This window comes from Meles meles, chromosome 11 (genome assembly GCF_922984935.1).
Source record: "Meles meles chromosome 11, mMelMel3.1 paternal haplotype, whole genome shotgun sequence".
In the NCBI taxonomy this organism is placed as follows: Eukaryota; Metazoa; Chordata; class Mammalia; order Carnivora; family Mustelidae; genus Meles; species Meles meles.
The window spans coordinates 58127008-58199096 of record NC_060076.1 but is presented as its reverse complement, the minus strand read 5'-3'; positions in this window follow the sequence as shown (position 1 = coordinate 58199096).

The window sequence follows — 72089 nt, the reverse complement described above, 5'->3', positions numbered from 1 at the left end:
TCATTGTGCTTTCACACTCCTCACTCTCTCTCTAATAAATAGATAAAATATTTTTATAAATCAAATATTAAGAAAAAACAAACAAACTGATGATTACCAGAAAGGGGTATGTGGGTTATAGTAAAATAGGTGATGTGGATTAAGGAGTGCATTTGTCATGATGAATACTGGTATATAGAAGTGCTAAGTATACTACATTGTATATCTGAAACTAATATAACACTGTATGTTGACTATACTGGAATTAATATAAAGTTGAAAGAAAAAAGAAATTCTACTTAATAATGCAAGGGAACAAGTTAATGATACACAAAACATCAATGAATCACAAATGCTTATTCTTAGTAAAGGAAGCCAGACTGAAAAGATCTCAAGTGCATGATCCTTCTGTATGACATTCTTGAAAGGCTAAAACTAGAGAAATAGAACAAAGACCAGTGGATAGCAGGGTCTGGTGTGGGAAAAGTGCTTGTCTACAAAGGGGAAAATTACATTTATTAATGCTATGATATTTTAATATTAACTTATACACGTTAGGATATAACATGCATAGCCTATGTATATTACATGCAAATCACATTACTATCTTTATATAATATAGAGAAATTAAATTATATGTAATACATAGTTTAAATGAATTGTATATGTGACACATATGCAAAAATATATCTTAGAAATTGATAAAAATTGGACAATTACCTAAAATTAGAGCATCTAAAGTTATTTTAATTTTGGTAAATTTTATTCCATTTTAAGTATGCATATGTATATATTTGTGTATAGTTATTTATATTCATGATTTTGATAGTCTGTATAATTTATTTTCAGTTAAAATGTAACAATGCTTAGTTCAAATGCCTCAGTCAAATCTTTGCATATTATTTCATTAAATACTGATACTACTAATACAACACTAACATCAACAAAGACCAATAGCTATGTTTAGTTTTCACAATAACCTCAGAAACATGGTGTTACTGTTTTAAGTTTTATTATTCTGAGCCTTAGATTAAGTACACTCTCAAAAATTAGGGAGGAGAAAGAGCTGAACATAGTGTAAAAGCTATTTGAAAAATAGATCACTTATATGGGACCTTTATATATTTACTCCTCCAAATGTAATATGTAATAATGCTTTTGATTTTCTCAGATCTTCAAAATTCCCTTTGTCACATAATACTTTTAATTTTATGTGACAGAATTTTATTTCATATATTATGTTTTATTTATGAATTTGCATGGCTTTATTATTAAATTTCATATGCTTAACCTAAAAATAGATACAACAGACTTTATGAAAACCAGGTTTTGTTCTTTTTGTTTCCCAAATATTTTTTATGCAAATTAATTTTAAGAATAAATGTTCCCATTATTTTTGCTGATATATTATACTTAGAGTTATTATACATTACATATTATTTTTCAGGTACAAAAAACAGATATTTCTAAGCTTTATTATTTCATGTTGCAGGTGTGTTTCAATTATTATAACTTAAAAACAGTTTTTGTGCATTTAAAATTTATAAGCATAGATCTCATGCTGCATTTTTTAACACAGTACAATAAAACAACACAACACAAAACAAAACAAAAACATATATCTTCATATTTATAACACTGGACTCCTTCATTTATTCTCTTTGAAAAGCTATAATTTTTCATTTTCACCTAACTTTAAAATTGTTTTCTAAAATTATTTTGAAACAGGAAAATATATTTAAAAATTGAACTTTTCAACAAATATGCATTAGGCCACTAGACAATAGTTAACATATTTGAACCACAAATTAAAAAGATGTTGTCTAGAACTTCATATGATGCCAAATTGAGCTTTAGTTTTACAGTTAAACTTACCAAACATGGAAGAAAACCCTGCCTTATTTATTCAAAAAATGTGAACTAGCTGGCTTTAACCTTTCTTTCAGAATCAGATGAAATATATGGGAAGCACTTAGCACAGTTTTTGGTCCTGTTTAAATGGTAATTATTCTTATTATCAGTTATTTCTGTATACTACACCTACCAATATAAAAACCCCTTTGTATAAAAAGTTCTCCAAAGATGGCATAAATAAGCATTTCAGATTGATATAGCTACCAATATACACAAATGTATATGTTAATTTCATCCAATGAATTATAAATTACACTGAGTATGTGCATTGCATATAAAGATTGTACTGTAACTTCTCAAAAAGCTCTATCATAAAGTGCCTCAATTTTCGTAATACATAATAGATAGTACAGATAATTCACATAGATTATAATGGAAGACTTGGGTGTATCACCCTGGAGAGTAAGGGAAAAAGAAAATTGGTGCTATACCCTTATAACAACAGCCATTGATTTTTTTTTTTAATAAACATTGCTCAACCTTTTTTTTTTATTTTTTTTTTTATTTGAGAGAGACAGTGAGAGAGAGCATGAAAGATGAGAAGGTCAGAGAGAGAAGCAGACTCCCTGTGGAGCTGGGAGCCCGATGCGGGACTCGATCCCAGCACTCCGGGATCATGACCTGAGCCGAAAGCAGTGGTCCAACCAACTGAGCCACCCAGGTGTCCCTGCTCAACCTTTTAGTAGAAAGATATTCTTGTAGATATTCTATGCATAATTTATGTTTTATAATATAACTTAAGCATACACAAATGTAAAGCTAAATATGCTTTCTTTGAGCTTAGTTCATGATTTTTTATGGATAACAAAAAATTACAACTAAACACAATATAAATTAAAACCCATAATTTTCTTAATAACATCCTTGCCTTAAAGGTAATCCTGTGTTAAAACTAAATTACAAATATTGAGTTAATTCTACAAATATGTTTTATATTTATTTTAGTTATTTTTTGTATTTTGAGCTTGTTGGGTAATTACTGATGTTATTGCCTTTATAATTGTTTTATGTTCCATCCTCTTAATGACTTTAAAAACAATCATCCCTTATTTTCAATGGGTCAATAAAAATTGTACCTTAAGACTCAATCAAAGCCTTTGTCAACTGTATATCAGCAATGTGTGTTTCATTTATGGTCAGATATGAGTCTGTGAGAACAGTTAAAGCATTCAGCTTCCATTGTGCTTACACAGGAATAATGAGTAGTGATCCTGGTTTGTGTATAGAAATGACTCTTGGCTTGTGCTGATGCTGATGGAACAGCACTGTTGCTATGGCCCTAAATGAGCTTTGGTTTTAAAATTATTTGCATAGAAAAGGTGCCTAAGGGATGTCAATATGATTAAAAAGAAAAAAATATCACATTTTTAATTAAAAGATAAACTTGAAATGGATAAAAGACCTCAAAGTGAGACAGGAATCCATCAGAATCCTAGAGGAGAATATGGGGAGTAACCTCTTCGATATCAGCCACAGCAACTTCTTTCAAGATATGACTCCAAAGGCAAAGGAAACAAAAGCGAACTTTGAACTTTTGGGACCTCATCAAGATCAAAAGCTTCTGCACAGCAAAGGAAGCAGTCAACAAAACAAAGAGGCAACCCACAAAATGGGAGAAGATATTTGCAAATGACAGTACAGACAAAAGGTTGATATCCAGGATCTATAAAGAACTTCTCAAACTCAACACACACAAAGCAGATAATCATGTCAAAAAATGGGCAGAAGATATGAACAGACACTTCTCCAATGAAGACATACAAATGGCTATCAGACACATGAAAAAATATTCATCATCACTAGCCATCAGGGAGATTCAATTGAAAGCACATTGAGATACCACTTTACACCAGTTAGAATGGCCAAAATTAGCAAGACAGGAAACAATGTGTGTTGGAGAGGATGTGGAGAAAGGGGAACCCTCTTACACTGTTGGTGGGAATGCAAGTTGGTGCAGCCACTCTGGAGAACAGTGTGGAGATTACTCAAGAAATTAAAAATAGAGCTTCCCTATGATCCTGCAATTGCACTACTGGGCATTTACCCCAAAGATACAGATGTAGTGAAAAGAAGGGCCATCTCTACCCCAATGTTTATAGCAGCAATGGCCATGGTCACCAAACTGTGGAAAGAACCAAGATGCCCTTCAACGGATGAATGGATAAGGAAGATGTGGTACATATTCATGATGGAGTATGATACCTCCATCAGAAAGGATGAATACCCAACTTTTGTAGCAACATGGAGGGGACTGGAAGAGATTATGCTGAGTGAAATAAGTCAAGCAGAGAGAGTCAATTATCATATGGTTTCACTTATTTGTGGAGCATAACAAATAACATGGAGGACATAGGGAGATGAAGAGGAGAGGAAGTTGAGGGAAGTTGGAGGGGAGGTGAACCATGAGAGACTATGGACTCTGAAAAACAATCTGTGGGTTTTGAAGGGGCAGGGGGTGGGAGGTTGGGGGAGCCAGGTGGTGGGTATTAAGGAGGGCACATATTGCATGGAGCACTGGGTGTGATGCAAAAACAATGAATTCTGTTATGCTGAAAAGAAATAAAAAAATAAAAATAATGTATACTAAACAAGCCCAAAACATTGGTATCTATCTGTTATAAGTTTCTAGAACTACGTGAAGTCAGTACTATTCACGTTATTTCATACTTCTACATTTAAATTTTATAGCAGGTCTATATGAGCCAAAATTACTAAGCTTTTACACTGGCTTTAAATATTTTTCTACATGAGATGCCTGGGTGGCCCCATGTTGGTTTCCATGCTCAGCATGGAGTCTGCTTGAGATTCTCTCTTCCTCTCCCTCTGCCACTCCCACTCATGCTGTTTCTCTAAAATAAACAAATCTTTAAAAAAAGTCTTTCATAATAAGCTTTCTGGAAAGAAAAAAACCAAGCAATAATAGATATTTCTCTAATAATAATCAGTGTGTTGTTTATAAAAGTCATACTTTGGAACACCTGGGTGGCTCACATGGTTAAGCATGCAAGTCTTGATTTTGGCTCAGGTTATCATCTCAGGGTCCTGGAATCAGGCTCTGCATTGGGTTCTCTACTCATCAGGGAGTCTACTTGTCTTCCTCTCCTGCCCCTCCTCCAGTTCACTCTTTCTCAAATAAATAAATAAATCTAAAAAAAATAAAATAAAGGCATACTTTCTTTCAAATATTACATTTAGCATGGGAAAATATAGCTTTTTCTCTTTCCTACTGTCTTTCAAAATTTCCATTGAAAGTGGAAAAAGTTAGAGTCAAAACTCAATGGATTCAATTACTACCATTTCAGTCTTCTTTTTTTTAAAAATCCATTTTTAAATAGCAGTTTAGGTGATAATAATTACAATGAGTTAGGCCAAATTAATATCATTTAGTAATTAGAATTAGGCAGACAGGGCTGATTTTAGATAATAAGGACAATATAGCCAATGAGAGAGAAAAAGAAAGATTTTATATTCACATGTTATAAGCTTTGATAGAATCGAAGCCAAAATAAAGGCAATGCATTTTAGTTAGGGTCTTCTTTGACCATAAAAAATGCAAGTTAGGGTCTTCTTTGACCATAAAAAAATTGTGAAGACTGGTCACAATCTTTGGCACAATTAGACCCTGGGATCATGACCTGAGCTGAAGGCAGATGCTTAACTGACTGAGCCACCCATCCTAAGTGTTTTCTCTTTAATATCAGAACATACATAGCGAAGGAAAGAAATTTCAATTATCTGCTATCTTTTAAGACAGTATCATGTTTATGAATGTATACTTCTCTAATATGTTACATGCTAAAGTCTATGTTTATGAAATTTAATTTATTCATACTGAAGAAAAAAGACCTAACTCTGTATTACTATAAGATAAATATAGGATAAAATAGAAATGTCATTTTATTGTAGTAAGATCATGTAACTTGAGAGTAACCCTTTCAATAAATTTCAAGTGTACAATATAATAATGTTAACTTTAAGCACAACATTGTACAGATTTGTAGAAGTTAATCATCTTGCACAACTGAAATTTTATACCTGTTATTTAGCAACTTCCCATTTTCTTCTGTGCCTAAACTCTGGCAACCACCAATCTATTTTATGCTTCTATGAGTTTGGCTCTTTTAGATATTTTATGTAAGTGAATCAAACGGTATTTTTCTCCCATGATTGGCTTATTTCACCTAGCATAATATCCACCAGGTTTATGCATGTTGTTGTATATGGCAGGATTTCCTTCCTTTTTAAGGCTGAATACAGTGTCATTGTATGTAAATGTCACTTTTTTTTAATCCATTCATCTATCAATAAGCATTTAGGTTGGTTCTCATTTTAGTTATTATGAACAGTACTGCAATGAACATGGGATTGAAGATACCACTTGGAGATCCTGATCTTTGTTATTTTATAAAATACTCAGAAGTAGGATTGTTGTATCATATGTAATTCTACTTTTATTTTTTTGAAGAATTTCCATACTATTTTCCATAATGGCTTTACCATTTATATTCCCACCAATAGTATGTAAGTTTTCCAATTTCTCCTATCCTTCCCAACACTTGCTATCTATTTGTTTAGTTTTGTTTTTGATAAAGCTCATCTTAACTGGTGTGAAGTAGTATCTCATTGTGGTTTTGATTTACATCCCCCTGATGATTAGCAATATTGTTCATCTTTTCATAAAAGTGTTGGCCATTTGTAAGTCTTCTATGGAGAAATGCTCATTCAGTTCCTTTGTCCATATTTTATTTTTTTCCTTTTATTTTATTAAATTTTATTTATTGAGGGGGGAGTCAAGATGGCGGGGAAGTAGGAGGAGGCGCCTTTTCAACCTGTACCCTAAAGTGAGCTGATTACCTACTAAAGAACTCTGACCACCCATGAAATCAGCCTGAGATCAGAATTATACATGTCTGGATCTCTACAGGAGCAGAAGAAGCCAGTGGCAGGTAAAGCAGACTGGGGAGTGTCAGACTGATATTGGAAGATAAACAAAAAGAGGAGGGAGCCACCAGAGGTGACCGATTGGAAAGTAATACCCCAATACGAGAGTGCCCTACATCTGGGGACCAGCATTAACTTGGAGTCTGGTTGAAAGCACTCAAAAAACGAAGAGCAAAGGATCGCGGGGGGAAATAGTGGGAACCTGGGCGGTTAGGGTCAGGGACCCAGACCCAGGACAGCCTCCCCTGGTGCTGAGCCAGAGAGAGTGTGGCGGAGAAATCAGGTCTCCGTCCCTGAGCTGCCAGTGTGCCTGAACCGCCAGCGTGCCTGAGAATGAGTGGGGTCTGGCTCCGTGAGGGGCTGGGAGCCTGGCCAGAGGGCAATCCTGAAACACGTGCATCCCACACCCTCCCTTGGGATAGGTGCTCATAGGCGCTAGCCTGGAGCTCTGGCATCTGGAAAAAACAGACATTCCCAGCCTGGGACAGCGGGAAAATCTCAGTGTGCGATCTCTGCTTGGAACCTCTCTGGCAGTCTGGAGCTGCCCAGACAGCCACCACTGCCCTGGTTTTGGGTACAACGAGGAGCTCCTGCATCCCCAGGGACAGTGACTCAGAACCTACTCTACCAGCAGCTCTTGCAAAACATTCTGAGGCTTCTCTCTGAGAGGGAGGTCGGGGTGCAGTTTGCTCTCCTCTAAACCTCCAAAAACCATCAAAAGCTGTCAAGGCGAGAGAAAGCAGATGAAAGAACATAAAAACCCCCAGAGAATAAAATCCTGAAAAAAACAGTTTCCTCAGAGCCCACCCCCTTGAGGGGAGCGGGAGAACCTAACTCTGAACATCATTGTCTGCAAACCCACGTGGCAGTCCCCTCCCCCAGAAAACCAACCAGGAAGGAAGAAAAAAAAAAAGACTACAAGAGAACAACCACCACTACTTCATAAATACAACTTTTATTTTTAACTCTTTACCAATATTCTGGTTCTTTTTTTTTTTAATACATACAGATAATTTTTTAACCTATTTACAACCACACTGAGATGTCCAGTACATCAAATTCTTTAATAACCTTCTAACCTAAACTTTTTGATACATACACCTGTGTTTTTCTTTTGCTTTTCTATTTTTTTAATTCTTTTCTAATTTTAACTTAGTTTAGTCTAGTTCATTCTTTTTTAATTTTTATTTTCTACTATACATGTAGAGTTAAACTTCAAGGTAATCCCCTTTCCCCAATCAATGCTACCCCTAGAGGCAAACCAGTTTCTAATCCCCCTGTAACTTAGGAAATTTGAGTCCCTTAACAAAAACATCAAGAAACATTCAGGAAGAATCAAAATAACCTTCCCCACCCACACTGAGAATTTATAACCACTCTCCCAATTTTTCCTTCTGTCAGTGTTTCTGTGAATTTGTGTTTGTCCTGATAATATATAAATCTTATACTTGGGGTTCTTTCTGATGAGGTTCTTCCCTTTTTTTGCTTACATATATATTTTTTCTCTTGTCATATAATTTTATCAGTCTTTTTGTTTGTCTGTTTTTGTTTGTATACTTCACAAATCTTACCTTGTGGCCCATTTGGGCTGAGCCTTCTCTTTTATCTTCCCTTTTTTTCCTATCTCTCTCTCTCTCTCTTTTTTTTTTTCCTTTTTTCTTTTCCCTTTTTTTTTTCTTTCTTCTTCTCTATTTCTTTTTCTTTTCTTTTTTCTCTCATTTGGGTGGGGAATGCTGATTGCACAGAAGCGTTCCAGGGTGCACATTGACTGCACCACAATCAATAAGTCCAGCTGCATCTGTTCAGTCATCTCTTACCAAAATGAATAGGTGGAGGAATACCAACAGAAGAAAAATACAGAGGATGGGCCTTTTGCAACAGAGCTAATGGATATCGACATAGACAATATGTCAGAAAAGGAATTCAGACTAACAATTATCCAGGCAATAGCTAGGTTGGAGAAAGCCATGGATGACCAAACAGAATTGATTAGGGCAGAACTGAAAGCCACCAGGGATGATGTTCACAATGTTAGGGCAGAACTGAAAGCCACCAGGGATGATGTTCAAAATGCTCTCAATGAGTTCCAATCTAATCTAAATTCTCTAAAAGCTAGGGTAACTGAGACAGAAGATAGAATTAGTGATCTGGAGGACAAGCAGATAGAGAGAAAGGATCAGGAGGAAGCCTGGAACAAACAGCTCAGAAGCCACGAAAACAGAATCAGGGAAATAAATGATGCCATGAAATGTTCCAATGTCAGAATTATTGGAATCCCAGAAGGGGAGGAAAAAGAAAGAAGTCTAGAAGATACAGTGGAAGAAGTTGTCTATGAAAATTTTCCCAATCTCACGAATGGAAACAACGTTCATGTACTAGAGACAGAGAGATTTCCTCCCAAGATTTTAGATTCTCGAAAGTCCTCACGACACCTTATAGTTAGAATGAGGAATTATGTTTCACGACAGACCCTCTTAAAAGCAGCTAGGACAAAGAAGCTCCTTACATACAGAGGAAAGCCCATTAGAATAACGTCAGACCTTTCCACAGAGACCTGGCAAGCCAGGAAGGGCTGGCAAAATATATTCAGAGTACTAAATGAGAAGAACATGCAACCAAGAATACTCTATCCAGCAAGACTGACATTTAAAATGGATGGAGAGATAAAGAGTTTCCAAGACTGGCAAGGCTTAAAAGACTATGCAACCACCAAGCCGACACTGCAGGAAATGGTTGCAGGAAATGGTGCAGGACACAGGGTTGCAGATTGGATAAAACGACAGGACCCATCCATATGTTGTCTACAAGAGACCCATTTTGAACCTAAGGATACACCCAGACTGAAAGTGAAGGGATGGAGAAGCATCTTTCATGCCAATGGGCCTCAAAAGAAGGCCGGGGTAGTGATTCTCATATCAGATAAATTAGATTTTAAACTAAAGACTGTAGTCAGAGATACAGAAGGACACTATATAATTCTTAAAGGGACTATCCACCAAGATGATATAACAATTGTGAATATCTATGCCCCCAATATGGAAGCACCCAATTACATAAGAAAACTATTAAATTTTATTTATTTATTTATTTATTTATTTTGTTAAAATATGGACAAAGGAACTGAATGCGCTTTTTTTTTTTTTTTTGCTATTGAGTGAGCATTTTGTTTTTGCTATTGAGTAATAGAAGTACCTTATATATTTTGGAAATCATTCTTCATCAGATGTATGATAGAATGTAAGGCTAGTTCTCAGACAGTGACAATAAGAGAACATTTATGGAAAATCAGGACTTGACTTACCATTATTTTATCTAGAACAATATCAGAGAAAAAAATATCAGTTATCCAGTATATAAATATTTCCATTTAATGATGTTTCCAGCATCAATTCCATCAGAGATCATCCCCAACCTTGTATAATACAGATGCTCTCTTTCTCTCTTTTCACAAGCATCAGGCACCAAGTATTCAATCTTTTACCAAAGGTGGATAAGAGGGAAACTCTTAAATATTTCTCTTCACTTTTTTTTCTGATTTTGTATTACTTCTCTACTTCACCAACATTCTCTATTATATCATTATCTTACTTTGTCCTTTTAAGTATTTCTTTTGTCTTCTCTCCCTCTTCCACAGAGCAACAAAAGTTTTTTTGATACAAATGGAATTTCAACCTGTACCCCTGGGGCAAATAATACATTATATGTTAATTTAAAAAAAGAATACATATATGGTAAATACAACAATCTCAAAAAAAAAATAGGAATTTTACCATGTCATATTACTGTTTGAGTACCTTAAATCAGTTGCTGTTTTCAAAGACAAAACATAAACCCTACAATGAAATAAAAGACCTTTCACAAAATGTTCCAACCTTCCTTTTCTGTGTGTTGTGACTCTATTAAATTAGCACTTGTTAAGTAGAGCCCAGAGAATCAGATGGTAAGGCAAGGTTGAATAAAAAAACCACAAGGGAATTGAAGTAGAAACGTTTATCACTCATGAGCCTTGGGGAAAACACAAGGCAGGGCAAGGCAGAGTGCAGGCAAAGAGCCCCAGGATCTGGGGCACATGCCTTTATGAGGGTCTGTTGATTAAGTTCTTTGGGATTCCTAGGTTGAGCTTATATTGGCCAATTTAAACCCCTAAAAGGTGGTGTTTTGGTAAGCTCTGCATTGGTAAGGTCTTATCTAAGGGACACACAAGGAGAAGGCCCTGGGGGTTAGAGAGACTGTTTGTCACAAGGACCATTGCTGAATTGGCCATAGCAGGAACTTATATTTACTTGTGATTCTGAGGATTATTATATAAAACATGCACTTACATGAGCAACTAATGACACTTTAAGGTTCCCAGCAGCCCACTTGGCCAAACAAAATGGATGATGAGGCAGCAACACAATGGGATAGCCTAGTCAAACTCTTGATACTATGACATTTACCAACATTATTTCTATTGCCCTCTGCTAACTTATGTGCAAGGCAGGATCATTTGTTCATAATGTTCTTTGTACCTTTTCTTTCCCATTTAATATTCTTAGCAGTTAGGACATTTGGATTCAATGAAAACTAGCTCTTATCCTCTCTTTTGTCAGGTCTTCCCTCATTCTCTTAGCCAGAAATAAAAGCTAGTTTTCTATAAATCTACAACATATTGTTAAAATTGCTATTGTAGCACTCAGCATAGTGGATTATTTTGTCATTAGTCATTTATCCATTGTGTTATCCATTAGACCGTGATTTCCTTGAAGATGGAAAAATTTTGGTCATTCTTGTATTTCTAGATCTAGCACAATTTTTTGAATATATTAGGTGTTTAATCAGTATCTATTATCTTTTCAGGTTTTGTAACAGTTTAAGAATTTAACCCTAGGGCATCTGGGTGGCTCAGTGGGTTAAGCCTCTGCCTTTGGCTCAGGTCATGATCTTGGGATCCTGGGATCAAGCCCTGCATCAGGCTCTCTGCTCAGTGGGGAGCCTAATTCTTCCTCTCTCTCTGCCTGCCTCTCTGCATACTTGTGATCTCTCTCTCTCTCTCTCTGTCAAATAAATAAATCTTAAAAAAGAATTTAATTCTATATAAATATTTGTTTTATCAGTACCAAACTGCATATAAGGAACAAAGCAACAAACCTAATATCATATATGCAGATATATAGATACATATATATACATATATATCTACATATATATCTATATATCTACATATATGATATTAGGTTTGTTGCTTTATTCCTTATATGCAGTTTGGTCACTATATAAAGAAATGTCATTGTTAATGATACCTAATTTTTTTACATGGATATGTTTATAGACTATATCTTATTGGTATTAATTTCCTAATTGAAAGTTGAGCCTATTTGTGGGCCTAACTTATAATGGTAGATTGAATAAGTTTGTCAAAATCTGAATGATACAGCACATGTTTTATTTTATCTTAGAATTTCAACATTATAGTACTTTTCCAATATTATGTCTCACAAACTAGTCACTGTTTACCATAGGCTTTGCCCAGTGTTATTTTATATTTTTTATTAAAAATTTTAGTTAATGCTTTTGATGTAAAACCCTATGGTTTTAATTTTTTTTAAGATTTTTTTTTATTTATTTGACAGAGAGAGAGATCACAAGTAGGCAGAGAGGCAGGCAGAGAGAGAGGAGGAAGCAGGCTCCCTGCAGAGCAGAGAGCCCAATGCGGGGCTCGATCCCAGGACGCTGAGATCATTACCTGAGCCGAAGGCAGCGGCTTAATCCACTGAGCCACCCAGGCGCCCCGACTCTATGGTTTTAGTTTATGATAATGAATGTTACTTCCTAAAAAGGGGAGAAATACTGGATATTAATATAGATCCCACATTTAATAATTTATAAGATATTAAAATATTACTTCAGATACAACAAAAATGTATCTTTCATTCAATAATCGCAATTCTAAATTTATCTATAGCTACACATCAGTTACTAAAAAAACTGATGAAGTCCTTGCAATAAGTTGACTTTGAATAATTTGGTATTAAATATGAACTGAATTTGGGAGGGTGCCAGATGAATGGGATGACCATCTGCACCATATGGTCTCAGAAAGGTTGCTAATGTCTAACTACTAAGGAAGAAGTCCAGAAAGTTTCATCTCTTATTGAAAGAATTATATCATCCTCTACTGCAAAAGAGTCAAAATAAAATAGTTTATCTTAAGTAGTAGGATGAAAATCAGGTCCAAAGACCTTTTTGAAAGACTTAACACCTAAGGCTAAGGGAATGATGATGTGTTTATGGCAACTAAGATTAAAGAAAATGTACAATTATCTGTTTATGAAAAATCAGAGAAACAAAAAGGGTAAACTGTCACAATAATAAGAGGTTTCAAACTAAGATATGCAAAATAAGTAATACATATCATATCATAGACACAGATCATAGATATCAATTGATATCAATAGTTCTAGAATAGTTACTACTAAAAAAAACAGGAAAAATGTAAAAAAAAAATTCAATGCTTGTTCCAAGTGTGATTTTGTGAAGACTAGCCATTTGTTTTATTCTAAGGTAGCATAAATAGGAAAATTTCACATTTTGCTGAAAACAAAGGACATTGTGGCTTATGCCCAAGGCAAATGTTTATTCATCTATTTTTTTGTGTTAGAATTAGAATGTAAAAATTCAAAAATTTTCTTTTTGCCTTTGGCGATTTTAAGCTTGTTGCTTTGTTCCTTATATGCGCTTTTGTCACTATATAAAGAGATGTCATAGTTAATGATATCTATTTTTTTTTGCATGAACTTGTTTATAGACTGTATCTTACTGGTGTTAATTTCCTTTCCTCTGTAGACTAAAATAAACAAATGTCTTGGACATGATACAGATAAAAGAAAATACACACTTCTTGACTGTAGCTCAATAATGTAAGAGAAACTGTTTCAAACCAGTATAGCACAAGGGAATTCTACTAATATGTGGACTAAAAATCAATTACAATCAAACAATGTAATCTTACCCATATAGGCTGCTTTTCCTCATGTCCCACACCATTGCCCCTCCCACACTTATTTATCTAGGGCTTTTCATTGATGGGGGTTCCATCGTCAGAATTAAAAGGCAAATCAGACCTAAAAACAAAATAATTTTAAAATGATTTAATTGATATTTGAATTTCTAGCCTATCCTCCAGATCTTATCCTTTGATAAGCAGATATAGCTAAGTGTTCTGTTGAGGGAAAAATTAGTTTTTAAGTTTCATGTATTTATTAAAAAATGCTCAGCTTTTGGATTGTCACCAACTTTTAACTATGTCTTACATGTAGACATTCAGCCAGGTTCTTTGGGATAGAACAAATTATGAGACTCTGAAAGTTATGGAAATATGAGACAAGTAATATACACTGTTTTGTAAGAAAGGAAAGATGTCACAGAATGTTTTCCATGCCCTTTCAAAGGCGGGCTTTATCAAAACTCTTATCTAAGCAGTTACTTGTATGTAACTTAGTGGAAAAAATAGGGAGCATCCTGGGAGAAAGAAGACTGACCAGTTCCCTTTGGAGATTCCAAAATCTTATTAGAAGATTCCAAAATCTTATTAGAAGATTTTAAAAATATAAAAATGATGCTAACTGAGGACATTGGACAGTAAGAGAAACTAAGTGGCTTGTAAAATTGAACAGTTACTTAGGCACCCAACATATTTGAACTTTATATAGGTGAATTATGAGGAAGTGGGCTCAAATGAATTACTGAAACTGTGTTCCTTTATTTAATTTATTTATTTTTAGAGTTGGGGGTCAAAATTATGGGAACTGAATCTAACTACAGTGTACATTAAAGGTATATGTTATCCTAGCATAGCCTGTTGAGTTGTTGAATCACTATTTTGTATCAGGGTTAAAGGCAACCTGCCCCAAAATGTGTCACTTTGGCATGCTGATTATATTAAATAAAAGTTACTTAAGTGATAGCCTATATAGGAAGGACACTCAAAATTTGATCTGTCCCTTGGGCGCCTGGGTGGCTCAGTGGGTTAAGCCGCTGCCTTCGGCTCAGGTCATGATCTCGGGGTCCTGGGATCGAGTCCCGCATCGGGCTCTCTGCTCAGCAGGGAGCCTGCTTCCCTCTCTCTCTCTCTCTGCCTGCCTCTCTATCTGCTTGTGATCTCTCTCTGTCAAATAAATAAATAAAATATTTAAAAAAAATTTGATCTGTCCCTCAGAAAACAAGAAATAAATTTCTCATGTAAAATGTACTCTCCTCTACCAGATATAGGGAAGTTAGAGCTGAAGAGGCTGTATAAAAATCCCTCATTACTTTTTTTTTTTCTTAAAGATTTTATTTATTTGATAGGGAGAGAGTTCACAAGTAAGCAGAGAGGCAGGCAGGGGAGACTGGGAAGCAGGGTCCCTGCTGAACAGAGAGCCCGATGCGGGGCTCAATCCCAGGACCCTGAAATCATGACCTGTGCCAAAGGCTGAGGCTTAACCCACTGAGCCACCCAGGCTCCCCAAAACCCTCATTACTTTTTACTAATTTACTACCCTGGTGCAAATTCTGTTTAGAATTCCTTATGAGGCAAAGCTTTCAAAGTTGTTTCTCTTCTCCTGTCAATTATTCACAGAATTTTTGTCTCTTTTTATAAAAAAAGTATAAAAACTGCATGCCTTGGTCATTTCTTTATGTCTCAATTTCATAGCTGGTCTCTGTGCACACATCATAAAACTATTTTTTTTTCTCCTGATAATCTGTCCCATATAAATTTAATTATTAGTCCATCTGGGAGATCTTGAGGCTAGAGTAGAATTTTTCCTTCCCTTCAGTTGTATACCTGGAATTTAAAAAAAAAACACTGTGTGTCAGCTATACTCAAATTAAAAATAATAATAATAATAAAATACAATAAAAAATAAAAGCATATGTCATCCAAACTAAACTTTTGGTATAATGAAATTAGCTGACATAACAGTATTAATAAAAAATGGCTTTAACATCACACACACACACACACACCATTCACAGTAATAGAATCTCCATTTCATTAAGTCTGGCATAATTCCATATACTAAAAGCCAGGAATAAAACATCTTATATACCAGTACCATGCTGTCTTGATGATGACAGCTTTGTAATAGAGCTTGAAGTCCGGAATTGTGATGCCACCAACTTTGGCTTTGTTCTTCAATATTCCTTTGGCTATTCGAGGTCTTTTCTGGTTCCATATAAATTTTAGGATTATTTGTTCCATTTCTTTGAAAAAAATGGATGGGATTTTGATAGGGATTGCATTAAATGTGTAGATTGCTTTAGGTAGCATAGACATTTTCACAATATTTATTCTTCCAATCCAGGAGCATGGAACATTTTTCCATTTTTTTGTGTCTTCCTCAATTTCTTTCATGAGTACTTTATAATTTTCTGTGTATAGATTCTTAGTCTCTTAGACCAGTGGAACAGAATAGAGAGCCCAGAAATCGACCCTCAACTCTATGGTCAACTAATCTTCGACAAAGCAGGAAAGAATGTCCAATGGAAAAAAGACAGCCTCTTCAATAAATGGTGCTGGGAAAATTGGACAGCCACATGCAGAAAAATGAAATTGGACCACTTCCTTACACCACACACGAAAATAGACTCCAAATGGATGAAGGACCTCAATGTGAGAAAGGAATCCATCAAAATCCTTGAGGAGAACACAGGCAGCAACCTCTTCGACCTCAGCTGCAGCAACATCTTCCTAGGAACAACGGCAAAGGCAAGGGAAGCAAGGGCGAAAATGAACTATTGGGATTTCATCAAGATCAAAAGCTTTTGCACAGCAAAGGAAACAGTTAACAAAACCAAAAGACAGCTGACAGAATGGGAGAAGATATTTGCAAACGACATATCAGATAAAGGGCTAGTATCCAAAATCTATAAGGAACTTAGCAAACTCAACACCCAAAGAACAAACAATCCAATCAAGAAATGGGCAGAGGACATGAACAGACATTTCTGCAAAGAAGACATCCAGATGGCCAACAGACACATGAAAAAGTGCTCCACGTCACTCGGCATCAGGGAAATACAAATCAAAACCACAATGAGATATCACCTCACACCAGTCAGAATGGCTAAAATTAACAAGTCAGGAAATGACAGATGCTGGCGAGGATGTGGAGAAAGGGGAACCCTCCTCCACTGTTGGTGGGAATGCAAGCTGGTCCAACCACTCTGGAAAACAGCATGGAGGTTCCTCAAAATGTTGAAAATAGAACTACCCTATGACCCAGCAATTGCACTACTGGGTATTTACCCTAAAGATACAAACATAGTGATCCGAAGGGGCACGTGTACCCGAATGTTTATAGCAGCAATGTCTACAATAGCCAGACTATGGAAAGAACCTAGATGTCCATCAACAGATGAATGGATAAAGAAGATGTGGTATATATACACAATGGAATACTATGCAGCCATCAAAAGAAATGAAATCTTGCCATTTGCGACGACGTGGATGGAACTAGAGCGTATCATGCTTAGTGAAATAAGTCAATCGGAGAAAGACAACTATCATATGATCTCCCTGATATGAGGACATGGAGAAGCAACATGGGGGGGTAGGGGGATAGGAGAAGAATCAATGAAACAAGATGGGATTGGGAGGGAGACAAACCATAAATGACTCTTAATCTCACATAACAAACTGGGGGTTGCTGGGGGGAAGTGGGATTGGGAGAGGGGGAGCGGGCTATGGACATTGGGGAGGGGAGGCGAACCATAAGAGACTATGGACTCTGAAAAACAACCTGAGGGTTTTGAAGGGTCAGGGGTGGGAGGTTGGGGGAACAGGTGGTGGGTGATGGGGAGGGCACGTTTTGCATGGAGCACTGGGTGTTGTGCAAAAAGAATGAATACTGTTACGCTGAAAAAATAAATTAAAAAAAAAACAAAAAAACATCTTATATAAACAAGGAACTTAAAGAGTTATAATTCAAGCTATTACTATCATTTACATCAATCTATTTTATAGATTTATTATATCTATCTTTTAAAAATTATTTATTTATTTATTTATTTATTTATTTATTTATTTTAGTTCACATGTGAGAGAGAGAGAAAATGCATGAAATGGGGGACGGATGACAGAGAATCTTCAAGCAGACTCCCACTGAGTGCAGAGCCCATTGGAAGGCTCTATCTCAGGACCCTGAGATCATGGCCTGAGCTGAAATCCAGAGTCAGAGGCTTCACCAACTGAGTCATTTGGACGATGCTACTTTCATTTCTGTTTTTTGTTTGTTTGTTTGTTTGTTTTTCTAAAGTCTTTATGTATTTATCTGTGAAAGAGAGACACACACACACACAGAGAAGCAGACTCCTAGCTCAGCAGGGAGCCCCATGTGAGGCTTAATCTCAGGACCCTGAGATCATGACCTGAGCCAAAGGCAGACAACTAACTGACTGAGCCACCCAGGTACCCCTTTCATTTCTATATATTAAGAACATTTCTTTATATCTCAAAAAAATCTATGTCATCTATGAATGAAATCATCTTTAATGAATGAAATCATCATAATAAGTCTTTTTGGAAATAGCTAGAATTGCACGTATTTCTACTTACCCCAATCAAGTCACTAATTCATTAGTCTTATTAAAGGATGTAGAAAAAATAATACAATTGCTTCTGACCTTCAAGAATTTAGGATTTTGAAGGGACGGGGGTGGGAGGTTGGGGGAGCCAGGTAGTGGGTATTATGGAGGTCACGTGTTGCATGGAGCACTGGGTGTGGTGCAAAAACAATGAATTCTTTTACACTGAAAAGAAATTAAAAAAAAAATTTTACTTAGAAGACCTTTAGCTTATAAACTTGAAAATATTATCAAATACGTTGATTGATAAATACTACTTATAATAATAATCATCTCATATTCTGATACTGCACTAGAAAAGTTGTATTCATTTAGATTTTGAAATATTTATTTGTTATGACCTTAATTATCTTTGGAATTTATTCATGCTAAACATGCACTAACAGACTATGGAAAAGATAATCACTTTGTTGGTAAATGCATTGGTTGTATTTTTTTTTAATTGACTTGCTTAGATATATAAACTTATGTTCTTAAAAATTTTGCTCACTTTTATACTTATTGGTAAGTCATTATCAATAGAAGAAAATAAAAACTAAAATTGACATTTCTGTACAATCACGTCCATCCATTTTCTCCTTCAGACATAACTGGCAGATAAGGCAGAGTGTTCTTTAAAAAATAGAGCTTCCCTATGACCCTGTCTATGCACTGCTGGGTATTTGCCCCAAAGATACTGATGTAGTGAAAAGAAGGTCCATCTGTAGCCCAAAGTTCATAGCAGCAATGGCCACAGTCACCAAACTGTGGAAAGAACAAAGATGCCCTTCAATGGATGAATGAATAAAGAAGATATGGTTCATATATACAAAGAGTATTGTGCCTCCACCAGAATGGATGAATATCCAACTTTTGTATCAACATGGATGGGACTGGAAGAAATTTTGTTGAGTGAAATAAGTCAAGCAGAGAGAGTCAAGTATTAAATGGTTTCACTTACTTGTGGAGCATAAGGAATAACATAGAGGACATTGGAAGATGAAGTGGAGAAGTGAGTTGGGGGAAATTGGAGGGGGAGACAAACCATGAGAGACTGTGGACTCTGAGAAACAAACTAAGGGTTTTAGAGGGAGGGGGGAGGGGAGTTGGGTGAGCCTGTTGGTGGGTATTATGAAGGGCACATATTGCATGGAGCACTGGGTGTGGTACATAAACAATGAATGCTGGAACACTGAAAAGAAATAAAATAAAATAAAATAAAATAAAATGAAAAATAAAAAAAGACAGAGCTTTCTCCCTCATTACCTGTTAAAATATCAGAAGAAGTTCCATCAGGGTCTAGGTTTGAGAAAAGAGACAAAGTATGGCTTTCAGAAAGGTCTATAACTATAGGGAACATTGTGAGAACTAGTGAGTTGGGGAGCACTTTGATTTCCAACAACTGAAAAAAGCTTTATATGTACGTATAGTCTTACCCCACCTCTGAAAGGATAGGGAGCCTATTGAGCAAAGAACATTTATCCTTAACAGAGCTTCCACAGTAAATCTGGCTTCTTATGCCAAGTCCAGAAAAGTAAAAAACCTCCTAGCTTCTTCTTACCTGTGGCTTCTTAACTTTTAAAATACTTTAAAAAATCAGATCTAAATCCCAGTTAGCTAATTGCAGTTTGAATGCAACAAAATTATTTATTATAACAACAGTAAACTAACATGCTTCAAAGGCATATCAAAGAGTACTGAATCTCTATAATACTTAACAATATCCAGAATGCAGTCCAAAGTAAGTCTACATATAGAAAATAAGAAAACGTGATTAATTCTCAAAGGAAAGCAGTTTTGAAAATAAATGGTCTAGGGGACTGTGAAACAATATCAAAAATTCTAATATTTGTATCATAGGAATCTCAGGAGAGGAGTAAGAGAATGGGGGCAGTAAAAACATTTGAGGAACTAATGACAAAATTTTCTGGAGTTTGTTGAAAGAAATAAGCTTAGTGTTTCAATAAGCTCAGTGAAGTCAAAGCAAGGTATACACGAATAAAACCACACCTATGCACATCATAGATCAATTGATGAAATTCAGATGAAAATAAAATCTTCAAAGCAGTGAGAGGAAAAAGATACATTATATAGAGGGTAACAGCAACATGGTTAACCACTGCCTCCTCATCAGAGATTATAGAAACTATAAAATTATGAAACAGCTTTAGAATACTGCGAGGACCTTCATACAAATACTAAAACAAAGAACCCCCCCCCAAATATTCTACATCCAACAGAAATATACTTCACAAATTGATAAAAGTAAAGACATATCTGGGGAAAGGAATCTAAGAAATGTTTCACCAGAAGACTAGCACTACAATAAATATTAAGGGATATTCTTGAGACTACACAGAAATGATAACATATGGAAAGTTTGTTCTCCAGTAAGAGGTGAAGAACAAAGGAAACAGTACTTGTATTTCTTTGTAAAATTGTCTGTGGTGGACAAGGTGATATGCCTTGGTTCTCCTTCAAAGCAGAAGTGTTGTCTGCAGTGTTCAGTAAACATCTTCTGTAGTATCTCAGGTACACATTTCTTATATGTAATGATTGCTCAAGATTAGAGGTATAAACGCACAGCCATTTGTGAATACAAAATAACTCGGATGGGTCATTTCAGCTTAAACACTTCTGACAAGGTGAACTGGTACTGTTGGACCTCTACTGTGGGTAGGTGTCTCCCTTAGTCAATAATGTCTTCTTACCTTTCTGTGGGTGTCATTCAAAGGAACTGTACTAGTGTCATGTGCACTAAAATAAACATAACAATGAGGAAATGAGGACTTTAAAGGACAAATCACTGAGGAGATTAAAAGGGCATTGGGTCGTGAGTGCTGTGGAGTGTGTAAACCTGGTGATTCACAGACCTGTACCCCTGGGGATAAAAATACATTATATGTTTATAAAAAAAAAATTGGAAGGGGAGGTGAATCATAAGAGACTATAGACTCTGAAAAACAACCTGAGGGTTTTGAAGGGTCAGGGGTGGGAGGTTGGGGGAACAGGTGGTGGGTAATAGGGAGGGCACGTTTTGCATGGAGCACTGGGTGTTGTGCAAAAACAATGAATACTGTTACACTGAAAAAATAAATAAATTAAACTCTTCAAAAATAAAAAGGGCATTGGGTCATGAGAAGGCGCATAATTCAAAGAAAACATAATAGTTATAAAATTGTATACTCCAAATAAGAAAGTAGTAAAAGATTAAAAAAAAGTGTTTTTTTTTTTTCCAAAATTGAACCAGGAAGAAATTGACAACCTGAATAGACCAATATCTAGTAAAAAGATTGAAGCAGTGATCAAAAACCTCCCAAAGAACAAGAGCCCAGGACCTGACGGATTCCCTGGGGAATTCTACCAAACTTTCAAAGAAGAAATAACACCAATTCTCCTGAAGTTTTTCAAAAAATTGAAGCAGAAGGAAAACTTCCAGACTCTTTTTATGAAGCCAGCATTACCCTGATCCCCAAACCAGGCAAAGACCCTAGCAAAAAGGAGAATTTCAGACCAATATCGTTGATGAATGTGGATGCTAAAGTTTCCAACAAGATCCTAGCAAACAGGATCCAACAGCACATTAAAAAGATTATCCACCATGACCAAGTGGGATTCATCCCTGGGTTACAAGGATGGTTCAACATTCGCAAATCAATCAATGTGATAGAAGAAATCAATAAGAGAAGAGAGAAGAACCACATGGTCCTCTCCATTGATGCAGAAAAAGCATTTGACAAAACACAACATCCATTCCTGATGAAAACGCTTCAAAGTATAGGGATAGAGCGAACATTCCTGAACTTCATAAAATCTATATATGAAAGACCCACAGCAAATATCATCCTCAATGGGAAAAAGCTTGCAGCCTTCCCGTTGAGATCAGGAGCACACAAGGATGCCCACTCTCACCACTCTTGTTCAATATAGTACTAGAAGTCCTAGCAACAGCAATCAGACAACAAAGAGAAATTAAAAAAAAAAAGTTTAAAACTGCAAGGAGACCCTCATAAAAATTTCAATTTTATTGGTAAACTTCTATAAGCTTCATTCATAATTAGATATAACAGAAAAATGTGTCTGGAAAAATTAAAAACCTATATTTTTAAGAATTATACACACATATAAAAAGATATACATATTCTGTTTATTATATATGCATATGCATATTCAACTGGGAACATGAATTAGTGATTAAATAGAAAATTTAATACTTAAGCTTGCAATCAAGGAAGATTCAGAATAATCTAAAATAATAGTGATTTGCACCTGAATGATATTTCCCCTGAAGTTCTCCACATTGAATTTGACTTTCAAAAAATGATAGAAATGAAATTAAAAGCAATCAATTCAACACAAAATATAGCTTGTATTTAGATATTTATTTAAATATAACTTTATTATTGATTGAATGCAAATTAGCCTAAATTGACAATCTGCCTGATATGCCTTTCTGCCTTCAACATTATCCAGTCCCAGTATCATATTTCCTTTAGTGATGACAAATTAAATGTACTGTTTCCTCCTGCACTGCAAGAAGTCTCTTGCCTGGTGTGAGCATCATTTGGCATTAATTAAGCCTACCTACCTCACAAGAGATCTAGATGTTCTAAAAAACCTTAGTTCACAGCTGTCATATGGAATAAGCTGCAAGTCAAAACTTCTGTTCCATTTAAAAATATCCCTAACTTGGGTGCCTGGGTGGCTCCGTGGGTTAAGCCCCTGCCTTCGGCTCAGGTCGTGATCTCAGGGTCCTGGGATCGAGTCCCACGTTGGGCTCTCTGCTCAGCAGGGAGCCTGCTTCCCTCTCTCTCTCTCTGCCTGCCTCTCTATCTACTTGTGATCTCTCTCTGTCAAATAAATAAATAAATAATCTTAAAAAAATAAAAATAAAAATAAAAATATCCCTAACTTTAAACCTGTTGGGTTAGAAGAAACAGATAAGTAAGTCTACTTTTATATAATGAAGATAAACAGGTATTTTGTGAAAAACTAATGGCTAATGGTTTCAAATGATGGGTAAAATAGGGAGATGGAAGATTATAATTGATGGACATGATTCTATTCTCAAAAAAGCAAATGAAACTCTTGAAATAATCTAAACAAAATTTCTTCAAGAAAAAAGTAAGTGGATATGTTTTCTGCTTACTTTTGTTTTTAATTTTCAACTTCATTTGAAAGACTGTGTCAACATGTTGAATTTAGATATTCTATAAGCTCTGAATGCCATTGTGATATGTAGCTATTCACTTATTTGCGTAACATGCAGCTACATGATCTGTTGTACAAAGTAGTAGGAATACCAAAAATAGCAAGATATTGTTCTGATTTCTAAGAGCCCAGTGCTTACTTAACCAGTTGTTTTAAACTTGGCTACTATTTTAATCACCTGGTAGGGGTGGGAGGTTGTCTATAAAGTACAAATGATCAGATTTCAACCTAGACTAATAAAACACCATTATTTGAGTGTAGAGGTCAAGAATACTATGATCTGAAATACTCCATGATGGCTCAAATGGGAAAAAGGAATTGAGAAACATACGCATATAGCCTATAAAAGGTGCATAATTTAGAAGAAATTATGTCTTTCATAGATAAAATAAATTTTAACTTAAAATATTTCTAATTAGGGGCGCCTGGGTGGCTCAGTGGGTTAAGCCGCTGCCTTCAGCTCAGGTCATGATCTCAGGGTCCTAGGATCGAGTCCCGCATCTGGCTCTCTGCTCAGCGGAGAGCCTGCTTCCCTTCCTCTCTCTCTGCCTGCCTCTCTTGTGATTTCTCTCTGTCAAATAAATAAATAAAATCTTAAATATATATATATATTTCTAATTAAACATTAGACTGAATATTTAGACGTTTCTAACAATATCTTTTATCTCATAGTAATGCAAAATAGTCAATAAATGATAAAGTTAAAGAATGCATCACTGATCTATATGACAGTAAAATGACAAAGCAACTACAAACTATGTAATTTTGGAGTGAGACATACATTATCATCTTATTTGAAAAGAAGATTAAACTATCAATATATTCTAGAATTTAAGAATATGCAATGCAATAATACTAAAGTAAATAGTAAAATATTTTTTAAAAGTTAAATATATCCAAATTAATAACAAGAAATAAAATGGTCTGGATAATTGTAACCTTAATCATTTCATAATATGGTTAAAAAAAAGTGAACAAAGGAAGGATAAAAAGAAGAGAGATCATTTGCAAGTACACAGTATAGAGAAAGAACTACATATTATAAGTAACAGTGCCATATGCAAACAAATTAAACATGTTGGATTAGAAACTACAATAATGATCAGTCTGGATGAAAATGCAGAATTAAACTTTGTATAAGATGGGTACCAAAAAGTTCAAACACTGCTTGAAATTCAATGAATGCTGGAGAAAACATCACACAATGTTAAGTAAAATAAAACTGTGTTAATTTGATACAAAACAGATTTAAATACAAAAATTTCATATGGAATTTACTATATAATGATGAAGAGTGCAGTTACTCAGGAAGCAATAACAGTTTTATACTTGTCCGCATATAATAAGGGAGACGTGATATATACAAACTAGAAAATATTGATGGAAGTTCAAAGAGATACCAAAAAATCTTTATCTTGTGAGAGCTGTCTAGACAAATATCCCAATTATGGATAGATAAGCTATAATATTTTAATATGCACAATTAACAAGTATAACATATAGAATCCTATACCAAACAATTTCAGAATATATATTATTCTCAGGAACACTCTCAACATTTGAAAAAGTCACAATACATATTAGATCCTGACACAAATGCCAACAAATTTCAAATAATTATGACAAACAGGCAGCCCTCCCTATGCACAATGTGAGTAAAAGAAGTTAAGCCAAAGCCAGCTTAAACACCCATATATTTAGAAATATAATTATCAAAAAAATGAGATTTTAACTCCTATTGAGAATGCAATTAAAAATGCCACATAGAGAAACATTAAGCATACCCATAGGTACTATTTTAAAGAATAGTACTTGAAAAAGAGGCTGAAAGCTAAAGTTTTCACAGGTACCTTTTACACAGGTAAAATTTAGAAAAAGAGTAACTGAGTGAAGGCAAAGAGAATGGCATTGTGGCTATCACTTTATAACTCCATCCTTCACCTATGTTTTTTATTGTCTTTCTTTCTTTAGTAAAATATAAGCTCCAAAAAGCTAAATATTTTTGTTTCTCTATTAGCTTATGAAACCTTGCAGCTTAGAACATTGCCTGGTATATATTGGGCATATGATTTGATTCTAACCTTGGTTCTAACAATTTATTGCCATTTGATCTATCTTGATCTAGCTCAGTTTTCTTATCTGTACTATTTCTTACATGTTAATGTTTTATAAGAACTAAAAGAAACACACACACACACACACACACACACACACACACACACACACACACAATTTTACATCTTGCCCAGCACATATTAGGCACTCAATTAGTATTAGCTATATTGTTATATGTTGTTTATTATACACAATGTATTATTTTATATATTATCATGTTAGCAATACTTAACTATAGTATTTGTGAAGGCATTAAAAATCACATTTTAAGAGTGTATTAATTTTTAAATATTTTGTAAAATACTCTCAAGACACTACAAACCCCTTCCTTAATGGTAGTGTTTTCACTTGTTGCAGTATATTTAATAGTCTTGGTTTTGCTAATGCAATTATTTTTTCTGGTAGTTCTTGTGGGAGTTTGGCTTCCTTGGAGCCTCTCAAAGCATCCCCCAAAGAGTAACTCATTTCCAAGAACTTTGATTTGGGAAGGGCACACTTCCTTAGTGTCCCAGGAGCCTCCTATTCAGGGCTCTGCTCTATATGTTCATGACTATGAGGGAGGTCCCAGGTTGTAGCTAAACTGTATTTTTTTTTTCATTGAATTTCCACCTTCTGAGTTTGTACGGCTTCCTATCAATGAAGACCATTCCATTAGTGATGTTTTCCATGACTGTTTATATGTTAGAATTTCTTTCTCTTTTCTATTTCTCTTTTTCTTTCTTTTCCTTTGATTTCTTTCTTTTCCTTTTTTCTTTCTTTTTTTTTTTTTTGTAAAAAATCTGACTTTCGATCTGTCCCAAGGTGATAATATTTCATTTCTGGCAGACTAACAATCAATTTAAAAGATTCCTGAGACTCCTAGTAATGCAGAGAACACGTTTCCTACTATCCTGAAATGGTCACCATCCTCTGAAACTCTTCCTTTGGAACCTATAGATAAGAAAGTAAATTTTTTAGAATGAACTCTATGACCATTTTTCATCCTTGTCACTAACTATCATAAACCTTTCTTCCTATTTTACATGACTGTTGTGGGTAGTCCTTGGTGTTGTTATTCAGTTTCATGGAAATGACTGGAGGTGGGTAAACTGTGATATTTTCTTAATCAGTAGGAAAAGCATATACACACACACACACACATATATATGTATGATTTTATGACATTTTATTATATAAACATTTATGTGACAAATTATATATATTATATTATATATAATATATAATATAAATTATATGACAAATATATATAAATTATATATAATTTATATATATTATATATAATTATATATGTGTGTGTGTGTATATATATATATATGCTGTACTCTATCAGCATTCTTAGCATCCTGTCACCAAAGGACCATAAAATCTTGTCTCAGGGTAATAAAAGCTGAAGTTAAACCAATGAATGTCTCTACTGACATATTTTAGGGTCTTTCTCTGATTTGATGGTCCTTCAGGTTGCATTCTAATTAATGCTTAACAAAAATACAATATCTCAGCAATTAAGGTGACCACTTATGAAATTATATTGCTTTATCTTTCATATAATTTCTACCCATCATTGTAAAAATCTATACTATGCTCCATTCCTTCCATTATTAGTAGAAGACACTTACACTTCATTCTGTCTGGGAATTATCCCAATTCCAAAGAAATCATCACTCAGCTTCTAAGAAAATTCGAATATATTCTTGTTTGTACACAAATGAAACAGTAAACTATCAGGCTAGATAAATTATAAAGGGCCTCGAAATACCCATCAAAATGAACCAGAGGTGAAATCAGGTGAGAAGACAGAACACATTATCCTCACTAAAGATTGCCAGTTAACTACACATAGATTTATATAAAGTGATAGCAAGTCTATCTTTAAGTTAATACATTATTTTCTAAAAATATTTTATTTATTTGACAGAGAGAGACACAGTGAGAGAGGGAACACAACCGGGGGAGTGGGAGAGAGAAAAGCAGTCTTCCCACTGAGCAGGGAACCCAATGCAGAGCTAAATTCCAGGCCCTGGGATCAAGATCTGAACTGAAGGCAGACGCTTAACAACTGAGACACCCAGGCACCTCTAATACATAATTTCTTAATGCTTTGAAAAAAGTGAGTATTCTTGACCTTAGTAGAAACCCCAATGCAGAAAAGTCATCAGATTAAAAGATTTTTAAGTGTTCTATTCTCTGCAAGAAACTGACAATTATAAAGGAGTAATGTGGAGGTTAAAGCAATATCCTAGTTTATTAATTAGGTTTATAACTAAAACCCATCCCTATCTTCATGTTAGCACAAAAGCTAAATCTGTGAAGAAGTTTGCAGAGGCTATAATGGGATGGTAGCCATTAACTCCATAATCAGAAAATAATACTGTCAAATATTACCTGATGATCACCTCTGATGCTTTCAGGATGGCACTATATGTGGTGCTGGTGGTTTCATGTGGAACCCTGAAAAATTTTTGCTTGGAATCACTTATCACACAAAAAGATAAATGTTAATGTACTGTATCATCATTCTTAGCATACTGTCACCAACATAAAGCATTGTAAAATCGTAAAGTCTCGACATAGAAAACTGAACATAGCTCAAGTTTTCTTTGAATATTTCCAAGTGGATTTTATAGAACTACACTCATGGACTGGATTTTTAATACATTCTGTCCACTATATTTTGGCTCTCCAAATGAATTAAAACTGTTCCTTTCAAGAAAGCCCTGGCTCTGATAGTAACAACCAAAACAAATTGCTTGATTTTGTATTTTTGTCCTGAAGAATTTCAACCCATTCTTCCAAGGACTGTGCCCTTTTTACTGGAAGTTTCACTTAAAATATTTTGAAAGCCTTCACATCTACTCAGAAATTTCCCTGTTTACAGCAATCTTCTGAAACAATAGAACAAATGTGATTCTGAATTAAGGAAACATTCAGAACTCACAAACTCCCGTGTCCAAAAAGTAGTGTTAATGGCTTTATGAACAACGAGATCAACTGCTTTTGTTTAGTTTTTTCTTCTCTTTATGACTTAGGAACAAGCCACCCATGCCACTAGGAATACCACCTTTGACACTAGACCCTGCTCTTTTTCAGGCTGACTTGGAAACACACAAATGGTTTAAGAAATCTACACTTTTAAAAAATATTTATCTATTTTAGAGAGACAGCAAGAACAGGGGGAGAGAGAGTGAGAGAGAATCTCAAGCAGACCCCCTGCTAAGCATGGAGCCCAATGTGGGGTTGGATCTCGTGATCCTGAGATCAGGACCTGAGCTGAAACCAAGACTCAGACACCTAATGGACTGTGCCACACAGGTGTCCCTGAAATCTACATTCTATTACCAGTTAATACAGGTAAATTTTCCTCAACATCTTCCTTAAAAACCTCTGTGTTATCTAAAATCCAGAGACTGTGTCTTCTGGAAGAGATGTGAAGAGAAAGATATTGAATTCCAACACAGGATATTATTGGGTATTATCAAGAAAGGCTCAAAAAAAAAAAAGGCTCAACAATAAAATAATAAGGTAATTATCACATGAATATTTTTCAAGTATTCATGCAATACTGAAATATGGTTCTAGCTGGAGTTTTCAACTTAAAGTATCATGTGATTTTTAAGACAGGCAGTTTCCTGGGGTGCCTGGGTGGCTCAGTCAGTTAGGCCTCTGACTTCGGCTTGGGTCATGGTCTCAGGGTCCTGGAATCGAGCCCCACATCGGGCTCTCTGCTCAGCGGGGAGTCTGCTTTCCCCCCTCTCTCTCTGCCTGCCTCTCTGCCTACTTGTGATCTGTCAAATAAATAAAATCTTAAAATAAAAAGACAGGCAATTTCATTTACAGAACTTTCAGATCAAGTTATTCCAGATCCAGCAGATCCCCGTATATGAAGTAGTTACTTCCTAAATAAAATGAAAGGAATGCAGAACCACATATTATCAGGTTTAATTTAATGCTCATATTCTGTATGTTCTTGGCTGTCTAATATAGAAATATCTAGTTCTGAGAGTTTTAGTTTGGAAATAAGATCAAGAATCTTGGTTTTATTTTGGCACACTGTATCCTGGCTTAAAAAATGAAGTCCCCCTATGATCATGATCCTTCACTTAATAATTGTCTATGTTGCACTGCTTGTCTCAGATGTTGTGGTACATTTGAAGTCACATCACATTATTTGATAAATTACCCTTAAACAAATAGTTCAAGGAAATCTGACAGAAGTTAAGCCTCAACTGAACTTGAACATCCTACATAACATGTCAAGCAAAGGAGCATGTTCTCAAGCTTATGTTTTTAGTTTAGGCTAAAGATGTCTTAACGAAAAGACTAAACACTGAAATAAAAATTTTATACATCACTGATGGGTGGGTAAATTGTTATAAACACTTGATTAAACAAATTGACATCATCTTTAAAGGCAGAAATTTCCCCTAGCCTGTGACTCAACAATTCTACTCCTAAAATATGAAAAGTTACTCTGGCCAATGTGGATCTGGGAAAAAAAAATATATAGATATATATATATATACACACACACACATAAATATATATGTGTGTATATAAAATAAACAACATCTTTCTTCATAATAACACACACCTGGAAACAATATAAAGGCCCATGAAAAGGAAAATGAAAAACAATACATAAAATGGAATCATATTTTGTAGAAGAAAATGTGTTCCAAGGAATGGAAATAGCTTGTACAAAATCCCTAAGATCAACTTTTACAAAATAAAAAAGGAAGAAAGAAATTTTTGAAAAATTCAAATTGCTAAATATTTAAGATATGAATATTTGTTTTCACATAAAAATGTGTAGTTTGGCTCAAAATTCCATTTTGATTCTTCATATATTTTTAACTTTCCATATTCATGGTTAAAATAATAATATCTCTAGGTTAACCAGAGTAAGTGAAACATCCCAGCCCCATATTTGCCTTAAATAAAACATTAAAATTGTAGCTGGGACAAATAAACTGTACTTCTATAAGAATGCGTGATAAAAGGGAAAATAATTTTTCAGAATAGAAACCTTTTGAGGTGGCTACTACTATTAATCATTTATTAATTAAACAAGCAGAAATAGCTTTACAATTAGTGTTTCTTTTTAGAAATGTGCTTTTTTTCAGATAAAAATGATCTCAACACATTGGCAAAAGTGATAAGATGAAACATGAACTTTACAGCATTAACACTTCTCAGCTAAGAAGCATAAATAGCTCCTATTCAACATTTCTAATGGAAATTGTCAGAGATGCCCATTACTTTTGTGGAAATGGAATGAAAGAAAAAAATAAAAAGCTGACAGCTAGACTGATGGGAGAGAAAGCATTGTATTTTCAAATAATAACTGGCATAATAGAAATTCACAATAATGCTTTCAGAAAAGTACTCTCTCATTGATGTAATGTCTTTCAGATATGTCAGTCATGTGAAATGTTTAACTTGCCTAGGCAAGTAAAGATGCTAAAAAAGAAAACAATTTATTTTGAATCTCCTCACAGAGAGGATTAAAGATCACCTAAAAGAGCCGTGAAAATTGCCCCCTTCTTATGCAATTTGGTAAAATGTTTGAAGAGAAGGGAGCAGGTCATTATACATCCTCAGGCACATCTTCTTTTCTGCCTATGTCAAATTAATGTTAACTAAGAGGACTCATTTTTTCTAAACTTTAGCTGGACATTATTTGAGAATTTGTCAGAACCCACTTGACTTTCTGCCCTAAACTCTTTAGGGAATACATACAGTTTTCCATGGCAAGTTTGTTATCACCAGTTATTTTTCTGCACAGGGGAGATAACAAAGAACCCCTCCTAAAAGGTTAACTCAGTTTCAAGGTGATTGTTGCCATCAATCCTACTTACACCTATTACTTTTCTTTGTTGGTGTGTCTTTTGGTGTGTATTATAAATCTGGCTTAATTCTGATTCCCTGTCTCATTCCTTAGGTTCCTACTGTTGCTGCCTGTTAAACCCAGCATTCCCAAGGATGTCTATTCTTACTCCTTTCTTCGTTATCCTAATTATAACTTTTTATTTTATTTAACTGAAAAATCTGGATTTGTATACTAGCAGCATATACAATGTTGTATATATCATACATAGATATAATAAGTGCTTAGTAGACTTTAACCAAGCCAGTTGTTTTCTAATGTTCATTAATTTCTAACTATCCATCCACCAGTGTTACTCATAAATTTGCAGACAATACTTTCTGGCATGTATTAAAGGATGCAGGGCTTTCTGGCATCATATTGTCATCTGCCAGCCTTCCACCAAAAACCACTAGGAAAAATTCTAGTCAAAAAAGTTAAGTTGACTAAAACAGCTAATGCTTTACACAATCTTTAAAAAAAAAAATTAGTGGTGTCCATGAAGAAAGGGTCAGAGGGCTATATCTATAAGCTTTAGGGTCTGGACTCAAGCAACTTAAGGCACATCTTTTCTGAAGGGGACCAGTTTAGCATATTATTGGATATTAATTGGACAAGTTTAATAATTGCAGTTTAGAATTCACTGACATGATAAAGAGAGATTCTTGAAGTTGGCCTTGATATGCATTGTTTGATAAGTAAGCTGTTTGCCCAAGTGAGCAAATTCTTGTCTGGGTAAGTTGAATTACAAGATTTTCCAAAACCAAGTAATGAAATTATTTGTTGGTTTATAGTCTTATCTTCTTGAGAAATGATTTTGGAATAGTTAACTGATATTGAAAGAGATAGTTTCCATCCTTGGTTACAATAATTAACTTGTGTGGATGTAAATAGTCTCAGTCATCAACATACATCATGGCAAACACCCTCTCTTTGCTGAACATAAAATTGAATGATACATTTTGAATATAAGTTTAAATATATAGTACATGCATGAAGGTGCATTGGGTTTCCCTGCTTGTGAAAGTAGAATTATTGGATAAGGTAAAAATTCACCTAAATTCTAGGATTACCTACTCATGAAGTTATAGTTAAGTTTTGAGTTCATAGTCTTGGGACTCTAGCTAAAATAAACATATAGAGAACCATTACCTGTTTCAGGATGGTTTAAGTGAGGGATCAGGCACCTGTATTTATATTCAAGGTGGGGAGGGGTTATCTTATTATATGAAACCCACCTAGGGTGAGAATAGTCGATTTATGTCAGGATTTTCCTTCTTCTGGACTACTTGAGCATTATCAACAATCTTCTTAGCACTATCTGCCCTACTTAAATATCTCACCTTTCCTTTCTTGAGGACTGTCACCATAGATAGTATTTATCTAAATGTCAAGTTACAAAAAAAATAGCCACATTGCTGTAAAAGAAAGCAGGCAAATAGATGAAGGACTGGAGCATAGGAAAAAATAATACCATAGAAAAGAAGAAACTGGAACAAAGCCTCCATATAATAAAGCAAAATTGCTAGAGATAGATCCAAATAAGCTTTGGACTTGTTAGGAAAACAAAGAGGGATCATAAACATTTATAAAAGTTACTATGTCCAAAACAAAAAGCAAACCAGTTTGGGAAAGCATGGCCTTAAAGGAGGTCCATATGATATAGTGAATATTGTACTCAGTATGTTATCATTAATATGACAATTAGTGACCTATTACTCCTTCTAATCATGCCCTTAATGCTAGTTGATAATATAGTATCTAAGGAAAATCATTTACAAGAAAGTATCAGAAAGGGGTGCATGAGTGGCTCAGTCAGTTGAGCATCAGTGTCTTGATTTCTGCTCAGGTCATGAGCTTAGGAATGTGTGATCCATCCCCATGTTCAGGCTCCATGCTCAGTGTGGAGTCAACTTGAGCTTCTTGTTCTCCCTCTCATTCTGCCCCTCCCCTAACTTATGCATGCTAAATAAATAAATAAACAAATAAATAAAATCTTCAAAAAAACTATCAAAAGACAAGATACCTCTCTAGTCTAAATATACAACCTTTATGTAGTCATTTTTTGAGAACATATATTTTGAATTTACTAAACATTAAGAGAAGGAATTTTAGAAATACAGTGATCCAGCACCTTCATTATCCAAGAAATAATGGTGAAGTACCTGAGGAGACAGAAAGAATTATATATTTAGAAACTGTAATGAAGACAGTGATATCTATTTTACATCTGACACCAGTGGTATAAGGATTGTTGAAGAGAAAAATCACCAAGGAAAGATACAGAGCAAATACAAAAAGGACTATGTTCCTGGACAAATCTAGATTAATACTGAGATAAAGACATTTAGGGGATATGTGGGTGTGGTAAGGAATGGGCTAAGGAATGCCCAGAGAGCTGGTAAAACATTATTTCTGGGTGTGACTATGAGAGTATCTCTGGAAGAGATTAGCATCTGAATTGGTAGACTGAGTAATGATCTCCATTACCAATGTGGTGGGCATCATCCAATCCATTAAATGCCTAACTAGAACAAAATGTCTGAGAAAGGGCCAATTCACTTTTTATTCTGAAGCTGAGACATCTATCTTCTTCTTCTTGGACATCAGTGCTCCTAGTTCTTGAGCCTCAGGACTCAGACCAGGACTTGCTCTCTTTTAACTCCCCCCTACTACCACCACTCACCACCACTTTCAGGTTTATTGACTTGGACTGAATTACACAACTCACTTTCCTAGTTCTCCAGCTTGCAGACTTGCAGGTAGACCATGGAACTGATCCATGATAATGGAACTTCTTAGCGTCTATAATCATATAAGTCAATTCCTATAATATATTTCTTCTTATATGTATCTATATATCTGTACATATATCCTGTTAGTTCTGTTTCTATGCAGAACTCTAAGAAATTACAGATATGAAAGAATTTACTAATAGTTGTTCATGATTTTGAAAGTGAAATACTGAAGAATTTCAAGACTTAGGAAGAGATATGAAACTAGAATAAAGTAAGAATATTTAGAGCTTATGGGCATTTTAATGTAGAAGATGAGAGGAAACCTGGGAATCTGAGGTTTATTATCACCAAAATAAAGATCTGGTGTAAAGACCTTAATGATCTCAAGGAAAGTTATAGTAGTGAGACACTGAGTTTTGGAAAATTAAAATGCATATTGGGGCGCCTGGTTGGCTCAGTGGGTTAAAGCCTCTGCCTTCGGCTCAGGTCATGGTCTCAGGGTCGTGGGATCGATCCCCGCATCAGGCTCTCTGCTCGGCGGGGAGCCTGCTTCCTCCTCTCTCTCTGCCTGCATCTCTGCCTACTTGTGATCTCTCTCTGTCAAATAAATAAATTAAAAATTAAAAAAAATGCATATTAAACCCATTTACAGAAGAAACTAAGCCTAAGGAAGACAGATCTTGAAAACAAGAGCCCAGGACCTGACAGATTCCCTGGGGAATTCTAGCAAACATTCAAGGAAGAAATAATACCTATTTTCCTGAAGCTGTTTCAAAAAGTAGAAACAGAAGAAAAACTTCCAGACTCTTTTTATGAAGCCAGCGTTACCCTGATCATCAAACCAGGCAAAGACCCCACCAAAAAGGAGAATTTCAGACCAATAACCCTGATGAATTGGATACAAAGATTCTCAACAAGATCCTAGCTGATAGGATCCAACAGTACATTAAAAAGATTACCCACCATGATCAGGTGGGATTTATTCATGGGATGCAAGGGTATTTCAACATTTGCAAATCAATCAATGTGATAGAACAAATCAATAAGAGAAGAGAGAAGAACCACATGGTCCTCTCAATTGATGCAGAAAAAGCATTTGACAAGATAGAGTAGCCCTTCTTCATTAAAACAATTCAAAGTATAGGTATAGAGGGAAAATTCCTCAACTTCATAAAATCTATCTGTGAAAAACCACAGCGAATATCACCCTCAATGGGGAAAAGCTGACAGCCTTCCCTTTGAGATCAGGAACATGACAAGAATGCCCACTCTCACCACTGTTGTTCAACATAGGACTAGAAATCCTAGCAACAGCAATCAGACAACACAAAGAAATAAAAGTTTTTTACATTGGCAATGAAGAAGTCAAACTCTCTCTCTTTGCACATGACATGATACTTTATAGGGAAAACCCAAAAGACTCCACCCCCAAACTACTAGAACTCATATGGCAATTCAGTAATGTGTCAGGATACAAAATCAATGTACAGAAATCAGTTGCTTTCTTACACACAACAGTGAAAATATAGAAAGGGAAATTTGAGATTCAATTCCATTTACCAAAGCACCAAGAGCCATAAGATACCTGGGAATAAGCCTAACCAAAGAGGAACTATGGAACACTCATGAAAGAAATTGAAGAAGACACAACAAGATGGAAGAGCATTTCACACTCATGGATCAGAAAATTATGAATAGTTTTTACCCAAAATTCATAGTATATTATCCCGATTTCTGGATAAATGCTAAATAATATGTATATAATGTGGGTAATGATAACTTACAATCTGTTGCTACATTAAAACTAATTGCATTAAATATATTAAAATTCATTAAATATGTTTCCAATTAATTTACACTTAAAAATCATGGAATCCAGAAAGTAAATTAGTAAACATCATTTAGTACAAAAACAAATCCTACTATCCTCAAGTAGACAGTGAGAAATTTGTCCTTATTAAAAGCTAGCATACTGGGATGCATGGGTGGATCAGTGGGTTAAAGCCTCTGCCTTTGGCTCAGGTCATGGTCCCAGGGTCCTGGGATCAAGCCCTGCATCAGGACCTCTTCTCAGCGGGAAGCCTGCTTCCCTTCCTCTCTTTCTGCCTGCTTCTCTGCCTACTTGTGATCTCTGTCTGTCAAATAAATAAATAAATTATTTTAAAAAAAAAGCTAGCCTACTGTCCAAGTAGTTAGAGGTCCTATGGTCATTTTTAGATTTAAAATCTAAATAATTTGTTCAATGTATCTACAATTAATTAAAGCCAACATATATTAACTCCTAGCCCAGTTTCTTTTCTGATTTCCAACATCTTCATATATTGAATACAGGGGAGTATCAAACATTTTTTATACATACAATGCAGTTAGAAATAATTTGAAGTGATTTAAAGGAAATAGACCTTTTCTTTTCTTTTCTTTTCTTTTAACTTTCACACTTACAGTTAGAACAGGTTCAGATACATTGCAATAATAAACAAACCCAGGTTCACTTATTGTTTATGTGACATGTGGATATTATTTAGTTTTAGCTCTTCTCCATATTTTTCTCTTTCAGGAAAGAGCCTAACATTATTTTACTCCACATGAAACATCACTACTCACTATATTGGGGGGGGGGGGGAACATGGTAAAGTATACACCTGCCCTTAAAGTCTTCAATATTAAAGTGACAAATACAGTTCCTATTCATTTGTTTTTTCAAGGTAAGTGTCATGTCTTCACCTAATTATGTGTGTGTGCAAACCAACCATACTCCTAGAAAAAAAAAAAAAGAATGATAAACATACCATAGTCTGCCTTCTAATCAACATATATTCAGTTCCTTCTTTCCACACCAAAACACATCACCTTTTCAAGAGGGAAATCCAAAAGTCCTATGTAGGTCACTATATTCATAACCAATAGCATCTCTGAGAGTTCATAGAAATTTCTGATTTGGGGTCCTCTGTTATAGTCCGGAATTGGTCCTAGAGTTCTAGATATGGTTTTACTTGGTCTGGAGACCTATATATTTAAAAGGGGTGGGGTGGGAGCGGGTAGGGAGTTTATGTTCCCATCATTCAATACTCAATGGTAGAGGAAGAGAAGTAAGTACAGTGAATACACCCTCTTAGAAGAGGAGAGAAAAGGGAGAGGCAAATATTTGTCCTTGACTCTTGGTCTGTAAGAACTATGATATCTCTATGAGCAGTATTTTGAGAAATTGCCTTCTTATCCTAGAAGATGTGATGTTTAATTAAGATACTTCCTTAATTAACAACATTTCTGTTGATTTTTCTCATAGCTCTGGCATTGACACCTGGGAGATATTTTTCTTTTACATTATCCTCAAGTAGAGAGTGAGAAATTTGCCCTTATTAAAAGCTTACCAACTGTCCAAATAATTGGGGGCCCTATGGTCATTTTTAGATTTAAAATAGTGTCAAGTCCAGACTGATCCTTCATTTAGCCTTATATCTTTTTCAAAAATTGGGTGAACTTAGCAGATATAATACACCGCAATGTGCCAATATCCACAATCAAAGTATCCTTTGAGTTATAATTCTCATATTTCCTTCCTTCCTTCCTTCCTTCCCTCCTTCCTTCTTTCCTATTTTTCCCACGTCTCATTTTGTTTCAAAGTAATTATAAATGCCTAGAGCCCATCAAGTGTTAGTAGAAATCACAGCTCCTTAGTTAATTTCTATGAGACTTATTTATCATTTGCAATGATAATGTTTACTTGCAACACACCCTAGATTGAGTGTTTATTCTCCCATGCTTTAGTTTATTCACAAGTTATCACAATAGAGTAATGACCTTTGAGGACAGCCTTAATACATCTTTGTTTTTTTAAATTGAATTTCTTTAAAGTCTTTAAATCTCTTGAATATTTAATTATTTATTTTAGAGAGAGAGGAAGAGTGCGGAAGGATGCTAGGTGTGGGTGGAAAAGGATGGGCAGAGGAACAGGGAGGGAGTCTTAAGCAGTCTCCACACTGAGACTGGAGCCTGACTCAGGATTCAATCTCATGACCCTGAGATTGCAAACTGAGCTGAAATCAAAGGTCTGACACTTCAACAACTGTGCTGGTGCCCCACTTTAAACTGTTTTTTTTTTTTAACTTATAATTTTATTATCTCAAAGTGAAAATATGTTGTATTTCTCAAACCTAAAGATTCCAATATTAGATTTTTTCTAATCTCCTTTTAAATTGCCCAGTTATTTCTTGAGTTCATTTTTTTAAATTTTTAATTAATTAATTTATTTTTTTCAGCGCAACAGTATTCATTGTTTTTGAACAACACCCAGTGCTCCCTGCAATGCGTGCCCTCCCTATTACCCACCACCTGGTTCCCCCAACCTCCCACCCCCACCCCTTCAAAACCCTCAGGTTGTTTTTCAGAGTCCATAGTCTCTTATGGTTTGCCACCCCTTCCAATTTCCCTCAACTTCCTTCTCCTCTCTGTCTCCCAATTTCCTCCATGTCATTTGTTATTCTCCACAAATAAGTGAAGCCATATGATACTTGACTCTCTCTGCTTGACTTATTTCACTCAACATAATCACTTCCAGTCCTGTCCATGTTGCTACAAAAGTTGGGTATTCATCCTTTCTTTCTTTTTTTTTTTTTTAATAAACATATAATGTATTTTTATCCCCAGGGGTACAGGTCTGTGAATCACCAGGTTTACACACTTCACAGCACTCACGATAGCACATACCCTCCCCAATGTCCATAACCCCCTCCCCCTCTCCTAACCCCACCTCCCCCCAGCATCCCCCAGTTTGTTTTGTGAGATTAAGAGTCATTTATGGGGGGCGCCTGGGTGGCTCAGTAGGTTAAAGCCTCTGCCTTCAGCTCAGGTCATGATCCCAGGGTCCTGGGATCGAGCCCCGCATGGGGCTCTCTACACAGCAGGGAGCCTGCTTCCTCCTTTCTCCTCTTTCTGCTTGTCTCTCTGCCTACTTGCGATCTCTGTTAAATAAATAAATAAAAAATCTTAAAAAAAAGAGTCATTTATGGTTTGTCTCCCTCCCAATCCCATCTTCTTTCATTTATTCTTCTCCTATCCCCCTAACCGCCCATGTTGTATCTCCACGTCCTCATATCAGGGAGATCATATGATAGTTGTCTTTCTCCGATCGACATAGTACTAGAAGTCCTAGCTTCAGCAATCAGACAACAAAAAGAAATTAAAGGCATCCAAATTGGCAAAGAAAATGTCAAACGATCACTCTTTGCAGATGATATGATACTATATGTGGAAAACCCAAAAGACTCCCCTCCAAAACTGCTAGAACTTGTACAGGAATTCAGTAAAGTGTCAGGATATAAAATCAATGCACAGAAATCAGTTGCATTTCTGTACACCAACAACAAGACAGAAGAAAGAGAAATTAAGGAGTCAATCCCATTTATAATTGCACCCCAAACTATAAGATACCTAGGAATAAACCTAACCAAAGAGGCTGAGAATCTATATGCAGAAAACTATAGAGTACTCATGAAAGAAATTGAGGAAGATACAAAGAAATGGAAAATGTTCCATGCTCCTGGATTGGAAGAATAAATATTGTGAAAATGTCTATGCTACCTAAAGCAATCTACACATTTAATGCAATCCCTATCAAAATATCATCCATTTTTTTCAAAGAAATGGAACAAATAATCCTAAAATTTATATGGAACCAGAAAAGACCTCGAATAGCCAAAGGAATATTGAAAAAGAAAGCCAAAGTGGGTGGCATCACAATTCCGGACTTCAAGCTCTATTACAAAGCTGTCATCATCAAGACAGCATGGTACTGGCACAAAAACAGACACATAGATCAGTGGAACAGAATAGAGAGCCCAGAAATAGACCCTCAACTCTACGGTCAACTAATCTTTGACAAAGCAGGAAAGAATGTCCAATGGAAAATAGACAGCCTCTTCAATAAATGGTGCTGGGAAAATTGGACAGCCACATGCAGAAAAATGAAATTGGACCACTTCCTTATACCACACACGAAAATAGACTCAAAATGGATGAAGGACCTCAATGGGAGAAAGGAATCCATCAAAATCCTTGAGGAGAACACAGGCAGCAACCTCTTCGACCTCAGCCGCAGCAACATCTTCCTAGGAACATCAGCAAAGGCAAGGGAAGCAAGGGCAAAAATGAACTATTAGGATTTCATTGAGTTCATTTTTTTCCTATACCTTACTAGTGCAAGTCTTCAATCAACAATAAACACATCTAATATTCTGTTGTCTGACTTCTCCCACCGGTGTACATGTTTAATTAACAAAGGCAATGATATTACCAAAAAGAAAATTGCTACTGTCTAACCTGCAGGGTGTCTTTCACACCCTGAATTATAGTTTCCTTGCTATCGGTCATCTAACCATTAATTCTGTGCAGCAGATTTTATGATTTTATTATGAAGACACTCAACCCCCAATTTCAGTTTCTTGACAACTGAGGATAGTCTAATGCTGTAGTTAAAAATAACTTTATCATTTGAATGTCTTAAAAAGAACCTTTATTTTTCACTCATACAACAAATGCATCATGTGTAACTAGAACTATGTTTTATGTGCTCCTCACTCACACATGCAGACTAGCTATAGAAGAATGGAGAAGGAACCTGAATAGTTAGTTATTTATGTAGCTTAAAAAACTTCTGTCTAGAAGCAATGTATGTTATTTCCACCCACGCTTCATTAACCAAGTAATTGACTTTATCACACTTAACTTCGCGGTTCTAGGCAGTGCAGTCCTCTCATGTGTCAAGATTATTGGTGGAAAGTATTTCCAACTACCACATAGATCAAGGTAATCTGGTATTGGAATTTTACATATTTAGATTAAGAGAGAATGGTGATATTATATTTTGCTTATCCATCAATGTTAAACATCGATTGTTTGATAAACTTTGATTCATATCTTAAACAAAATGATCTAATTAGTGTTTCAAATAATCAGGCAAAATTAATCACTGTTAAAATCAATGAGAACATTAAGAGGTAGATTGCAATGTTACTCCCTTTCTTAGTATCTGCTTCTGATTTCAAAACTAGTCCATTCTGATTATAATTGTTTGAAATATTCTTTAAATAATAAAATGCACTAAGAAACATCATCATTATCTCTGCATCTACAACTCCATAACTGATTCTATAAGTCAACCCAAAATTCATTACTCAGACACTAACAAAATCATAAGGGATGTTGCTGTCATAAAGAATTGTATTCTTTATCTTTTATGAGATAATAGAGCCACTCTATTCTTCATCTAAAGTTAAAAAGAACCTGAGGTCTATGTGGTGGCATGCCATCTTTGCCCCAAGCTGTGTACAAATTATAGACCTTGCACCACATAAAATACTAAAAATAAATGGGAAATACTCTAGTCAGTCTTTATTTTTCCTATTGTAATGCTAGAGGGAAGAAAGGGCTTTGGAAGAGTAAGCCATTTCTTTTTTTCTCAGAGATGTCACTTTGTCTCAAATCTTAGCCAAACAAGGTATCTATTTTTAGAGTAATGAATTTCTCTTTTGATTTTTTTTCTCTTTTTAAAGATATTATTTATTTGTTTGAAAGAGAAAGACAGAGAGAGAGAGAGAGAGAGCACAAGCTGGGACAGAGGCAGAGGAAGAAGTACACTCTCCACTGGGCAAGGAGCTCAAAATGAGGCTTGTTTCAGGACCCCAGGACCATGATTTGAGCTGAAAGCAGATGCTTAACCAACTGAACCACCCAGGCACCCCTCTTTTTTTAGGCACTATTTTAAGCTGGAAAATAAAAAGAATTAATATTAGTTGACTATTTAGTGTTATATTTTCATAAAATCCTGTATATGTTATATTTAAGTTAACTTGCTATCATTTTTTAAAGATTTATTTATTTACTTTAGAGAGAGAGGAAGAAGCAAGCATGAGTGAGATGGGCAGAGGGAAGAAAGGGAGAGATTCTTAAGCCGACTCTGTGCTGAGTATGATTCCTAACATGGGGCTTCATCTCATAAGCCTGCGATAATGCATGACCTGACCTTAAACCAAGAGCTGGATGCTTAACCAACTGTTCAACAGGCACATCTGACATGTTATCATTTTTTTAAACTCAGAAAATCTATTTTTTTCTCAAGTGTCAGTGTTTGCACATAGTTGAAGCAGAATGATCAGACCTGTGTCTCCAAGTCCACGTGTCATCTTATGTTACACATCATCTCAAAATACATGTTAATTCAAAGCACTGTTCTATAGAGATCCAGTGCAGAGGCAAAACAACAAAAACAACAACACCACCACAAAAAATGAAACAAACAGAAAAAAAAAAGAAAATGCTGAGCCTTTTTCCTATAGTGATTTATGATCTTATAAAAACTGGGAACAGGGATGCCTGGGTGGCTCGGTGGGTTAAAGCCTCTACCTTCAGCTCAGGTCATGATCCCAGGGTCCTGGGATCGAGCCCCACATCCGGCTCTCTGCTCAGCAAGGAGTCTGCTTCCCTTCTTCTCTCTCTGCCTGCCTCTCTGCCTCCTGTCATCTCTGTCTGTCAAGTAAATAAAATCTTAAAAAAAAAAAAAACAAAACTGGGAACAGAGAGGTAATATTTGAGTTGGTCTTTGGGGAATAAATTTTTCATATCCTGAGCTGTGGAAGTTTGCCTTATATGCTGAGAACAGCATTAGAAAAGTTGCAAAATGGAGTGCACACTATCTCTTTACAGCGAGAAATAAGTCTGGTGAGGAAGCAGACAGTGGATCATGGAAAGCCTCAAAAACCAGCTAGAGAATTTGAACTTTCACCCTGAACTTTACAATGAATTATTCTTGCATTCTTACAAATAACATACTTTGTTTTTAAAGACACTAAGTCCCTCACCCTTGCTTGAGGTGCCACAAAACAATGAATTCATCCCATTCTTCTCAACCTTTTTTTGGGGGGGGGGGATGGCCTCTTAACACTGAACCAAACTATAGTGCCATTCTCAGCAGCCTTATGAAATTGCAAAACTGTTTCTGGGAACACAACATATCTTTTGGTCTGAAGATTTCCTTTGGATCCTGATATTTTTGTGTGAATTCTACTCCTATCCATTAGCACCGTGTCCTCTCTAATGTTCTTGTTTACTCCAAACCCAATATTCTGAAAAGAGAAATGGGATGATGTATTTGGTTTAAGCTAGACACTGACTGAGTGATGACATTTAAGCACATTGTGAGTTAGAACTTGTGCAGTATAAACAGCAATTGTGGCTGAGGAGTAAGGAGGATGGGCAATTATGCTTCTAGTGGGCTATTTTTCATGTCCATAACTGGACATAAATATAGGCAATTCAGAGAAGGAAGAAATATGACTAGGACTCAGCTTGGCTGACTTAGTTGCAGACAGAAAAAGGATCCTGAAAAAGGCTGGGAGTTGGTCCATTTTTGCCTCACTTGTTTCTAAGAGGAGTCTGTTTCTGCCTCATTGATTTCTACTCCTCATTGAATCATGCTCCCATGCTCATTATGTATCACTTCATCGCTTTCAATTTCATCCTTCCTAGTTAGCATCTCTCAAGTAAGTCACTGCATAGTAGCACCAAGTTTCAGCCCCAAACAAACCCACTGTGGCCCTGTTTTCCCAACTGTGTTCATTTACCATACTGATCTGCGCCATGAAGACTCATTTCCTTGTCAGCCACTCTGTTACATCACATCAAGGACCTTGTCACCACCAGGAGCAGTAATACACTGGAAGCAATGGGACAGTTGTCACCTTGCAGTATTTCACTAGCTTGAAGGTGAGACACAGGAGAGAGGAAAGAAAGTGGTTTTCCCCTGCCATCCTACCTCACAGATATAGCTTCAATAGCTTCCAGAGAGAGAAATTACTGTGAGCTCCCCATGCTAACTGTTCAGGACCTCAGTTTGAATCGACTGTAGTGCTTACATTAAAGCAAGAAATTGATCAGGACTTATATTGCCATCTCTTTTATCCCTGTTTATTTCAGGCCATCAGTTATACAGAGGACACTCATGATCTTATAAGCTTAATGCCCTACTCCTCTCCTCCCTCCAAACTCTTTGCACATGAGATTTTAAAAAGTCCTTTCTGGGGGTGCCTGGGTGGCTCAGTGGGTGAAAGCCTCTGCCTTCAGCTCAGGTCATGGTCTCAGGGTCCTGGGATCGAGCCCCGCATCTGGCTCTCTGCTCAGCGGGGAGCCTGCTTCCTCCTCTCTCTCTGCCTGCCTCTCCGCCTACTTGTGATTTCTCTCTGTCAAGTAAATAAATTAAAAATTTTAAAAAAAAAGTCCTTTCTGTCCTCAAGTCCTTCTCTAGATGTTTCCTAATCTTCTCATTCTCAGAACTGGAGTTCTCTTGCTTCATAGCAAACAATTTCCCTTGTAGGCTTCCCTACTGGAAGATATTTTATCTCTTTTATTCCTTATAGCTATATACTAGGAGTAGTGTAACTGTTTTCCTTTATTTCACTCTAAAAGGCAAACCAATTTTCTTAGCTACTTCTCAAAACATCAGCTTCTTTGAACTTCATGCCATCCAGCCACTAAAACAAAAACAAAAACAAAAATTAACCTTTCTTTAATTTGCCTTTTAAAAACACCTTAGGTTTCTACATCACCCTTCTCAATCAATGAAGGATATTTTGTATTCTACCTCACTTTTTTTCTTCTGTTTCTCTAATTCTGAAACCACCCAGATGACCTTAGCCTTCTTATGGGGATCCACAAACATGTGCTCCTCAGGTTCTTGAACTACTCACTTTGAATTATGTTTTTCTCCACTTCATCTCTTTCTGTCATGATCACAATTTAGAATTGGTCATATCTTTTTTTTTAATCATTTCCTGATTATATCTATTTCTCATTTTATTACATAGAATAATAAAGATTGAGATTTAATAAAACTATTTTTATTGCTTTATAAAGACAATCTTATGGTAATTTTCTTTTCTTTTTTCTTTTAAGAGCATGGTAGTGAAAACTAAAGTTATGACTAGTATAGTTTGATACCACTGCTATGATTCATGGAATGATGTCAGCATATTTGTTGCCTATTGTTTTTGTACCAACAGTGCAAATGTCAATGTAGTAAAAGGCTAACAATATCTTATAATTATTTTAAATAATTTTGACATTGTAAATCCCTTGAAAGTGTCGAAATGTGCCCATGTATCTGTGAACTAAACTGAGAACAATTGTTATAGAATATTTGAAAGTAAAGAACAACCCATATGAAGCATGAATTTTAAATTAGATACAGATTTCTTGATGTTCTGAAATTTGTATGATGCTAGAGTGGATAAAAAGGAGTATTTTAAAGTGGTCATTATAACAGAGCAAGAAATAGCATATCTTGATTCTTAAGAATGGCCAGAAGTTTAAGACTAGAAGAAAAGGAGGTCTAAAAGAAAGTTGTACACTTAAGCATTGAAGAGTTTGGATATCATGTTCAAGATAGGGTTATTTAAGGAACAGAGAATGATTAACTTGTAGTATAGAAGTTAATATAGGGTGGAAATATCCAGCTATTAAACGTGTTGTACTATGTAATTGGGAGACTTGGTACTATGTTGTTCAGAGAGCAAAACCTAAGCTGAGTATGTATACAAGGGCATATAATTAGCTTAAAGAAGATGTTTCTAATCATTATGCCAATCTTATAAATGGTAACATTCTCATTGAAAATATTCATGTTTAAAGTAAATTATCATTTCTTCCAGCATGCTTCAAGGATAAGTGATACTTAGAAGGAAAGTTGACCTAGCACTCTGTGGCCTCTGAAGCCCATTCCCAAAGTATGAGTTTACATTTTTTTCTTTATGATTCATCTTTGTGACCACATGCACAATCTAAAGCCAAAAAATACATTACAGCTTAAAGATTCAACAAAATCCTTTTCCTATTACTACACATATAAACTAATTTGTTTTTGTTTAGGTGTGGGCTTTTCTTAATACCACACAAATACTGTTTCTCCAAGAATAGATTTCATAGTTTAAAATTCTTAACATGTTCTAGTTTTACCCACTTTGGACTGGAAAAGATAATTTATTTAAAAGTGATTCCAGTTGTGTGTGTCCAATAGCTAAACTCTAAAAGGAATTTAAGAGATCAGCTTTCTAATTTAAATTTAAAAAAAAAGATAGTTAAGGACTTCTGCATTGGGAAGAAGGGAAAGAACAAGAGATTGTCATTTTTTTAAAGTTTGAGAGCCACAGTAGCTAATGAAAGTTATCACCAGAGGATATTTTTATTAGCTTCATATCACTTTTGAGATCTATGATGCAGTTTATTTGGGTCTCAGTGGTTTCTAGGTATGTATATGCTGCCTCTGAACTTGAGTTTGGCTCCTCATAGTCTAATTTGGCTGTTTGGTAAGCAATCATTCTGAAATGTACTGGAAAAGTCTAGATATTCAGATATAGAATCTAACATTTTCTAACCAATGGGGTTTCAGTGACACCTTTGATTCCTATATAGCTATAATGCATAGAGAGAACATACCTATCGCTCTTCAGTTCCTCTATTCAGATTCTTAGAGCAATATATTTCACACATAAACAAGAGTGATGGAAAGAAAACAAAAAAATAGGTTCACCCTTGCACGGTGCATTTCCAAACTACCCAATATTTTTAACTTGAATTCTCTGACTCTGAGAAATAACAACACAAGGTGAAAAAAAAAAATGAATTGGCTATTCAATGCCAAAGAGGAAAAAAAATGAATTATCTATTTAATGCCAAAAATTTCTAAACCTAATACAGTTTAGAATGTGTGTTGAATCTAAGTGTTTGGGCAAAATTAAATTTTTAATTGAGTATAAACATTGAATCATGGCTTTTCTATGCATGTTTAAAAAATTGGATACATTTAATGATGCACCTTTGCATATGCATTATTTTACTTATCTGCTTATTATAGAAGCAACATATCCACACTTAAAAATATCCTAAAATAAAGAAAAAAAAAACACACTTCTTTCCTATTGGCTTAAGTTCCTCTTTCTGTAAAATTTCTTGCATATTCCCTCCCTTAGAATTTCTATAGGAGAACCTATTAATTTTCAAATAACATAGTATTTAAATATTCTAAAATTCATTTCCTATTTACCGTATTTTTGAGATCCTTTCATGTGAACACATACTAATTTTCACTTTCTTTTTAGGAGTTTAGTAGTATTCCATTATATATACTATATTATATACACTATGATTTACATAAGAAGTCCTGAATGAAAAAATTGATTCTTCCTAGTTTTTAGCACATGAAAAACAAGTTATAATTGCCCATATATTTTTGCAAATGTATTATATTTAATTACTTTAAAGGTGAACTTACAAAGTTAAAAGGTATATGCATGCAACATTTTTGTAGATACAGAAGATTCCTATATTATTTTCAGTTGTTGTTATTCTATGACAACTTTAGTCAGACTTAGTAACATATTTAGTAGATATATATTTGTGAACTTAGAATCAAAACTCTAAAGTATAGAGTAATAATCAAACAAAAGAGGTTAGTTTTTAGTAATATGAAGTGATGGTTTATGATCCATATATGTTAAATACCAATGAAAATTGTTCTGATGTTTTATTCAGCAAATGGTTCAATGTAACTTAGCAATGAATTCCAACTCTATAGATCTTATTTGTTAAACACAAAATATCATAATTGAATTCTATTTTTTATATTTATAAAAGTGATACTGGTATTGTCTTTTGCTCTCAGAGCTATTGTTTAAAAAAAAATACCTTGTTACACAATTATGTGGTTTTACAACCTAGGAAATAGAGGATTAAAAAAATTGTTGTGTTTCTACTAATAGGCCTAAGGAAAAATATTATTTATATATATAAAATATATTATATATAACATATTATATATTATATGTATAATATATTATATATAATATATTATATACATATATACACATAAATATTATTTTATATATATATTTATATATGTGTGTGTGTGTATATATATATAGTAGAAGCTGAATGAACTTTTCAACAAATTTCAATACCCGTGGGGCGCCTGGGTGGCTCAGTGGATTAAGCCGCTGCCTTCGGCTCAGGTCATGATCTCAGGGTCCTGGGATCGAGCCCCGCATCGGGCTCTCTGCTCCGCGGGGAGCCTGCTTCCTCCTCTCTCTCTGCCTGCCTCTCTGCCTACTTGTGATCTCTCTCTCTGTCAATTAAATAAATAAAAATCTTTACAAAAAAAAAAAAATTTCAATACCCGTTTCTGGTTAACACATTTATGCAGAATAATAAATTATAGTATCTATTTTTTTCCATTTTATTTTACTTTATTTCTTTTCAGTGTTCCAGCATTCATTATTTATGCACCACAACCAGAGCTCCATGCAATACATGACCTCCATAATATCCAACAACAGGCTCACCCAAACCCTCACCACCCTCCCCTCCAAAACACTCAGTTTGTTTGTCAGGGTCCACAGTCTCATATGGTTTGTCTCTCCCTCTGATTTCCCCCAACTCACTTCTCTCTATCTACCAATGTTCTCTGTGTTATTCTTTATGCTCCACAAGTAAGTGAAGCCATATGATACTTGACTCTTTTTGCTTGAATTATTTCACTCAGTATAATCTCTTCCAGTCCTGTCCATGTTGACACAAATGTTCGGTATTCATCCTTTCTGATGGAGGCGTAATACCCCATTATATGTATGGACTATATCTGCTTTATCCATTCATCCATTGAAGGGCATCTCGGTTCTTTCCATAGTTTGGTGACTGTGGCCATTGCTGCTATGAACATTGGGGTAGAGATGGTCCTTCTTTTCACTACATCTGTATCTTTGGGGTAAATACCCAGTAGTGCAATTGCAGGGTCATACGGAAGCTCTATTTTTAATTTCTTAAGGAATCTCCACACTGTTCTCCAAAGTGGCTGCACCAACTTGCATTCCCACCAACAGGTAAGAGGGTTCCCCTTTTTCCACATCTTCTCCAACACATGTTCTTTACTGCCTTGTCAATTTTGGCCATTCTCACTGGTGTAAGGTCGTATCTCAATGTGGTTTTGATTTGAATCTCCCAGATGGCTAATGATGATGAACATATTTTCATGTGTCTGTTAGCCATTTGTATGTCTTTTTTTAATTTCTTTTCAGCATAACAGTATTAATTGTTTTTGCACCACACCCAGTGCTCCATGCAACATGTGCCCTCCCTATTACCCACCACCGGTTCCCCCAACCTCCCACCCCCTGCCCCTTCAAAACCCTTGGGTTGTTTTTTAGAGTCCATAGTCTCTCATGGTTCATCTCCCCTTCCAGTTTCCCTCAACTCCCTTCTCCTCTCCATCTCCCCATGTCCTCCATGTTCTTTGTTATGCTCCACAATTAAGTGAAACCATATGATACTTGACTCTCTCTGCTTGACTTATTTCACTCAGCATAATCTCTTCCAGGCCCGTCCATGTTGCTACAAAAGTTGGGTATTCATCCTTTCTGATGGAGGCATAATAGTGCGTAGTGTATATGGACCACAGCTTCCTTATCCATTCATCCTTTGAAGGGCATCTTGGTTCTTTCCAGTTTGGCCACCATGACATTTGTATGTCTTCTTTGTCATAGTCTGTTTATGTCTTCTGCCCATTTTTTGATGTGATTACCTGTTTTGTGTGTGTTGAGTTTGAGGAGTTCTTTATAGATATTAGGTATCAGCCCTTTGTCTATAGTGTCATTTGCGAAAATCTTCTCCCATTCTGTGGGTTGCATCTTTGTTTTGTTGACTGTTTCCTTTGCAGTGCAGAAGCTTTTGATCTTAATGAAGTCCCAAAAGTTCATTTTCACTTTTGTTTCCTTTGCCTTTGGAGACACATCTTGAAAGAAGTTGCTCTAACTGATGTCGTATCTCTCTTACCATGAAAAAGGGCATATACTTTATTTTGGACTGACATCTTTCTTGATAGGGAATACTGAAATATTTCTGCCATGAGAAGAAAAAGGGAGAACTTGACCCCTGCATTCCTCACTAATAGGATATAAGGGATCTCTTGGAGAAATGGATATTTCTAGATGTAAGGCAGGGAAACTGCAAGAAAAACATGGTATATTTTGTCTATCAAACCCAAAAAGTACTAATTTGGGGCACAGATGTCAAATTGAAGGAGATCTCTGGTAAAATTAGCAAAAAATTAAAGCATTAAAAAGCATATTATTCTAATTGTAATTCACTAAATATATAAATATATGTGAGTACATATTGATGTTCATAAAGAAATAAACTAAAAATAAGTGACTTATACAAATTTTTACTGAAGAAACGTTAAGAAAAATTATCAAGCTTATATCTTACTTAAAAAGAGAGCATTACAGTTTATCACAGTGGATGAGATTAGCTGTATGAGATCAGCTCTAGTCCTTTGTAAAGAACACTTATTAATAAATAGTGGGGAGGAACAAGATGAGTTAAGAAAATTTGTATGATTTAGCCTCAAAACAATAATTATACAAGCCCATGTCATTACTGGTTTAGGCATCTTTCTGAATGTTACTAGTGTCAAAGTGGAAATGAACTTTTAGATCACAGTGTCTCCAAAGAAATCAAGTGATCCAACTTTGCATGATTAGTTGTAAGACAATTTGAATGTAAAGGGATCTTCATGAGTTTCAGTGGACTAGCCAATGAACTATGATGTGTTTTCAACAAAAAATGTGTAACTTGGAACTGATCACATCTTCAGATATGTTTAGTTCATAAATAATACAGTGTATGAAGAAACAAAGTGAACAACACTACAAAGATAAAAGCAGACAAATCTAATAAAGTCTACAAAACTATCTTAATTGTTCAAAAAATAATGTAGAAATGTTTAAATTACATTTAAAGGATCTAAAGATATTTAAGAACCAAATGTAATGTGTGATTTTTGAGTAATTAATGGTTCAATAAATTTGAATATGGAATACTTACTTTCAAATGGTTCAACAAAAGAAAAAAGGCAAAGGCAGATTGACAGAAAAATAAGTATAGATAGTTTAAATAGGTGATGATGATAATATATATAGAGATAGAGATGGATATCAAAGGAAATGTGAAAAATATTAATTGATCAGTCCATGTGATAATTTTATCATTTTAAGCTACTCTTTATTTTTGGAAACTTTTATAATAAAAATATGAAAAATATAAATTTAGAAAGGGAGTTAATTCCTCAAATTTAATTTGGATAATAGAAATAAGGGAAAAGTATGTAAACTTTGCTTTTTAGTTACTGACAAATTTTGTGATTAATTCAAAAATAGCTGTTTGAATGAAAGTTCAAGTAAATACAATAAATATGGCCTCATTCATCATCACAATCCTAAATGTTCCTGAAGCATAGAAGGTCCTCAATAAATAACTGAATTGAATGGAAATAACATAAACATATTTATAACTGGTCTTTGGCTTCAATTTTTTTCATATTCAATATGCTTGTTTTTTTTTGTCTTTATCATCTTATATTTTTCTCAAAACTATTAATTGTAGATTTTAGATCAAATTTGAATATTTAAGAAAAAGATACTTTGCAATATGTTGATGTGAAAAATACATTTGAGCAAGAGTTAAGTAATGTATCAATATTTACAGAATAGGGGACAGGAACTGAACCAGTGTAACTACTATCACTTGTAGCATCTTACAGGTTAGGAAAATCTCAAAATGGGATTTTAGTAGTTTTCAGATTTTCAAGAAAAATCTCTCAATTTCCTTGATAAAATAAATGCTTCATATTTTTACTTCTCAAAAACTATAATTTATATTCAAAAAAGGTTAAGTCTAATTGGCTGGCATTCTAGCAAAGTAGATTCAGTTTATAAATTGATCTACTTTGTCATGCCAAGGTTTCTTGGAGAAGATCCAAGTTTTATGCTGATCTTTGGTTTTCAGTAATTTTATTTTATTATGTTAAGAGTCCTTGACCTCTTTTAAAACACATTATAATATTGCCTAATTGAGACTGTGACCCATAATTCAAAAGGGTTTTATGATTTTTTAAAATTAAAAACATTAATAAGTTTTCTAAGTCTTTTGGTCTACCTTCAGAATTTCTTTTGTTCTTAAATGATTTTTCAATTTCCATTTATTGTTACATATGAAAACTAAAGACCTTATTATGTTCCCAAATTCTCTGTAACTATTAAGTTTTTGATGTCAGAATCTGTTGGTTTTCTTGCTTCTGTTGTTTTCTTAGCTGTATTGATTTCTTTATACTTTGAACAATAAAAATATCCACTTTGTGTTCATTGAAATTACACTAAATATGTATACTAATGATAAAATTAGTTCCCTGCTTTCATTGCTCCTTCAAAGCAACCCCCTTCCCTTTCTATCTCACTCTTCTGCATATACACAAATATATAAATTATATTAATTGAACTCATTTTTCTCTTTCTAACAGCTTAAGTTACTGTACTTATGTTGTCCTGTAAGACATTTGTATCAGGTATTTATTACCCATTGTCAGACTAGTCAGTCAAGTGGGGAGAATATTTCACCACATCCTAATGCCGGTCTAAGATTTCCAGATCCCAGAAGAGGGTATGGAGTCAGAGCCAGAATGTTTCAGATGCAGCACAGATCAAAGTAAGTGTGTCTTTTACATTCTGCAGACAAGAAGACCAGGTATCTACATCAAACTGTACGTTCACATTCAGTTGTTGGCATTACTACACAGTATGAAATAATTACATTGTATTAAAGAGCTGATAGTTAAAAGGGGAAAATATTGTTTTAAAAGCATCTTTCAAAAGATAAATAAGTAAATTAAACTTATCCATTACAAGACTCTTCAATGTAACTTGTCTGTACAGACAAACCTTGAATCTTATCAAGAAGTTTTACATCTGGATTTGGAGACAGATGTGGCATCTGCCCATGGCTATTTGGCATCCTGGTATTCCATAATAACTGCATTGAAAATTTCCAGTAAGATTTGACTATACATATTACTCAACCATCAGAAAGGATGAATACCCAACTTTTGCATCAACATGGATGGGACTGGAGGAGATTATGCTAAGCGAAATAAGTCAAGCAGAGAAGGTCAATCATCATATGGTTTTACTTACATGCGGAGTATAAGGAATAGCATGGAGGACACTAGGAGAAGGAACGGAAAAATGAAGGAGGGGAATTGGAGTGGGAGACAAACCATGACAGACTATGGACTCTGGGAAACAAACTGAGGGTTTTAGAAGGGAAGAGGATGGAGGGATGCATGATCCTGGTGATGGGTATTAAGGAGGGCATCAACTGCATGGAACACAGGGTGTGTAAGCAAACAATGGTTCATGAAACACGACATCAAAAACTAATGAGGCACTGTATGGTGATTAACATAACATAATAAAAATAAATAAATAAATAAATAATAAACTCACTATATATATGCCAACTTTTATATCACTCTCTTCAAAATATAAATCAGATTTTCAGTAATTTTGAATCAATATTTACATTTCTAAACACTTGCTAAGATACTTGTTGATGATCTTTCAACCTCTTTTTCAATCATATTATTCATAAGATCTGGATTTTTAAAATCTAGTCTTTCAAGTATTGACACATTAAATTATATTACTTTGTTGCTTTTTTATCCATTTGAGTAATATTTGTCGAACCTTTTCAATAACAACATTTTACCTTAGTTTTTTTTTTCTTACTTTTAAACAACAATTTCATAGTTTAATGAGGTGTTATCAATAGCTAAAGCCTTGGAAACATAAATGTTGGTTTGCTCTCCCAGCTCAAGACATTGAGTTCACTGCTCTGGGCTTTCGTTTTCTATGACATATGGTGTGTGTGTTAGGAGATTGTTCTTATTTCATAAGATAAATTTGGAAAAAAGAAATATAACTAAGATCTTATTCTTTTGAAACTTTTTGTTTACTCCTTTCCACATTTCTACATTTCCTTCAAACATTAACTTAAATCTGCCTCTTTGATCCTGAGGCCGTTTCCACACTCTGCATCTAAATTTTTATTTCCTCATATTAAACATACTCATGTTCTTTCAGGAAAAACTGCTTCTATACAGTTTCACCTAACAGATAATGTTTGTACTATTCTTCTAATTATCCAGAAGCAAGACCTGTGTGTGTGTGTGTGTGTGTGTGTGTGTTTCATTCTTCCATATTTCATTACAGTACTCTATTTGGTACAACATAAATTTCTTTTACATACCCCAAAATACTCTCCCTCCCTTTGTATTAGCGTTTATTTGCCTTCTTTGCAAAGACACATTATGACTCTATAGAAAAATTAAAAAATCATTTCAAAGGCTCATGAGTATTTACATTTAGGAAAATTTTTTTGTTTGTATGTATAGTTCATTTCTTTGTTTGTATAACACTTCTTAGATAATTGAACTTCTTCAGGAATTAAGCCATGAGGCTCTCATTTTATTTTTAATCTTGGTGACATTTAGAAGTACGAGTATGATTAGACCTTGATTTTGTTAAATGAGAAATGTTACAATACTTTTTAATACTCTAGAGATAAGAAACTTGTCTATATTTCTCCAAAATATTTTTGTTTCCACTCTGAAAATAAATTCTAACAAAAAGTAAAGTTTTGTTATTGGAAAATGGTGGTTTGCACTGATTTAGAGTGCACAGAAGTTCATCTAAAATTTGCCTCATATATCAGCAGAAGAGCTAGCCATTACTTTAGATAAAGAGAATTTTCATAATTTATTTTTTAAACAACTTATTATCATTATCAGGTATTCTGTGTTTCAGATATCAGTGAGAATATTAATTAATGGAAAAGTAAACATCAGTCTGTATTCTTGAACACTCATGTTTGGATATTTAAATTAAGATGAAGATTATTGGAAAAATAACTGTGGAAAGAACCAAGATGCCCTTCAACAGATGAATGGATAAGGAAGATGTGGTACATATACACCATGGAGTATTATGCCTCCATCAGAAAGGATGAATACCCAACTTTTGTAGCAACATGGATGGGATTGGAAGAGATTATGCTGAGCAAAATAAGTCAAGCAGAGAGAGTCAAGTATCACATGGTTTCACTTATTTGTGGAGCATAACAAAGAACATGGAGGACATGGGGAGATGGAGAGGAGAAGGGAGTTGAGGGAAATTGGAAGGGGAGATGAACCATGAGAGACTATGGACTCTGAAAAACAACCTGAGGGTTTTGAAGGGGCGGGGGGTGGGAGGTTGGGGAACCAGGTGGTGGGTAAGAGGGAGGTCACGTATTGCATGGAGCACTGGGTGTGGTGCAAAAACAATGAATACTGTTATGCTGAAAATAAATAAATAAATTTAAAAGAATTTATTATCATAATGATACAGAATATAGGTCATTTTCAGTCCCTTTTTAGAATTAGTCTATTTGGATGATAGCTTCTTGTTTTATATTTTAAATAATGTAACTTAGCTTTTGGAGAAAAAAATATAAAAATTAAGAGGGAAGGACACCTGTATAGCTTAGTTAGTTGAGTGACTGCCTTCAGCTCGGTTCATGATCCTGGAGTCCCAGAATCAAGTTGCACATCGGGCTCCCTGCTCAGCAGGGGGTCTACTTCTCCTTCCAACCTCCCCTCTCTTATGCTTTCTCCCTCTCTCCCTCTCTCATTCTCTCCTCTCTCTCAAATAAATAAATAAAATCTTTTTAAAAAATTAAGAGGGAAGAAATAGAGAAAAAAAGATATAGCTGGGAGAATAGAGGAGCAATTTAAAAGATAGTAAAGAAGGACAAGGAACTTCGGCTTTTTATAGAGAGTTTTTCCCCCCCCCATTTCAAATATTTAAATGTATGCCAATTTTTAATCAATTATATAATATTTGTGGCAAACACATATTCCTTATTGGCTTGGACCTCAATGTCTGCATTTAAAAAATCTACAGCTTGTTAGGATGGAGTAAATTTTATATCATTTACCTGAGTTTTTATAAATAATTTATAGAAACAGGGGATTTATGGAGTGTTAATGGTATTGGATTGTCTCTTCATATTAAGTTTAGTGGCTGCTATATAGTGATATAGAACCAAACCAAAACTCATTTTGTATTCATCTGACCTCAGTAAATATTATGGATGTTGGCCATTAATTTTCCAAAAGTAGTATAATGTCAAACAGTATAAATTTTTAATATTTGAAATGTTTATATGATTTTTTGAGATGATACTTAATGCGTTTTTTGATACTTCATGAGTTCTTGATAAAATATTAAATGACATATGATTATGATGTAAAATAATCTTCATATCACCAACTTTAGTACACCTATAATGGTTAGATGGTTGGTTCTTGTTGATAAAGTATGTTGTCATTCATTTAGATCCTGCTTTACTACTTGAAGGGCATGGTGTCCACTGACTGTGATTATCTGATGGAAGGCAATTTGGGTAATTTCATACTTGAGTTGTTACTTTAAAATACACATTTTTTTAAGATTTTTATTTATTTATTTGACAGACAGAGATCACAAGTAGGCAGAGAGAGAGAGGAGGAAGCAGGCTCCCCACTGAGCAGAGAGCCTGATGTGGGGCCGGATCCCAGGTCCCTAAGATCATGACCTGAGCCGAAGGCAGAGGCCTTAACTCACTGAGCCACCCAGGCGCCCCTAAAATATACATTATTTTACTTCGCTCTCCTTATTACCATTCATAAACTGGGGGAGTTGTGCAGTTAAATAAAGATCATACATAGAACACTTTGTGTTTTTCTTTCTTTCTTTTTTTTTAAATTTACATTACAATTTGGTATTCTAGCCCAGAGGAATTACATAAACTCAATAAATTTTCCAATTTTATAATTATGTATGTTAATTTCTCAGAAACTTTTAAATCATATTGAACTTTGAACTTTATATTTACTTCCTCTAAGAAAATACATCTGTTTCTCTTTCTCAAAAATAATTTAAAAAAACACAATCTCTTTAGGGTGCCTGGGTGGTACAGTCAGGTCTCTAACTCTTGATTTTGGCTCAGGTTGTGATCTCAGTGTCTGTGATATCAAGCCTTGCTGCCAATTCCACACTTGGCAGGGAGTCTTCTTGGAACTCTCTCTCGCCCTCTGCTTCTGCCCCACCCCCCCTTGGCTACTATCTCTTTCTTGCTCTCAAAATAATCTTTAAAAAAATCTCTTTGAGCTATTCAGTTTATTTAACACAATCTTTCTGATTCCTGGAATACTTTGAAACTTAATAGTACTATCTGCATCTTGACAATCATGACAGAGATGCCTGGACATCCCAGTAGAGACTAAGTGGATTCATCACTTTTCTTGTGCCAAATAAAACTAAACATTTAATCCTAGTGAACATTGTTGTTTCAGCTGTAAGCATTAAAAACTTGGCAGATTTTTAATAGTTCTAAAGATATTCTTTGCCAATTTTCTATGATATTTTGGCAGTAGGCCAAAGTTTATATCTTTGTTTTTGTGGACAAGGTACTTAATGTTACTTCTTTGCAGAATATGTTACCACTCATTTCAAGCAACATAAAGAAAAAAAATAAAATATGGTCTCAGGAAGGAGAGATGAACCATGAGAGACTATGGACTCTGAAAAACAACCAGAGGGTTATGAAGGGGCGGCGGGGGGGGGGGATGGGGTGGGAGGTTGAGGAACCAGGTGGTGGGTAATAGGGAGGGCACGTACTGCATGGAGCACTGGCTGTGATGCCAAAACAATGAACACTGTTATGCTGTAAATAAAAAAATAAAAATAAATAAATAAATTAAAAAAAATATGGTCTCAGTCCTTTATAATATGGGATATAAGTTGTAGTCTCAGATAACATGAAATTATTATTGAACCCATGATTAAGATACTTGTATATGATTTAAAAGACATTTTTGACAGTGAATGAATTTGAAATGGCTTTGATGTCAGTAAATATATTGTTACTGGTTTTTGTGTATATGACACTGAAATATATGTCTTCTAATGCATATTTAGAGTGTATACACCTATAGCTTGAACAGATAAATTAGATAATGAATTAATGCATTCAGCACAGTACTGGCCACATAGAAGATAATTGGCAAGTATTACCTAACACCAGTCTCTAATATAACACCAGTTATATTAGAATATGTTGATCTTTCACTAGACAAAGATCCAATTGAATTACATATTCTTTCATGTACGTAGTTTTGCTAAATACTAAGGGAAAATATATTGTTTTCTCCCTATATTTCTTAACCATCTTTTTGTTTTTCTCTTTTATTCAGTCTCTAAAATTTCTAGACTCAAATCTTAATGTTTTCCACACTGGGCTGGTTATTAGTCTCAATGAAACATTATATCTGATTTAATCAAAATAATTTGAAAATGTAATGTAATTTGACTTTTATATCCTAAGACTTCCTTTTAATTTTGAGATAACAACACATTCTTGTTCACTGATGAAAATCAATATCTCAAGAGCAGAATAGCAGGCTCAAGATTCCTAATTTGAGTCTTTGTTCCACGTGGCAATTTAGAATGCTCTGTTTCTTAAAATAAGAAGTTACATATTAGCTAATCCATATGATTTGAAGCTGTTGTCAGGTACAAGACTGTAAAATTGTTAAGCTACCAAAGTAATTAGTTACTATATTAGGTCTAACTAGGCTATGGTGCATAGAAGATTAAAAAGCATTTGTGAACAGACTTGAGTCTGCAGCTGCTCTGTAGCATCCCATACAAAATTCACACTCTATCTTGAAACATTAAGATGGGGTACATTTCTCTGGAGTGAATCGTTCTGAAAAATAATTCACATTCACAGTCCTCCCAAAATTCAGGGAGCCTGATTTCTCACAATGGTCTTTTGAGTGGCAGTACTTGAACTTCCCATTCCATTACTAATGATTAATGTATAAGAGTTGTGCAGTTTAATATCACCTTTTTTTTCCTCCCTGAAGCTTCTTGGATTCTGATTTCAGTAACTGACTTAACATATAAATTGGCCCAAACTTGGCAAAAATCAAGAATATTTAACAGGGCACAGATGGTGCAGCAGAAAGCAATATCCAGAGATTTGGTGACTTGAGTGCTCTCTAACCCTCCACCAGCTGCTTTAGCTCAAGTGTGAATAAAGACCTTTTAAGAATCAATGAAAATGTCTCATGTTGTGCCTAAGTATTGCCCACCCAACCAAATTGACACCAAAAACAGAAACAACCATATGGTTTTAAGTGTATTAGGGAAAAGTAGGCTGCAGCTTGATACTTTAGATTAAGTATGTTAAAGTATTACTGCTGATTGCTTGCACATTGCATATTTCTAAGAAACATCTGATACAAAAAAATATGCATGTGCTCAGCTCTGACACTCTTGGCTATCTCTTAGTTTTCTGGTTAAATATAGAAGAAAATAAAACAGGCAACTGTTGCCCAGAGCCAGAGGATAATACAGAAGAAATTACAGAGGTTCATTTAACAATTGAAACAAAATAACAATAAATATGTTTTTAATAATGTGAGTCCTGATAGTACATGAACTGTTGAACATTTAATTATTTTGAATGGCTAGAGGTGCTCCGTATGGTTCCTTCAGCTTGTAGGAAATTATTACTGATTGTACACACTGATTACACTTAACATATGAACTCTGATACCTCTTTATGTAGCTGAAGACCTCCAGCAATAGCTTTCATTTTCAGCTGATAATAATAAATAAATGGGTCATAATCCTCTAAGTAAACAAAAGATCAAGAAGCTATGCTTAATGTAAAATGTATTTCTAACCTAGAAAATAAAAGATATTTGATTTGTCAGGATTTTATATTTTTCCAGGACATTTTATTACTCACAGAGAGTGAACATGTAGAAAGAACTTGCTATAGTGGTAGAAAATAAAAGAAGCATTATTAAAATGAGGTTAAAAAAAAAAAGAATGGATTGGGGCGCCTGGGTGGCTCAGTGGGTTAAAGCCTCTGCCTTCAGCTCAGGTCATGATCCCAGGGTCCTGGGATGGAGCCCTGCATCAGGCTCTCTGCTCAGCAGGGAGCCTGCTTCCCTTTCTCTCTCCCTGGCTGCCTCTCTGCCTACCTGTGATCTCTGTCTGTCAAATAAAATAAATAAAATCTTAAAAAAAAAAAAAAAAGAATGGATGTGAGCCTAACATATAAAGGAAATTATTTATACCACACACTAATATATTCCACTAAAAGAATAAATTTACCTTAAAAACTAAGTGTTCTAGGGCACCTGGATGGTATAGTAGGTTAAGCATCCAACTCTTGGTTTCAGCTCAGGTCATGATCTCAGTGTCATGAAATCAAGCCCTGCATCAGGGTCCATACTTAGCATGGTTCCACACTCAGCCTGGAGTTTGCTTAAGACACTCTCTCCCATGAGGTGCCTGGGTGGCTCAGTGGGTTAAGCCTCTGCCTTTGGCTCAGGTTATGATCTTAGGGTCCTGAAATCAAGCCCTGCATCAGGCTCTCTGCTCATCAGGGGGCCTCTTTCCCCCTCTCTGTCTGCCTGCCTCTCTGTACTTGAGATCTCTCTCTAGGTGTCTAATAAAAAAAAAAAATCTTAAAAAAAGACTCTCTCCCTCTTCTGCCCCTCCCCCTTGCATGCTCTCTATTCCTTTCTCTTTCTCTCAAATAAATTAATTAATTAAAAAAATTAAGTGTTTTAAATTATGTACTTTTCATCATAACTGTATATAGGTAACAAGTTATTGCAATTGTGCATTTAAAATGATTTATCAGTTGAGTATATTTAAGAAAAAAAAAATTGCATCTAAATTCTCCTGGTTCCTAATTGGATTATTCTAATAATAAATAAATAGGATAAAATAGGAATCTACATTAATGTACATTAAATGACTATGCTGTTCCAAATAAAATTTTATACTTTTTAGTTGAATGCTCTAATTAAATATCATTGTGAAGCAGTAGTGTGAGCTTTATGTTTAAGCAGAATATTGTAAGATTAAGGTTAAGATAAAACTACAGAAAATTGGAAGCAGGTAAAATGTGTCAATGACAAATTTTCTGTGTGTTTATTTGGAGTCTTTAAATGAATCCTATTTAAACAAACCTAAAAAGACTACGTAATGAAAAAAAAAAAGACTATGTAATGAAATATTTTGGACTAGCGTGGGTGAGAAAACAAAGGAGACCACATAGGAAATACCTATCTTAAATTTTCATTGGACATTAACCAGGTAAATCAAGGGTTATTTAGAAAGACAAAGAATAGAGATAATAGACTTAAGAACTAAGGACAAAGTAAGCTGTTGTCTGGGATGTTGCTTCATTTATGTGATTAAAAATTTTAAAGTAAAGGTGATGAAAGCTGTAGTCAGCTACTACAACAATGAATTACAGTCTCTTCTTTACTTTTTAAACCCAGTTCTGTAATCAGAACGAAAGCACACTGATTAAGGAGGAAGCTTTTTTGTTGTTGTTTGCTTCCTTACTCAAAGGAGAGCACTGGGGAAAGAGAAATACCAAATATTTTGTCTGTTAAATGCAGTGTCACTAAGCACTCATACCAGATGTCCTGAATTGCTGTTATGGTGTCTCTGTTAGAAGGAACCTTACAGGATAACATAATTTTAGCACAAAGCTCTCATATTGGATACAGTAGGTCCACAGACCCAGTTTGTGCTTATTTGCTTAGTATTTTAATGCATTATTAAAATGGACATACCTACCTGGTGGAATAGTTCTCACAGTGGTTTACTAACCTGAGATTTAGAAAGATGATGTTAGGAAAAGCAAGGTTGAGGGATGTCGGGAGGCTCAGGTTAAGCAGCCAGCTCTTGGTTCAGGCTCAAGTCATGATCTCAAGGTCCTGAGATCTTTCTTCCTTCAGCTTATGCTCTGTCTCCTCTCTCTCAAATAAATAAATAAAAATCTTAAAAAAAAAAAAGAAAAGAAAAAGACATATCCAAGTTGAAGCCCCCCAAATTGCTCCCATCTCTCCTTGCCAAACCATAGTAAATCATAAGTAATCATTAGTAAATCATAAGAAATGTTTCACCTTGAGAGAAATTTTTGAAATTTTCAATGCAATCCATGAGTATAAAAGATGCAGGGGTTTTTGATTCCCATTATTTTTCTTCTATTTCACTTCATTATCCATACCTTCTTGAAAAAAAAAAATGCAGTAAGCTTAGTCAAGTGGTATTTCCAGCTATTCATATGATGTCCATTCTGGGAGAGTTACTACAAATTCTCCATTTATATCATTCTTCCAGGTGATGAGAGTTACTTGGTTTCAATTTAATTTGATTATATCCCTTCTACCTTGGCAAAGTTAATTATTTATATTCACCAGAAAGGACAACTATTGTAAATATGATTTTGTCTTTCCTGCCTGCTGTCTCTTTGTCAAGAACAGTGGCTAAAAACTTACTGAGAGTTACATTTACTACCATAGAGAAGGTCACATAATATCATCTCAGATTAATGTGCTTATTTAATGGCAAAACTAGTGCCACCATTAGCATATGGATATAGATAACTATTCTTGCCATATAACACATTATTAGAAGCAAACATACTAAAAATAAAATAAAATAAAGTAGTAGAATGGCTTCTTGAAGGCTCAGCTAAATTGCCACATCAGGGAAAACATTTTGAGAGATTAGGACTCTCTTACAGTAAACTCACTTAGTCAAGTGTAGATATGTGATGTTTAACTTCAATGTGTTTTTGTTTTTCTTTGGTTTTCTGAATATTGGGACTGCACTAATTTTAGGTTTATTTGAAAAGTTCTATAGAACATATATTTATATAGACATCAAACATTAAATATTCAAAGAGTTTTCTTTAATAAGCAAATAGCTATTCTATAATCTACATACACAGAAAATTCAGGGATTCTACCATGATAGTTATTATGTTTAGAAATAGCATGTTCTTAAATCATTATAATAAGGTAATTTTCAGTAAGGTAAAAATTTTGATTACAAAAATATTTAATTTATGTTGCAGACATTTTTACAGAAAATTATAGTTTTATCTTCTGAATTTTAGAAATAGGTCTTTATTCCTAATTGCTTAAAAACTAACTCTAAAATGGTATTTATTTATTTTTTTTTAAGATTTTATTTATTTATTTGACAGACAGAGATCACAGGTAAGCAGAGAGGCAGCCAGAGAGAGAGAGGAGGGGAAGCAGACTCCCTACTGAGCAGAGAGCCCAATGCGGGGCTCGATCCCAGGACCCTGGGACCATGACCTGGGCTGAAGGCAGAGGCTTTAACCCACTGAGCTACCCAGGTGCTCCTCTAACATGGTATTTAGACCAGGGCACAGCAGCACCACCACCACCCCTAGCCAGCATAGCATTTTGAGGGATTAGGAATAAGACTAGTGGCCAGTGCAAATTCTGCTAACACCTCCACCTTGCTACCAAGTTTTCCTGTAGGCACACCCCTTCAGAGCTGGTCTGCCTTGGTTCCATTAATACCACAGAGAACAAATGCAACCTACAATAGGCAGAACGTCAGTGTAAACATTTGCACTAAAAGGAAAAGTGACTTAGACACAGCAGAAGGCATAAACAACATGCACAGGATACTAACCTGAAGTAAAAGGGTTTGGTAAACAGGGAACATTGCACTTCAAGGCACTACAGGAAGTCCTAACATTTTGAGTCACATTCTCAAAAGCAAATAAGACCTAGCTGACTTTCTTAACACAGAGAAACTGACACAAAAAGACAGACAAAATGAATAGAGATAAATTAATTACAAATGAAAGAACAGGACAAGGCCATAGCTAGAGATCTAAGTGAAACAGATAGGCATGACATGCCTGATAGATCATATGAATACTCACTGGACTTGAGAAAAGAAAGGAAGACACTAGTGAGATCCTTAATACAGAGATAAGAATAATATAGAAGAGATAAAGGGCTCAGCAAAGAAATGAGAAAGAAGCTTAATGGAATGGACAGTAGAATGGAAGAAACAGAAGAATGAATTAGTGACCAAGAAGACAGAGTAATTAAAAATAATCAACCTGAAAAAAAGAAAGAGAAAATAATTATGCAAAATGAGTATAGACATAGGAAGTTCAGTGATTCCATCAAATGTAATAACATTTGTACTAAAGGAGTCCCAAGAAGAAGGGAGAGAAAAGGGTGCAGCAAAATTATTTGAGGAAACAAGAGCTGAAAACTTCTCTAACCTGGGGAAAGAAACAAATATCCAGATCCAGGGGGCAAAGAGAAGCCTTACTGAAATCAACAAAATCAGATCCTATCAAAGATATATTGTTAAATAAATTGACAAAATATAGTGGTAAAAAATTTTAAAAGTAGCAACAGAAAAGAAGATAGTAACTTACAAAGGAAAACCTGATAGGCTACCAAGATAGATAGATAGATAGAATATATATATATATATATATATATATATATATATATATCAGAAATTTTGCAAGCAAAAAGGGAGTGGAATGATATATTCAAAGAACTGAATGGGAAAAATCTATAGCCTAGAATACTCTATATAGCAAGTCTATCATTCAGAATAGAAGCAGAGAAAGAGTTTCTCAGTCAAACAAAAACGTAAGGAGTCCATAAATACCAAAACAGCCCTGCAAGAAATGTTAAAGGGGACTCTTTTAATGGGAGGAGAGAACAAAAATTACAATATAAAGGTAGAAAATAAATAAGCAGTGAAAATAAATAAATAAATAAATATCCCTGTAATAATCAGTGAAGAAACTCACAAAATAAAAGTATATAAAGTACAGCAACATATACCTAAAACATGTGGAGGAGAGGAGAAAGGAATGAGATTCAACTAAAATAACCATCAACTTAACATAGACTACTATAGACTGCTATAGGCACAAGAGATTGTATACAAACCAAACAGTAACCATGAATCAAAACTACTAATAAATAAGCAAAGAATAAAGAAAGAGGAATCCAAATATACCTCTACAGAAAATCAGCAAACCATGGAGGAAATACAAGAAAGGCTCAGAAAAAAAGTCCTCAGAAATGACCACAAAACAAACAATAAAAAGACAATAAATGTATATCTATTTATCTATCTATCTATCTATCTATCTATCTATCTATCATCTATCTATCTATCTATATCTATCTATCTCTCATCTAAATACTTTGAATTTAAATGGACTAATCATTCAAATCAAAAGATATAAGGTGACAGATTGGATTAAAAAAATTACCTATCTATATGATGTCTACAAGAGACTCATTTTAGACCTAAAGACACCTGGAGATTGAAAGTGAGGTGATGGAGAAATATTCACCGTGCAAATGGATCTCAAAAGAAAGCCAGAGTACTGATATTAAGATTGAACAAAATAGACTTTAAAACAAAGACTATTAAAAAAAATGGGAAAAACAAAAGTGGGACACTATGAATAATAAAGAGGAGAATCCAACAAGAAGTTATAACAACTATAAATATCTATGCACCCAAATTAATAAACTCTTGATTAAAAAATAAAGGAATTAATCAATAATAATATAGTAATAGTAGGGTACTCTTTTACAAATTTATTTATTTTTTAGAGAGAGCACAAGCAGGGGAGGGATAGAAGGAGTGGGAGAAAAGCAGACTGCCCACTGAACCCAGAGGCCAATTTCGGACTGGATCTCATGACCCTGAGATCATGACCTGGCTGAAATCAAGAGTTTAATAGTTTAACACTTAACTGACTGACCCTCCCAGATGCCCCAATAACAGGGGGCTTTAATGCAGAACTTAGATCGTCTAAATAGATAGATTGTCTAAACAGAAACTCACCAAGGAAACAGTGGCTTTGAATGACATATTGGAAAAGATGAATTTAACATATATTCAGATCATTCAATCCTAAAGCAGCAGAACACACATTCTTTTTAAGTATACATGGAACATTCCCCAGAAAAGGCCACATATTATCCTGCAAAACAAGTCTTAACAAACTCAAGATCAAAGTCATCCCATGAGTCTTTTCTGATCATAACGTGAAGAAACTAGATTTTTTTAAAAAAATTTATTTATTTATTTGACAGATGGAGATCACAAGTAGTCAGAGGCAGGCAGAGAGAGAGAAGGGGAAGCAGTCCTCCCACTGAGGATAGAGCCCAATGTGGGCTTGGTCCCAGAACCCTGAGATGATGACCAAGCTGAAGGGAGAGGCTTAACCCATTGAACTAACCAGGAGCCCAAAACTAGATTTAAAGAACAAGAAAAAAAAAATGGAAAGACCACAAACACATAGAGATTAACATGCTACTAAACAAAGACTGGATTGTAACCATCCCTCAGAACAACATACTGCTTAATATATAACTTATGAGAAATTATACTAGTTACTAAGCATGCTTAGATATAGCCTTAAGAAAAACATGTACTGGCAACAGACCTCTGGAGGAGAGGACAATATATGTCATTGAAACCCAGCAGCTGGGGATGCCTGGCTCGCTGAGGGTGGAACACCACCTGCTTCTTTTATCTGTTATCTCCCCTTCCTCAGAGAGCATCAGCAATTAGTCCAACAATTCTTGCATTTGAGCTTGCTCACTTTAGGTCATGTACTACGTGGCCAGACATGTTTTGCCTTTCTTCTTATGTATCTACAAGACTCATGGTCAATGTATAACCTACTCTGGCTTCTTTGTTGGTTGTTACTCACTTTCTAACAAAATATGAGACTGAGGAGTTGTTTGGGGTGACAGTCTTTCCTACTGTCACCCTCTGCTCCCACTCTCTTGCAGCTGACTTGTTTGTGCCCCATTCTTCTCCTGTGGGTCATCAGAAGGCAGCATGTGGCACCTGAACAGGGAACTCAGACAAGAAATGAAACCCAAGATGAGAAATGAAACAGTAGAAGAAGCCCAGTGTGAGTTTTGCAGGACCATGCCTTTTTCTCACTGGTGTGTTATGGGTACTTATAGCAGAGTATAGGTAATATAAACAGCACAAATGAATATCATCCTTACACATGTTTGTTGAGATGGCTCCTAAGGAAGGAGGAGCAAAAGTCAGTGAGGGAAAACTTTTGGAACTTTTAAATGTAATTAAAAGACATTGCTCCTAATTACCTATATTAGGTGCTTTAGACTTATAGACACAAGAGAAAGTAGATCAAGAGTTAAAATTTTTGCCTGCTAAAGGAAAACCAATTCTGAATACTATACAGTCTACTTGGACTCTTATTTGTTCCATTCTGTAGCTTTTACAAACCCCAGTGTCTCAGGTAAAAATTGAAAATAGGGTGGGCTCAGGTGGGAAATAAATCAGTATTTAAACTAAATTAAGTTTGTTGGTTTAATTAAGATAGACATGTCTTTAAAGTTATTAGCACTAAATGTAAAACTTATTCTATTGAGGTTTGCTGAAGGTCAGATAAGCTCATATTATCTCTGTTGGAATTTGTTAACAAAAAGATGACTAAACTGATACTTAATTTTATGTCTCAAAGCTTTCATGGGTAACTGTTAAGATAACTTTCAAAGTCCTTGGTAACCTGAAACTTTGAAGTTTTGTTTGGATGATAAATGGAATAAAATTTGTTAGACATCTAGGTCTTTTCCAAATGGGATAGAGTGCTTAAGCATTGATTACTGGACATAGGTTGGTGCTTTTGACTTATTGCAAAGAACTAAGGATATTTAAATCTGTTCATAACCATGTTTTGTGCTTAACTGATTCACAGATTTGCAATTTAAGAATTCTGGTATAACGGTTCACAGTTGGTTACCCCTTGGTCTTCACTGGAGTTTAAGGTTTCTAAAGAGTGAAAAATTCTAATACTAAGACTGATGGAAATAAGGTATACAACTCTATATGTAGAAAAGTAGGAGTTGTATAAGAAAAATGAGGAATGGAATGCATTATTGTTGAAAGTAAGAGAAGGTAATTATGTCCTAAATGATATGGTTGTTTGGAAAGAAAAGGTTTAGGAAAAATCTGAATGCAAAGAAAGTTGTAGAAGGTTTGTGAAGGGAAATCTTTGGAAATGAATTTTAGGTGTGGTCAGGTTGGACTAAGATCTAAATGAATTAATTTAAAAGACACTGGTATAAGATAGAAAGTCGATTTTTGCTCTGTTCAAAAAAACAAAGTATTCACAACTGTTTGTCTGTTCTTGATAAGAAAATGCAAATAGCTGTTTTCTCTCAACCTGCCTAGAAAAACTAATTTCTGTGTCTTACCTTTATCAGGTCTTTACCGTCTCTGATCTGTTTAGGCATGCGCTTTAAAACTTCTAAGGATTTAACAAACTCCCCAAGATTTAAAATATGAACAGAGTCTTTTTGACTAATTAGACTTGCTTGTTTGGTATGTAATGCTCTGGTTCTGGCTACTGAAGTGTTACGTATCACAGAATAACTGAATTTCCTTGTCAATCATATTATAGAGAATTCTCCTATCAGATCATTAACAATGTCCATTTCTGAGGTGTTCTTTGTTTGTTTGTTTGTTTTTGTCTTTTATAATTGCTCTTATTCTCTTGTAAAATGAGTTATCTCTTCAAAGAGATTCATGTAAATGACTTCGAGGACTATAGAGATATTCGGTATCTTTAGGATCAGAACTGAAATGGGTAAGAACTTCCAGAACTAAGTAAAAGCTGCATTCAAGCTAAACCAGAATTAGTAATATGGGACTGAATAAACTATAATATTTATAGGATTGTGACTCTTGTTTGAAAGTTGTTGGTTCTCTAATGTTTGCTCTTCCAGACTAAGGAGAATTTTTCTTAAGGTATCTGTCACTTACAGAAATGTAAAAATACTCATTTGTAAACAAATCAAGGCATTCAACTTTTCTATCTGAACCCTCAAATTCAAAAGTTCTCAGTAAGTATAATTTCTTCCATAATAATCCTAGTCATTTGCATAACTTCAATAAGAATCTGTTCTCCTTGTAACAGGACACCATTGGAAACATGGGTAATTTTACCAAGGCTTTGACTGGAATGTCATATTTGAGGAAGACATGCATAGACTCAGATATGACCAGACAACTTTAAGGAACTGGGGTTGGCTTTATGAAACCTAGAGCCCCAAAGCCCTTTGGAACTGCTGGCCTGATACCATGCTTACAGGTTCCCAGCAGCCTCACCAGATGAGTAAAAAATGTCACTTTCTGGCAGGTTCAGGAACCTCAGAATACTCTGGAGACCTCAAGAAGAGGAATTTTGCCCAAATATACAAGTATTGTGGGCATATCTGATGGCAAATACATGGCTTGGCTTCTGGCCTGTAGAACCTACTAAAAGTTCAACCTAGAGATTCCTTATAATGTTCCAGCAAAGCAAATTCTAAAAGATCTGTATGATCACTCACTATTCTTGCTGAACTTATGTAAATGTTCAAGCCAAATTTGTTAAAATTGGACTTGTTTTTCAAATAAATTAGTCCTGATTTGTCCATCTTTGGAAAGGGGGACTATTTTGGAGAGAAAAATTGTTTAAATAACACCCACCTCTGTGACGTTAAATTCTAGATCCGTTTGCCTTTAAATGTTTGTAGTTTACCTAAACTAGACAACTTAAGGTAAAGGTCAGAGAAATTACCACACACAGAGACACTGCTTTACTATCATCATTGGATTCAGTTGCCTCCATCTTTTGTAACTCCCCTACACACTCCCCAACTGATCAGTGTTTACCTGAACAGGCAGGGACAACTCTCTGCCCCTATTCAGCAGGAAGAAGTTACAGAAGATGAGACCTTCCACCTTCAAAAGCCTTAAAGATTTAAGGGCCAAAATTGTTCAGGGGGAATGATAAGGGAACAAAAGGCAAAGCCTGTTATTATGGTCCTACCTAAAAAATATCCACTACTGGTCTCTCAGCACAGAAATCAAAATTAATGACAGTTATTACATTATTTCAAGATGTTTCTTCTGCATTTAATCTGCTATCTGATTCTTTATATACAGCATATGTTTTACAGCATATTAAAACTGCTACTATTTCCACATCTGATATTTTCCTCCACTCATTATTTCATCATTTATAACCCCTCATTCATAAACATTCTACTGGCATTTCAACTAATCCCCTAGAATAAAAAATAGTAGAGAAGGCTAATAAAATATTAAAATTACAGCTTAACAAACAAAAAGCGGGAATATAAGGTCCTCCTCAAGAAATATTAGCAAAACTTTTATTTACTATTAATTTTTTGAATCATGATGATAAAAACACTTCAGCAGTAGAAACACATTTCACTACACATAAACGGGACAAAGTGTATCTTCCAATCTGGTAGAAAAATATCACTTCTCATCAATGGCTGCCTGGTATCTTGGTTACCTGAAGAAAAGAATGCACATGTGTATTGCCTGAAGAGGCCACTGAAACTGTATGAGTACCCTCTCACTTCATAAATGTCTGTCATGAGCAAGATGAAAAGATTTGGATTAGAACCGGTCCCACCAATCATCAGCTTTGAGGGTCTCACATTAAAGAGCACCTAAGTCACGATGCCTGGGATGGACAAAGCAAAGATTCCAACTTGGGGTCAGATAAAGAAGTTGACCAAGAAATCAGACGACATTCTGGAGAATGAACAGTGTTCTTTCAACCCTAACAACATGGTGGTAACTAAGATGGTTCTTATCATAGTAGCTGCAAGTCTTCCGGGATGTTATGCACAAATAAGTAATTTCACTTATTGGATTTAGACACCTAATCCTCCCTTGATCCATCCAGTAGAACAGGGAGAAGATATAATACCAACTTATTTGAATGCCTCAAAATGGGTACCTGGAATATTGGATCACAGATTGCCATTAGTGCCTCAAGAGGAAGGCACAAATAATAATCCTACATTAGGGTATCAAAATAGACCGATATGAATTGGCAATCATTCCAGGTGTCTTATCTCTGATGATCAAAGATGGTTGGTGGACTTTCCTACTAGTAATAGTCTGACAAAACTTCAGTTACGTTTACTCTCCACTAAAGTATTCTTGGCCAATGAATATCAGGGTCCTCTATAGCACAACAACATCCCCTATTCCCAAATGCAAAATGATGCAGATGTGATCTAATGAGGGAATTTTCCCCTTGTGGGAGGATTGTCGAGCTTCTTGTCCCAGTGTCATTATTAATGATTCCTATGGAATTGTATGAGACTGGCCACCTAAGGGGATGGCAGCCACCAATTGCACTGGGAGACCCTGCTCCTCTCATCAAAATTTAAAATGACAAGTTTTTCATCACCTCATCATATCATAAACCTTATCTTGGGGAAATGCACCTCTAGTATGGCATGGGGAAGGACTTTCAGCTCCATCCCTTTTGTTGATTTTTCGTAAAAGGCAAAAGAATTTATGGAAAGTTGCTGCTGCTTTAAATCACCTTAGAATTTGGAATGGCTCATGCATTTATCACTATTATGTATTCTCCTTTCTCCTGATGAGAAAAGAATGGGTTAGAGTGTGTGTTAGAGATTCCTATGTCCTTATTATTGGGAAAAAAATGACTTTTGATCATAGCATTAGAGAAATAAACTGTCTCAAATGTAAAATGTTCACTTGTGTGAATGAGAACTTTACACAGATAATTCTATTACTCTTATGGCTAGAAGAAGAATAGGAATCTGGTTACCAGTGAAACATCACTGTGTTTGGGAAAGCTTTCCAGATATGCATGTACTTTTAACAGTTTTGAAGAACTGGGTCCATAGAATGAAGAAATTTCTTAGACTGCTTATAACAACTACCCTAGGAATTATAGTCATCACTGTTACAGCTATCACTACAGGAATAGCTTTGCATCAGACTGTACAGATTACACAATTTGTGCAAAAATGGTATGAGAGAAAAACTTAT